General features: G+C 40.5%; 1 pseudogene; it reads left to right on the top strand.

Annotated features, from left to right (window-relative positions):
* Positions 1–23932: 23932 nt before the first annotated feature.
* On the top strand, positions 23933–51491 carry LOC121403700 (annotated as a pseudogene).
* Positions 51492–72089: the final 20598 nt, after the last annotated feature.

The raw sequence follows: 72089 nt of genomic DNA, 5'->3' as shown, positions 1-72089 counted from the left end.
TGAAAAGTGATTTAATTTACAACTAACTATAAGACCGTTAAAGATTACAAACAAGGGACGTGGCCTGGATGAGAAACGGGTAGGACGCGCGCCGTGAGAGCTCTGTCCGGGGGCCTAATATACTGCCTTTATTCTAAAGCAGCCTCACCATTGACGCCGCAAATAGCAATCGGAGGCTACCAAAACGACCCGCCTATCACCCACTGACAGTTTAAAGCGGATGGGACGGACTAAACCGGCCTCAAAAAAAGCAACTAGCAGGTACGATGTCCCAAGATGGCGCCGAATCCAAAGGGCGCGCTGCTGCAGCTTCAGCTCGGCGTGCAGGAGATCCCGTGGCTGGCAGATTGGAGAAGCTCCTGTGCACTCCTCTGCCTCAATGCTCCTCCAGAAGCAGATCACCACCGCCCATAACCCCTTCAGAACAGCAGGAAGGCGAGGGGGCAGGTGAAGAATCCACCATAACTGCACAGTCAGTTTCACCACCAGAGCCAACTTTAACTGAGGTACTAAATGCCATTACTCTTATCAACAGAATTGACGAACTTAAAACTGATTTTGGAATTCTCAAACATGATGTACAGAAAATAAGGGAGAGGACAGGAGAGACAGAAAGGAGAATAGGGGAGTTGGAGGACATTATTAACCCCTTACCAGGCTGCTTAACCACCACTGAAAAACAAATCCAGGCATTAGATGCTAAGGCTGATGACTTGGAAAACGGCCTCAGGCGTAACAACATCCGCATACAGTGGCTCACTACCACCTTTGCCCAAGCATCCTTCTCCCAAGCATTTACAATGGAGAGGGCTCACCGGATTCCTGGCAGACCACCTCCACCGGACGGGCCATCTAGACCTCTAATTGCTCAACTCCTTAATTACAAAGACAGAGATGCAGCCTTGGCAGAGGCCAGGAGAGTGGGGGAAATCACCTTTGAGAATCAGAAAGTGTCCATCTACCCCAGTGATCCCCAACCAGTAGCTCGTGAGCAACATGTTGCTCTCCAACCCCTTGGATGTTGCTCTCAGGGTCCTTAAAGCAGGTGCTTATTTTTGAATTCCAAGCATGAAAGCAAATTTTAATTGCATAGAAACTAAGGAAAGTGTCAAATAGAGCCTCCTGTAGGCTGCCAGTCCATATAGGAGCTACCAAATAGCCAATCACAGCCCTTATTTGGCATCCCAAGGGAAATTTTCAATGTTTGTGTTGCTCTCCAATTCTTTTTACATTTGGATGTGGCTCACAGGTAAAAAAAGGTTGGGGACCCCTGATCTACCCTGACTTCTCGATGGAGGTGCGGAAAATGTGAGTGAAATTTACAGAAGCTAAACTACAGCTCCGACAATGGAACATACCATATGCCATGATGTTTCCGGCTCGTCTGAGGATTACAGATAATAGGAAGGCGCACTTCTTCACTTCACCGGAGGAGCTACATTCCTGGCTGGAAATGAGACCTCGTCATCCTCCCAACAGGAGATAACGCAGATGCTATATCCACTGTCCACAAACTTCATCTATACGGATAGGTAATTGCACTAAACACCATGTAACTTACATTTTACTGGTCCCATATATACAGTGATGGCCATTTTCTGGGCGCTGCTTATTAAGACTGATACCTATGCAACCAATGGGACAAAACTAATCCTGTATGAGGGTGCTCATGCTATAATAATGATCCCCCCGGAAAGGATGCTTGAGTTTAACGGCTATACTAAACCTACATAGAAGGCTTTGACAGCTACTAATCTGCACGTTACAGGTTTAAAGTTATGGTTAAGGGAGTAAACTCACTCATGACTGACAGTTTAATGGAGTGGGTGGGGAGGGAGAGGAAGGGTATATTTTGTTATGTTGTTTTCATGTCAGTGTATAATCTTCTTTTGTGCTACTTAATGCTGGGAATAAATACGGTAATACTCTATATGTGTCACATATTTTACCAACAGGATGATGGCTACGGTTAAAGTTCTATATTGGAACGTGAGGGGAATGCTATCAAAAGGAGATTGGTTTTTGATTTTATAAGGAAAGCTAAACCACAAATAATTCTGTTACAGGAGACTCATCTGTGTGGAAGTAAAGTTCTTTCCCTTAAGAAGCCCTGGATTGGCTCCATGTACTACTCTTTGCACACAAGTTATTCCAGGAGGGGGGGTATCAATTTTGGTATGCAAAACGTGCTCTTTTACTGTTCATAAGGTTATTTCAGATGGAGATGGGAAGTTCCTTATCATACATGGAACAATGAATGGGGCAAAAGTCACCTTGGTGAATGTATATATTCCCCCCCATTTCAAGAGGAGTCACTGTACACAATCCTGGATAAGATTCTAACACTCTCACTGGCATTCATTCTAATGATGGGGGGCTTTAATGCTATTACAGATGCAGAATTAGATAAACATAAATCGTTAAAAGTGAATACCCCTTTCTTTATTAGATGGCTTTCGACTTTTAATTTGCATGATCTGTGGAGTGATCGCAACCCCGGGGTTAAACAATACACGTGTTATTCGGCTGTACATAATGCCCATAATGTCCAGGATAGACTTGGCTTTAGGATGTGGGGAGGCTGCAAAAATGATAGAATATGTTAAAATATTAACTAGAGGCATATCAGACCATTCCCCAATGCTAGTTACTATGGTGATATCAAATACGCCACCTGATAGAGAATGGAGGCTTAGCCCGTACTGGGCAAATCACCAGGATTTGGGGGAACATATTCAGAACTGTAAAGACAGATACTTGGCCATTAATCTGGGGGAGACGTCAATGGGCAACTCCTGGGATGCGTTTAAAGCATATATTAGAGGAGAGTTTATGTCATATTAAAGCACACAACCGTAATGCAGCAGCTGATATCTCCCAAAAAAGTGACAAACAGAAGCTAGATATGTATCTGAGCCTACAGAGGAGAAAAAGAGGTTATGGCAACAGTGTCAGGAGGCTCTTAACTTAGAGCAAATAGAACTTACTAAGAAGAATATTATACTGCAAAAAACAAATGTGTTTGAACATGGTGATAAAACTGGTACGCTTTTAGCAATTCTCTCTAGGGATGAGTCGGTGGGGAGCTTGTTTCTTCTCCGGAGGGCATAAATCAGGCCTTCAAAACTTTTTATGAAGACCTATACACCCAGGCCCGGATTTGCAGCAAGGCCGCATAGGCCCAGGCCTAGGGCGGCATCAATTAAGGGGCGGCATGCTGCCCAGCCACACAAGCAGTTTTCTTGGTGGAGCACTACCGCCGAATGGCTAGTGCTCCGAAACCACACAGGATGCACATGCGCAATATCTTTACAGAGGACGCCGGCCTCAGGCTAATGCTGCACAACCAAACGGGATGCGCATGCACGCTATCTTTACAGAGGGAGGGGGCGACGGAGGACGCCGGCCTCGGGGCACCCTCAGGGTAAATCCGGCCCTGTATACACCTCTAAGCTTTCAGTTGCCCCAGAAGAACTCCACCAATACCTCGAGCCTATACAACTTCCTGTACTCCTGGACCAAATCTCCCAACAGCTAGCGCAGGATATTATTCCATCGGAGATAGAATTGGCCATTTTGGCTCTCCCCGCAGGGAAAACACCGGGTTTAAATGGGATACCGGCGGAATGGTACAAAAGGCATGCCAAAACATTAGTGCCCACTTTAGCTAAGTTATATAATGGAATAACCAAAGGGGACCCCCTCCCGAAGTCCATGAGAGAGACCTTAATAGTTCTCATACCCAAATCAGGGAAAGACCCACTAAGCTGTGCCTCATGTAGGCTCACATCCCTCATCAATGTCGATGAAAAGATTTTGGCGAAAGTGCTTGCCATGAGACTGTCCCAACATTTGGAGGAGGTGATATCTCCTGACCAAACGGGTTTTATGCCTGGTAGATCGACTGATACCAATCTCAGTCGGCTTTTCACAAATCTCTCTGTCACACACGATAACCATGGTAGTAGAATAGTGGTCTCACTTGATAACGAAAAAGCTTTCGAATCTGTAGAGTGGGAATATATATGGGCAACTTTGAGGAAAATGGGCATTAACCAAACATTTCTATCTTGGATCCGGGCACTATATAATCTTCCAATAGCAAAGGTCCGCACTAATTCCAAACTCTCAAACTTTTTCTCAATAGGTAGGGGTACCAGACAGGGATGCCTGTTGTCGCCTTTGCTATTTGCCCTGACGATGGAACCATTGGCGTGCCGTATAAAAGCCTCGCAGGGAGTTAAAGGACTGCAACTGGGCAATAGGACAGAACTGATCTCCCTATATGAAGATGATACTCTTTTATATCTAGCAGACCCAGACCAATCTTTAAAGAATGCCTTAGACATTATTAATAACCATACGGCTTTCTCTGGTCTTAAAATAAACTGGACAAAATCTGTGATCTTCCCAATAGACCCCCTTCCCCCCAATCAGCCTAACCAGATGTGGGTAGATACATTTAAATATCTGGGGATCTGGATTCATTTGGACTTGGCAAAGTTTTAGAGCTGAATGTTAATCCCATTATAGAATACTTGGGTACTAGAATCGAGAATTTGATACGTCTTCCGCTTACCCTGGCAGGAAGAATCAATTTATTTAAAATGGTAATTCTCCCGAAATTGACATACGTCTTTCGCCAGTCCCCTATAGTGATTTACCACTTCACCTTCAACAAGATTAAAGGGCTTATGTTAACTTTATTTTGGAATGGAGAGCAGCCCGGGATTTCATTGCAAACTCTGCAGCTACCAACCACCAGAGGGGGGCTGGCAGAACCAAATCTCTATATGTATTATCTAGCAGCACAGATGGTAGTGGCATGGAGATGGATGTCGCCTTCACCTACTAATGTAGCTACGATGCTGGAGGCGCAAATTGTGGGATTCCAGGAGGGGCTTAGGAACCTTTTGTAATGGGGTATGGCTTCTGCTGAGAGGGTTACCCCACAAACGAAAGCCATAGTTGGAGCTTGGAAAATGGCATGTAAACAATTTCCCAAATTTCAGCCATACTGTTCGCAGTATACTCCCCTATGGTGTAACCCCAAGCTCCAATATCTTAAGACTATTCCAGATTCTCAGTTATGGGCACGTTACAATATCAAATATATCTCGGATATTATGCCAGAAGGCACTCCTAACTTTTCCAGAGCTAAGGCACTCTTTCTCCCTCCCCAATAACATGCTCTTCAGATATCTGCAACTGCGACATGCAGTGGGGACCCAGTTCGGAACCCAGCCTATTGACATATCTCCAAAAGCAACCGAAAATTCTAGGATGCACTGAGGATCTTTGGAAACCCCTCTCAACATTTGCAATAGGTTATTGCTAGCAGGTAGCACTCTACTACCCAAACTGTATAGCAAGTGGCAGCGAGACATCCCACATCTTTCTCCAGAACAATGGGAAGATGTCTTAGAGGCCACCTTTGATGATATTATTTGCAGCAGGGATAGACTAACTCAGCTAAAATATCTCCATCGTATATATCTCACACCCCATAGACTGCACATAATGAATCCAGAGATTGGGCAAGAATGTCCAAGATGTCAATATTCTCCAGCAGATTTCTTTCTCCTGGTGTAGAACTGCTCTAGGGCACAACGCTTTTGGGGGAAAGTGGCGAAAAGTATACAAGACAGGACAGGCTTAATCCTCCCATCTTTCACCTAGAAGGGCTGAAAGAATATTGATTATATTACTGTTTATGTATGCAAAAAAACTATAGCAATCCATTGGAAATCTGCTACAGGCCCAAAGCTGGCGACTTGGGAACCACTGATTGACAAAGCCACCCCTCTTTACAGGCTTATGTGTATGAGACGAGGCTGCCCGCAAAAATTTGATAAAATATGGGCGTCCTGGGTGGATTTTGAACCCTCTTAGGATTTGTTTGCCAACATTTCTCTGGTTCTCAGGTTCTCACCTCACGTAGAATGACAGCGTTTGTTCTTAGAAATCTGTTGATAAGATGTTTTATTAACGGTTAAAAAAAAAGTTCTCATATGGAAGAATGTGATCGATTACACTGCAAGGTTATTGTTTTTCTTTTCTTTTTTTTTCTTTTATTATTTGTAGCATTATTATTTTACATGGGGGTGAATTGTTAATTATAATCAATATGTTGTACGACAGACAATTGCACATTTGTTATCCAATGTAATAATATGTACACATTTACATTCAATAAAAACAAATTGTTAAAAAAAAAGATTACAAACAAATGCAAAGTAGTTTAGACTTATATTATATTTTTATCGATAGCTTTACAAGCAAACGTTTAAAGGTTTTTAAGGAGTTTAAAGGAATGTGGTTCCCATGAATTCTAAATAATAAATCCCATACCAGTGCTTGTATCTCCAGGGCCGCCATCAGGGGGGGGGGACAGGGGGGGACAAGTGTCCCGGGCCTGAAGGGGGCCCTGGCAGTGCTGCATTTTTAAAAGAGCCAGGCCCCCCTTACGAGCGCCCGAGCCGTGCGGCCATTTCTTAGGATGCTGAATGAGGAAGTGCCGAAAAGCTGAACAGCCGAAGCCGAAGTCCCGAAGCGACGAAAAGACCCAAAGTCACGAAAACAGCCGAAATTTAAGTCCTGAAGCGGCGAAAAGACCCGAAGTCACGAAAGGAGGCGAAGTTGAAGTCCTGAAGCCTTGAGTTCAATCCCCTGGCCACCAATGTATTATTTTAATATTCTATAGGCCCCTGCCACCAATGTTTTTTTTAAAAAAAAATTTTTGGGGCCCCAATTTTTTTTACTTGTAAGGGGGGCCCTGGCACCAATTTTTTTTTTGGGGGGGGCCCCAATTTTTTTTGAACTTGTAAGGGGCCCTTGCCACCAATGTTTTTTTTTTTTGTTTTTTTTTTAAAAAAAAAAAAATAAAATGTAAAAAATTTTTTTTTTTGAGGCCCCAATTTTTTTTTAAATTGTAAGGGGGCCCCTTCCACCAATGTTTTTTTAAAAAAAATAAATAACATTTTTTATATAAATATATTTTTGGGGCCCCAATTTATTTTTAACTTGTAAGGGGGCCCTTGCCACCAATGTTTTTTTTGTTTTTTTTTAAATTTACTTTACATTTTTTTTGGGGCCTCATTTTTTTTTAACTTATAAGGGGGCCCTGACCATCAATAGCTTTTTATAACTTGTGGTGGGGGGTTACTTTTTTAGGCGCTAATGTCTGTGTGGTCTTTTAACTGTGATGTGGAGTGGGCGGGATATGGGGTGGGGCTTGGGCGTGAGGGGGGGTGGGCCCGGGGCCCCAAAATTTTTGGGCCCCAAAATTTTTGTTGTACGGGGCCCCGTGATTTCTAATGGCGGCCCTGTGTTTCTCCTTCAGTTGACCTTATTAGTTGATCTTGGCTTCCCTGTAAGCCGGCAAACCATTACATTTAAAACATACACTGTAATTATGGTACTCTTGTTTTATGTAAACTGACAAAGATCAACCGATGGGGGAAATCGCAATATTAGATACAACCCCCCCAGCTCAAACGTTAACTAGTTTAGCAACTTACTTTTAATCCATTGAGAGCAGGGATATTATAATAGTAATAAATTATGCTCAGCTGCAATTTTGTTGCACTTGCCCCCATTGTATACCATACAATACCGTATCACTTTCACTCCTCATAAAGTATTCAAGGGACTTTGTGTAACATTGCAGTACACACAATGGAACACAACAGCTCTGTTACTGTTATGCAAGGAAAATTATTTTAAAGCATTGGGAGTTATGGGTAACTGTTATGCTATTTATGGCTTATCTGTAAATGACAAAACATGTAAAGAATAATCAGAATTAAGTAACAATAAGATGCAAACTAGAGTGGGTAGAGATAATTGTTTAAATGAGCCAGGCAGCAGAATATAGATGGTGGAGCTGTATGTAAATAAATTAAAAGCCATGAGCATTATGAGCAAGTGCCACTGACGCAGTGTTGGATTGGGGTGTCCACGGCCCACCTGGGCTGATTTTAAGAGCCCTCTTCCCAATGACACAGGACGGTGGGGCAGGCCTGGGTTGGTGGGGCCCATGAACGCTGGTGACCGCTACGTTTTTTCACGGTGTCCCTCCTGCTCAGTCGGACACTGCATGACACCCAAAAAAATGGCAAAAAAGGATCCAAAAGTGAGTTTCTGTGTTGCAAATACATTCTGTTTATTATTTTAATTTGAATAGAATATCTAAAACTCGCACACATATTACCCACACAAAACTAAACTCAACTAAACTCGAAAAAAACTTGAATGTCAGAAAGGCTACTAACATGTCCAAATTGGTCCCTGGACCTATTGACTTATACATGAACTTGGCAGGTTTTCGGTGGCGAATAGTCGAATTTGAGTTCTTAAAGGGCCAGATAAATCTCGAAAATTCGAATTAAAACTCGAATTGTGTTTGGGGAATTCACAGTGCGAATTTGAGAGTTTTGACCGAAAAAAAAAATCCAAGAAATCAAATTGGAATTTTCAATTCGACCCTTAATAAATCTGTCCCTTTGTAACAAAGCATTGGGGCTCATGTATAAACATTGGGCAAATTTGTACCTGGGCAGTAACCAATAGCAACCAATCAGTGACTGACTTTTTTTCAGCCACCTGCAGGTTGAACAATGAAAACAAACCTTTGATTGGTTGGCATTGGTACTGCTCAGGCGCAAATTTGCCCACTGTTTAGAAATGTGCCCCATTAAGAGTTTTTAGACACTTTGCACTGGAATAGATGTTTATGCAGAAAGCACAATTTACACAAAATAATGAACATTATATAATAAATGTTCTATTGTGCTGAAATTTCACCAGTGTCAGAAAGTGGACATATTGATAGTTTGTTTAGCAAGGCATGGTCTATTGTTCTGAAATAAAGGAGGGTGAATAATGTTACCAAGTCAGGGATCCTGGTGACAGCTGACATTGACATCATTATTAGTTATTGATTGGTCGAGTGCAGTTGAGGCAGGATCTGATTGGCTTTTGGTAGTATATTCCTATTTTTTCATGGGGAAACATCAGTTAGAATGACAGGCAACCAACTAGTGATATAGACAATAGAATGGCAGAAAATAGCTGAGGGTTAAGTGTCCCCCACATACAAATGATAATGACTCTTTAAAGATATAATCAGGTTTCAGGTGGTATATATTAGACAAAGCCAAAGACTCGTTTCACTGACAAAGATATAGTGAAGAGAATGAGATATGGAGGCAATTACAGGAGCGAATTGCCGGAAAGAATAGAAGCCAGGAAGGACTGTGTCATTGTGACTGGAATAATAGGCTTTCCCACAGTACTGGATCATTACACAAAGATTTAAAATTTTAATGGGAAGGGTCATAGGAATAATAGAGTCTTCCATCTTGATTAGGCCAGTTTGGGTTCACAGTCACAATTGGAATTGTTAAGTCATAAATTTACATTGTAAATGTATCGGATTATGTACCATTGACACATAAATGATTTTGTTGTGGCAGAGGAACATTATAGCAGTAACAAGGGAACATTATTAGGTAACAACTAAATTAAAAACACTACAAAGTATATTGAAAGAGTTGTCTGACACAGGAGTTCCAGAGTTATTTGAGCTTTGGATGGTGTAGAACCTGCAGAATAGACTGAGAAAGGAGGGAATAACGAGGTACAGTTTCTTGAACAACAGTGGCTGAGGCAATTTGCAATATCTGGCATAATTATATGCAACTGCCCAACAATTCAGACTACATATATTTATAACAGGTTCTCAGATTTTAGTCGATTTATCTTTTTTCAAGCTAGATGCCTGCTCAGAACACTATAAAGGGATCCTGTCATCGGAAAACATGTTTTTTTTTCAAAACACATCAGTTAATAGTGCTGCTTCAGCAGAATTCTGCACTGAAATCCATTTCTCAAAAGAGCAAACAGATTTTCTTATATTCAATTTTGAAATCTGACATGGGGCTAGACATTTTGTCAATTTCCCAGCTGCCCCTGGTCATGTAACTTGTGCCTGCACTTTAGGAGAGAAATGCTTTCTGTCAGGCTGCTGTTTTTCCTTCTCAATGTAACTGAATGTGTCGCAGTGGGACATGGGTTTTTACTATTGAGTGTTGTTCTTAGATCTACCAGGCAGCTGTTATCTTGTGTTAAGGTGGCCATACATGGATAGATCCGCTCGTTTGGCGATGTCGCCAAACGAGCGGATCTCCCTCCGATATGCCCACCTTGAGGTGGGCAATATCGGGCTGATCCGATCGTGGGCCCTAGGGCCCAACGATCGGATCCTTCACGTTCGCAAACGGGCGGTCGGATCGCGGGACCGCATCAACGAACAGATGCGGCCGCGATCCGACGGGATTTTTAACCCCATCCGATCGAGATCTGGCCGACTTTCGGCCAGATCTTGATCGGGGAAGCCCGTCGGGGGCCCCCATACACGGGCCAATAAGCTGCCGACTCGGTCTGTCGGCAGCTTTTATCGGCCCTTGTATGGCCACCTTTAGGGACCTGCTATCTGGTTACCTTCCCATTGTTCTTTTGTTTGGCTGCTGGGGGGGAAAAAGGAGGGGGTGATATCACTCCAACTTGCAGTACAGCAGCCCTGGGCATGCAGCCTCAATAAAAGAGGTTCATAGGTCTTTTCCTAACCAATCTAGGGGTATTAGTGTTCCTGCATTGCCCGGGACCACCTTCTATAACTCTAGCACTGTCTGGAGGAGCCATGGGATGAGGATGTAGAAGAAACAATACAGAGATATCTGAAAAGCAGCAAAAAGCTGTTATGTCATGAATGGAGCTCATTGCTATGAACTATCAGCGCTGACAAAACCACAGCAGTGTGGGATACATTTAGTGCAAAATTCTACTAGAATGTGTGATTTTACCCACACACTTTCCGCCTAGTGAGTAGTTACAATGGATTTAGAATCTGCTTGTCAATGTAGGCCTACATATTTGCCATTTATGAGCACTGGAGTGTAAAATAAACAAACATGTGATGAGTATCTATAATAAATGCCAGTAGGTTTCAGGGAGAGATGACAAGCTGAGAGTTGACTTGCACCCTGTTTGTTAAAGGAGTATAAAATAATTCTTTACAAGAAAATAAAGGGGCAGACTGACACATTTTTGTGAAAATAAGATGAAGGAAGTAACCAGCTTTACAGGCACTGGAGTTGGCCAATATCAATATTTTATTGTTAGAGCAGTAGTTTTTATTATAAAATACAGGTATGGGATCCATTATCTGGAAACCCGTTATCCAGAAAGATCTGAATTATGGAATGGTCATCTCCCATAGACTCCATTATAATCAAATAATCCAATTTTTTTTAAAATGATTGCCATTTCTCTGTAGTAGTAATAAAACAGTACCTTGAACTTGATTCAAATTAAGATATAATTAATCTTTATTGGAGGCAGAACCAGCTTATCGGGTTTATTTAATGTTTACATGATTTTCTAGTACAATTACCGTAAGTTATGAAACCCCCAGGTCCAGAGCATTCTTGATAACAGGTCCCATACCTGTACTATGAAAATAATGTACTTCAAAGAATTTCATTTTTCACCTGACTGTAAACCTCTATCTAACGATCTGGCCAGGCTCACTTTGATGGTATAACGTCCCAATTTCTGGCTGCATTCATTAGTCTAAGGGTAGGACTACATGGACGTTTTCGGCACGATCCAATGCGCTGTGAAAAAATGCCTGCGTCAAAAATAAGGTAAGTGAATGCATTGTCGCATCATCGCATGGTGTTGCAGCGATTGATCTGACGTGACAGGACGGTCGGATGCAGAAGCTGTTGGATGTGCTGTAGGCAGTACAATCACATGTACTTGGCAGGTTATAAGTGAGAAATAAATATGAAAGACAGGTTGAAACACTTGTCCTTCTGCAACTGTTCAAGCTACAATACTTAGAAATTGAAAGATTATATAGAAAGTAGTAGATCAGTAAGGTGTAAAACGCTTAAAGCTTTAGATCCATGCAAATACATTAGAAAGGTCAAGGTGCAGTGGTGTAACTACCATAGTCTGTATGTAAGCAGTAAATGGTATACAATTTTGTGAAACTGCCACTAGAAGTGTATTTTTACATTTTTTTTTTTTTTTTTACAATTTTATAGTATACATTAAGGGGCAGATTTATCAAGGGTTGAATTTAGAAGTAATGGGAGTTTTTTTGAACTCCCATAACTTTGAAATTAGAATAAAAAAAGAGCAATCGAAATTTATTTAAAAAGTCTAAGTTTTTTTTCTTTGGGTGAATAGTCCGTATTCGTTCGAATTCGAATTTTCAAAAAAAACTTTGATTTTTTGATTGACTCCAAATTGGTTCTAGGAGGACCCCCATAGGCTAAAATAGCAATTTGGCAGGTTTTAGATGGCGAATGGTCGAAGTTGATGATAAATTTCAATATTCGAATTTTCACATTTTTTGCAAATTTGAATCGAATTTGGACTATTCCCTAGTCAAAAATTAGCTCGAAATTTGAATTTTTTTGATTCGAATATTCACTTCGACCTTTGATAAATCTGCCCCTAACTCAGGGCCGGAACTAGGGGTAGGCAGAAGAGGCACGTTGCCTAGGGCATGAAGGCAGAGGGGTGCCAGGCACATACCTCTTCTGACGCTTTCCCCTAGTTGGGACCTTTTTCTCCAGACTCCACAAGCTGAATGAACTCTCTTCGGCGCATGCGCACTGGTGCTTCTCCAACGCTTGCGTTGTTCCGTGCATTCACACTGGTGCAGGTTCGTCGCTCTTCTGCGCATGTGCACTTCCTCCTTTACACGCGCGATGGGGGCGACGTAGTCGGGCGGGTTGCCTAGGGCGCCCAGCTGACTTGGCCGGCACTGCTAAGTTATTTGCAAAAGCCATTGCTACATCTACCTGGCTGATTATGTTCCCTTCACTGCTGGTTCTAAATCTTAAAATAATGTAGCAGAAGCCATAGGAACAGACATGGGGAGAACTGACTCCTGCTCAGGCCCCGGACTGGCAATCTGTGGGTTCTGGCAAATGCCAGAGGGGCTGCTATAAGGTCCCATAGAAAGTCAGTATTTAGTGGGCTGGTGGGGGCTATTTGAGCCTCTATGTGGGCTGATTGGGCCTCTGTGTACCTGGAATGCCAGGGCCTATTTTAATTCTCAGTACAGACCTGGTCCTGCTACTACATTTCATTAGTTAAAAGTGCAGGGAATAGAAAGGGATTAATAAAACACTGCTTTTCAATTGCAATTACATTTCAACCAACCCCTTGGGCTTCCTCTTTATTACGCTGGTATTCACCACACATCCGAATTGCAGGTGTATGTTAAACACAAAACTTGCCAGTGCCCTTTTTCCAATCGTGTAACAAACCGCACATAAAAACAGAAGGGAAGAACAAGCAGAGCCATTGTGCAGTTTCTAATGTAGAAAACTTTTCTTGTTGACAAAACAAACTTACAGATGAATAGTTATGGTTGACTTGCCTGTTTAAACTTTAACCAGCAGAGAGGGAAAAAAAGTCTAATAAGAAGATGTTTTAAAGGTAAATGAATTAAAGGTGCTTTGATCTACAGAAAGCTTTCATTTACACCACATGCCTCTTGAGAGGGGGGAAGAGTTTGTTGGTGGTAAAATCTAATGGTGTTTACAATATTCACAGACATTCTGGCAGGTCCTTTTTCTTATGAATTTTCAATTAATATTTTCCCTATTTAAGGAGCGTATTTAGTCCAAGGTGGAAACTAATTCAGTCATTTTTAATGTTTTCATTATACATAATGATTTATTCAGAGGAAAACTATAATCACAAACAATGTAGGTCTCTATAAAAATATATTGCATAAAACAGCACGTATTTAAAACTCTGTTTCATGTAAATAAACCATTTTCATTATAATATATTTGTTCAGTATTATGTGCCTTTGGGTAATCTTAAATAAGAACAAACAGCCACCCCCTATGTATGTTGCACACAACCCATACGTATTAGGTCACATTAATGGATAAAGTTCTGTCTGTTGCTCCCGCACTTCTTTCTGTTACACAGTAGAGTCTCTAGAGTGCTCCAGGCTCCCCTGCAAAAAATTCTTCATAGGGGCCTGGCGCACTCCGATCCCTATCCTCCAGCCTACTTCCTGTCCCACCTCCGCCCGCCCACATCCCACCTCTGCCTGCCCACATCCTGCCTCCACCCTGACCCCACCCACTTCAGCCCGACTTGCGTCCCTCTTCCTCGCCACAGTATTCATTTTGGAGGTATATTTTTCCTTTAAGAAGCAAGTACAAAGCACATTATTTTGATTCAAATTGCCAATTTTTTTTTACCACAATACAGTTTTCACAGAAGTGGAATTGTAGGTGGCCACTAAGAAGCACCCATTGCTTTTTGGAAGTGATGTGCCAATATATACACAAATAAGCACTTGTTTTTACAAATCACGTGCAATCAAGCACATGTTTTCAGGGCTGGATTTTGCCTGTGGGTGTCCCAAGGCCAGCATGAGCCACCTCCTGCACTTTCACCCCTGCCCCGCTCACGACATGCAGGGAGATAGGACATTTAGGCAGGTGTCCTCCACCATAACCCCGCTTCCCCAAGATCTCATACAAGCGCGACTTGTTGCAGAGGGGTCAGGAAGCACAACCTTGTTTTCATGGTGGGGTTGGCATCAGTTCCTGTGTCAATAATGGCAGTGTATGCCTCGATGCACACAATTGTGCACAGTTCATCACAGTAGGATGGACAGGGGAATTGGTTCTCTCAATAACTTGCCAGGAGCACGTGTGAACTTACCTTGGCTCATAGAATTCATGCTTCCTCAATTTAGCTTCTGAACTAGCAACGTGCGTTCATAAATGCACCCTAGAATGTTTACAGCAGTAAGAACTTTTGTATGTATAAAGTTGTAGGTGTTCCTCTGAATGGAAAATTATTTTTGCAAGAACTCAAGCATCAGATAATTATCTGACATAGGCCAGACAGAAGGGGGTATTTCTCCTTCTTCATATATTCATTTACTATTAGCAGAGGTGTAAGTAGACGCAGAGTACAGTGCAGACAGGCAAAAGGGAGTCTTGTACTTCCATTTGCCTGTTTGAAAGACACACAAAATGTCCATGTATCACCCACCACTTCTGCAAGAACACAGCAGACTGGATGAATACTGATTTTTGAACTGCCATTCCCATACCCCCCAACAGCCTTGAGCTGGCCTACGACTTCAGCAGTGGATTACTACTTGCCTGGCAGCCAAATTTACTCAGCAACACAGGGCCATAGCAAATTTCCACAATGACCTTTGTAGCTCTCTGTCTTTGTCTCTCATCCCCTTAATGTTGGGCCTTTCTAACTACAGCTTTCTTTTCTTCTGTGGTGCCAGAAGCCATACAACCTAATTATATGCCAGGGCTCAAGTGTGGTCGCAACTACAAGCCTTACAACCACACATCTGTTTTTTTTTTATTAAAGGGGCTGTTCACCTTTAAATTCACTTTTAGTATGATGTAGACATTGATATTTTAAGACAGTTTGCAATTGGTCTTCATTTTTCATTGGTTTTTCAGTTTTTAGGTTTCTGTTCAACATCTCTCCAGTTTGGTTTATCAGCAGCTATCTGGTTGCTTGGGTCTTATTTACCATAGCAACCTGGCAGTGGTTTGAATGAGAGACTGGAATATGAATAGGTGAGGTACTTACCTAGGAAGTTAATTAATGAAAAATAACAACATAAAAAATAACATTGTAGCCTCGCAGAGCAATAGTTTCATGGCTGCCAGGATCAGTGACACTTGAAAACTGAAAGTCAGAAGAGTTAGAGTCAGAAGAAAAAGACAAAGGTGAAACACTTCTTTAATGTATTTAAAATGACCAATTTTTGGACTTTAAAGTCTATTAGAGCAAAGCCATGTTCAGCAGCTGACCTTGACATCACCAGTTAACAAAACTGTTATATATGCACATTTGTTTGGGGGGATTGGTGTCAACTACTGTAAAAATTATCTCCTTTGCTTCAATGCACCTTACATCTATTATTCATGGTAGTCATGGTAGTCTAGTATTGAGAAATAACGTTACATCAGTGTATTTATTGAGCTGGAAGAGATAACTATATGTATTGAACTTGAATCAGGTGTACACACGAGGAATGGCTGCCAGCAGGCACATACAGCTCACACAATCTCTATGGCATTCCAACAATGTAGTTCCTTGTCCTTAGTAAAAAGGGAGGGACAGTAGGCAGCAGAGAATGAAAGGGACGGGCCTTCCTGCTACAGTATAAAGGGAAACTCCAGCTATTTTGGTTCTTCTACCTGAAAGGAATTCCCAGGGAAACGTAGGAGATTTGGAGAAGGAAAACAGGTCAACCATAAAGAGATTCAAATGATGCCTTGAACTACCACAGAAGCTTTCAAGGTTTGCGTTTAACCTTTGCACCAATTACCTTAATTGCAAGGATCGGCTAATTGATGCAGTTCTCATCGCATCTGCGACCATTGCCATTGCTGTAATCCGATCCTTTGCCATAGAGATTCGGTATAACCCATAAATATGTTCCACTTTTCTTAGCTTGTGAGGAAGCAAATTGGAGAGACAGAAGTAAGGCACAAGCAGTGCCAAAACCAAGAGACAGGTAAAGGCCTACACCCTGGGTGCCTACTATAAAGCCACTTTTAATAGTCTGTTAATTATACAGTCAACCCTGATATAACAGGCAGTTCTGTAACCTTTTTTTAACTCCATTGCTCAGTGTTTTAATAGATATATATATTTAGTTAGTCAAAAATGTCATGTATAAAGGCTGGAGTGACTGGGTGTCTTACATAATAGCCAGAACACTACTTCCTGCTTTTCAGCTGTCTTGCTTTCCACTGATTGGTTACCAGGCAGTAACCAATCAGTGACTTGAGGGGGGCACATGGGCCATATCTGTTGCTTTTCAATCAGAGCTGAATGCTAAAGATAAATTGCAAACTCACTGAACAGTTATGTTCCATGTGGCCCCCCTTCAAGTCGCTAATTTAAGGTGGCCATACACTATAAGATCCACTATAAGACCCAGCCAAACGGGCAGATGTTTTCCCCGATATGACAAATAAAGGCAGGGGGAAATCAGACTAATTTGATTGTATGGCTCTAGGGCCAAAGGATCGGATTACAGCAGTGGCAATGGGCGCAGATGCGATGAGAACTGCATCAACTAGCCAAAGAGGACCTCGATCACAAAAGAAAATCAAACCTGCTTGATCGATATCAGGCGATTTTTGGCCAGATAACAATAGGAGCGGCCTATAGGAATTAGGAACTCCCCATACACAGGCAGACAAGCTGCCAAATTGTTCTAAAGGACAGGCTTAAATCTGCCCGTTTGGCAATGTCGCCAAACAAGCCGAACACTCCCCGATATACCCACATTGTAGGTATATCGAGCGATATCGGGCTGATCAGATCGTGGGCCCTAGAGCCCAACGATCGGATCACAATGGATCCGATACGAGCGGTCGGATTGAGGGACCGCATAGCTGCGGCCGCGATCTGGCGGGATTTTTTAAACTGCCCGATTGAGATCTGGCCAACTTTCGGGCAGATATTGATCGGGAAAGCCCGTCAGATGGCCCCACACACGGGCCAATAAGCTGCCGACTCGGTCTGTAGGCAGCTTTTATCGGCCCATGTATGGGGACCTTTAGAGAGCTGAAAAGCAGGAAGTAATGTTCTGGCTATTATATTAAACATCCGTTCACTCAATATACATTACATTTTTGGCTAACTAACTATATTAGAAACATTTTTCTATTTTGCACAACCTATCTATTTACCCAGTTTTATTTTTATACTGAACTGTTCCTTTAAAATATAAATGATTTATTTGCCAGGGTAGGAAATGGTTAAGCAGTGCAGAGACATAATGCTAAAGATAGCATAAAATAGTCAGAGAAGGAGCAGTTTGTAATTACTTTTATATCTCACTGCCTTTTTTTCCAGCTAAATGACCAGTGGAAAGCCCTGCCTTTACTCTGCATTGTTTTGTTTCCATTGAAACTTGTATAAATGAGCTGGAGCGAAAACAAAGCTGCAGAATTAGAACTGGTCTGGCCTGCAAAATCTGTTACATGATCAGGTTTGGTTGCTTCCACCAAAGACTTTGCATCTTGTACAAATGAAACCCAATACAGGGTTAGTGGTTATTCGCCTTACCTGTAAGCAAAAAAAAAATATTATAGTAAAAATATAGTTGTGTACTCATCTAGAGGTGCAGTCATGCAGAGTTCCAGCAGCCCAGAACCAGTACAGAATCAGTATAATAGCAGCTGCACTTTCTTTTCCTTGCTATAGTAATAGTTTATATAACAAACAACATCCCCATAAAAAAAGCTTTAATTTTAATGTCAATAGTGATGTCAGAGATGGGTGGGCAGGTCACTAATATATAAATCATTGTGGCACGGCAGGCCAGGTTGGTGTCAGGTTAGGTGAGTGCAGGTTAGAGCCAGTGTTGGCTGAATATTTCTCTACCCACACATCACTATTCCTTAACAATCCAACTGGTATCCTGCAGGTTACACGTGGCCCTTCCATGTATACTTACAGCTGCAAGCCTACCCAAATAATTCACACGTATGACATCAATGTCATCTGGCTGTCAAAAAAAGGTTTGTTAAGGTGTAAAGCCGCCATCAAAAAAAGGTTTATAAGTAGGGATGCACCGAATCCACTTTTTTGGATTCGGCCGAACCCCTGAATCCTTTGCGAAAGATTCGGCCGAAGGGGAAAACTGTTTTTACTTCCTTGTTTTGTGACAAAAAGTCACGTGATTTCCTTCCCCACCCCTAATTTACAAATGTAAAATAGGATTTGGATTAGGTTCGGCCAGGCAGAATGATTCGGCCAAATCCGAATCCTGCTTAAATAGGCCGAATCCTGGATTCGGTGCATCCCTAATTTAATTTTTGACATAATATCTTTATAAATTACACTAGGGGGTACATTATCCACTATGAACATTATATATATATATATATATATAATGTTCAAAGTGGACCAGCACACCAAGGGGCCGATTCATCAATAGTCGAATATCGAGGGTTAATTAACCCTCGATATTCGACTGGGAACTAAAATCGTTCGACTTCGAATATCGAAGTCGAACGATTTTGCGCAAATCCTGCGATCGATCGAAGGATTTTTCGTTCGATCGAACGATTAAATCCTTCGAATCGAACGATTCGAAGGATTTGAATCCAACGATCGAAGGAAAATCCTTCGATCAAAAAATCACAGGCAAGCCTATGGGGACCTTCCCCATAGGCTAACATTGACTTCGGTAGGTTTTACCTGCCGAAGTAAAGGGTCGAAGTTTTTTTTAAAGGGGAAGTACTTCGACTATCGAATGGTCGAATAGTCGAACGATTTTTCGTTCGATTCGTTCGATTTCGTTCGAATTCGAACGAATTTAACCAATTCGATGGTCGAAGTACCAAAAAAATACTTCGAAATTCGAATTTTTTTCATTCGAATCCTTCACTCGAGCTTCATGAATCGGCCCCCAAATCTTCAATCAAAAAAGGTTTATTTCAACATCACTCATGTGAAATAATCGCCTGCGGCAATGCAAACGCGGCTCTTCATTTTCCGAAGTTGCCTCATGAGGAAACTTCGGACGACTTTGGAAAATGAAGCGCCGCATGTGCATTGCCGCAAGCAATTTTAATTTTAGCTGGTGGAAGGCAGGGGGAAGGCAGTTCGGGAAGATTGTCGCCCCGCAGAAGAGGAGATTTGTCGATGGGGTGACTAATCTCCCTGAATCTGCTTGTGTGGCCAGACCCTAAGTGTTCATTTTGGGGGTATCGTTTTCCACCATCATTTCTGGTGCTCACATCAAAATGGCACCTGCTTGAACATCTTAAAGCACAAGTAAGATGCAACTATTAACACAGGCCATGGTGGGAACCCTGGAGCTACCACTGCTGTCAAGGTTTCAATTATTGCATGACTGCAAATGCAGTTGCATTCATAAATGAGATCTGTAGAATATTGTATAAACAGCACTCAACAATAAAAGAGTTTTGTTTATTCTATTGACTTCTATTGCTGTTTCCTTCAAGCACCAGCAACTCCATGCTGACTCTAGAGTAATGTTCTCTCCTGTGAATGTAAATGTATCAGTGCACAGAGAAAGCAGTAAGTAGTAGAAATACAGCCAAAAATAGCCTAGATTCTGCATGTAATTGCAACTGCTAAAAGAGAATTAGTAAGAGGTAGTGTCTGGTGAAGATGGCCGTGTTGGGGCACATTCATGCACATAATAGGCAAATCCCCCAATTCACATGTATGTGAAGCTGATATGGGAACATACTGCATTGAAAATGAGCACTTCAAGTTGCACACAATAATTACTTGTCATTGTAAAGCAGAACATGCTCAGTTTGTTGTAGTTACACTGATATCAAGTTGTCACCTTGCACAGAAGAAACATTGCATGCTGGGAACATGGCCTGCTGTTGGTGGCTGGAGCATGGCAACCAAAACTAAAAATGAGATTGTGGCTTTGACAGTTTCCCCAAAGTGAGGCAAAGGGCAAAGCTAATAATCATGGTCACCTTTTTAAGATTTGTAACTGCAAACAATTTGCCTCGCTGAATCTTTCTCCAGTCAAATGTGTATCTGGGAATTCCATAAAACAGAAATGATACACTGCAACTGACCATACCATAAATAAACCATTACTCTGCCTCTTTTTAATAAATGGCTGTGTCAAGAAATTTTAGACATTACCAGTGGCGTAACTAGAGTTAGTGGGGTCCCCTGCAGAGGAACTTTCATGTTCCCACCCTGGCTAGGAACTTTCAGTGCTCCCTTATATTATTCAATGACAAGGACAATATTAAAGTAACATTTTTCTGTTCATCATCACCGGATCACTGGCCTAAACCTACAGTTTCAATCCTAAAAAGTGATAACCACATTATCCCTGCCACAAAAATGTAATGGTCTCAAACCATTAAAAAAAATATTTAAGTTACAGGTGATTCAGTATATACTAGTGCTCACCCCCATTTACCTTGCTGCAGTCCCATTACCAGTTTTGTACAATGCCTACGCCTAGAGAGCTGAGTAAGCTCAGCAGTAGCCTGTATACCGTGACTGTCTCTCACTGCTGCTGCCAGACCAGAGGAGCATAAACTTCTGGGTGCACATCACGTTCAAGTATGTGGAAGCAGCAGTTGCAGCGGCCGCAGTTGCAGCGGCCGCATTTGCAGCGTAGCAGGGGGTTTAGTGCACAGCAAATTTTAGGCATCCGTTTACTAAAGCGCGGTAAAGATATGCGCACAAAATATAGAAAAATGTATCTCCAAATATGTTTTCTCCAGTTTACTAACCTGCAGTAAATATAAATTTGCACTTTTTCTTGCGCAAGAATATGTGTTCGCTAGTTATCGCATTCACTGAAAATAATGCTACGAAGACATTAATGCCCAGTTTAATAAACAGCGAAATGTGCGAAAGCCAAAATTAATATCAGTATATATAAAATTTTACTGCCATCTATATAGGGGTGGTAAATTATTTTTTTCGTCAGAAACTTCGCAAGGGAACTCAGGACCAGGGACTCTCTTACTACTGTCTCTTCACTCCTACTGAGACTCCTGTCAAAGATTCACTGTATGCCAAGGCTACTTATAACCAATCAATCAGTGATGCCAATGACAGGTGTCTAGTGGCTGTATATATTTGATTTCTGTAACTTTATGATCCTATTGGCAGGGGGTTCGGTTTCATTATAATTGGCTACATTAAACTGTGCATATATATAACGCAAAGAGATTGACTGGTATGATTTCTTGTTCTTATGATTTTTATAGGCAGAAGGGTTTGGACTGGATGGATGAAGTATCGGTTTATATGATGCATTTGTTTATATCGGTTTATATGACGTTTGATTGGTGTTACTCTGGTAATATTGATGGATGGTATAATCATCAGTCAATAAAGTTTTATGAGTTTTGAAGATGCATTTCTGGCCATAAATGTCACAGTAAAAATTGCTATTTTATAGCATAAATATTCGTAAACGTAATTTGTCGCCAGAAAATTCGCAACTCACTAAAATTACCGCTAACGTAAGCTAGTTCGTTAGTTACCGCAAGTGATCGCAATGACTTCTGAGCACATCGCTGTTTAGTAAACTAAGTTGCTGCGAATATTTTGGCGGAAAAATATTCGAATCAATAACATGCGGAAACATATAGTCAAATTTACAGCACTTTAAAAACAGACTCCTGTGTCCCTTCAGACCCAGGGCAGGCAAGGTACATCATTGCAGGGTCTACAGGGGCCTTATTTACACCACTGGACTTTATGTATTCAAAAAACCTTTGCAAAACAGCAAGTAATTGTAGGGATATGATCATTTAGACACCCTCACATAATATTGGCAGGCAAATCCTCAGTATTATAGATGCATAAATGGGGCCTAATAGGGACCTGTGTCATTGCTCTGCTTATGTAAGCCCCTGTAGTTCTCACACAGTACACTAGATGGCACTGTGCTATGGTTTAAAGGTCTAGGTAACCATGCGGTCTGGGTCCATTGCTTTAGCCCTTACCAAGCAGGCAGGAAGGGAATGGGTAGTGGAACCTAGGTGCTTAGGCCCTAGTAAAGTGGATAGCTATACTTGATCATAGATCACTCTCGGAGTGATAGATAGGTTATATAGTTGAGCAGCTCAAGGCTCCGATGAGTAGAGTCAGAGGGATTAAGATCCTGACTACTAATAACCCAGAAGTAGGGACTAAGTGCATAGATTTAGGGATTGTAGAATTTCCCCTAGGTTCCATTTAGGGCACCTTCTCAACTGCTGTAACTGTTCCCTTGCCTGCAGGGATCAACCTGTGTTCTTTGGTGCTGTGAGTATATTGCTATTCTTTATGCTATATGTCCTATGAACTTCATTGTGGATATTGTTGTGTAAATAAACTCAGTTCCTGGTTAAGCATAAAAAAACCCACTGGCGCCCAGTTCTTGTGCATATGTGCATTGTTACAGTTTCACTACACCCTGCCTCCACACCGTTTCGAGGGCTTGCACCTGAGAAAAAGGTCTCATCCGTGGCACAAATATATTGGAAAGTACGCTTATAATAGAGACGGAGACTCAATTTATTATAGCGCTACATAATCAAAAAGTAAATAAGAAATATTTTGATATAAAGTATATTATATATATATATATATATCTATATCTATATATATATATATATATATATATATATATGTGTGTGTGTGTGTGTGTTTGTGTGTGTACAGTTATATATATATATATATATATATCTATATATATATATATATATATCTATATATATATATATATAGATATATATCTATATATATATATAGAACATAGAAAGGATCGCACCCGCAGGACTTATTCTTAAACAAAAAGGTTTATTGTGAATAGACGCTGCGTCTATTCACAATAAACCTTTTTGTTTAAGAATAAGTCCTGCGGGTGCGATCCTTTCTATGTTCTAATTGATGGTATTGTACCTGGACTGCACCCAGGCACGCCAGACCTCCATTTCGTGAGTGCCGGATCTCCTGCTCTACATTCTCTATATATATATATATATATATATATATGTGTGTGTGTGTGTGTGTGTTTGTGTGTGTACAGTATGTTTTCTTTGTTCTTGGTAATCAAGGGTGCAGCAGATTTACCAGCATGTATTTACAATATTATATGGGTAATAATTAACTCACTAATGAAAAATATAAGGATAATAAAAGCCAAGTATTTTATAGTACAAAAAACTGCACTGGAATTTGCTTCTGCTCGCAATGCAACATTATTTTCTCAGAATTCCAGTAATTGCACCAACCACAATCAGACGCATCATCTAGTTGCAGATACTGATGGTGCAAAGATTTGCACCAGGAAAATGAGCTTAAGGCAACGATGCAGGACATGGACATGCATGCTTTTGAATTGCGTGTGACCCAGCTAGTGCGACATGGCACACCTTCAACATGCAAAGGCAGCTGTATAGATGATATTCACAGTGCTCCTTTGCTGTGCCTTCATATCCCAAATGCAAGTAAATGCAACAGCTTTGTGCATGGAGCTTTCATGAATATAATTCAACACCCGTTTCTGTGCCAAGTGATTGAATAAGACCCTCCTCTCAGGTTGATAGTCCAAGATAACATCTAACATGCATATGTTTACAGTTATGTATAGCATGTAGTTCTCAGTCGATGCATGACTATACATTCTACAGTGTATGGCAGAGCTGTCCAGTTTTACCTTTCAGCAGCTCTTTTCATGCATTTTTTCAAGATAAACTAAATAATGATTTTGTGAAATGCGCTCAGTACAATTTTTCTGTAAGCAGTGAATAGGTCAAGTGTAGACAGAAGCTGGAATGCAACAGAAGGTGATTCCCGCAGTGATGATATTGTGCCTGTAGAAAGCCCCAAAGCAATATCCAAGGACCAGATAACCCACATTCCACTCCTCTTGCCCTAGCTGCTGCTGTATTCTTAACTAATTCACTGCCATAGAGACAGCATCTGCTCAGCAATGTATTACATAGGAAACTCAGAAAGTTACATTATTCAGGATTAATGAATTTTTTTGTATTTCCTGGTATTTATATAGTGGCAACACATTTGGGCAGTGCTCTCCAGAACATAGCACTGTCTATTTCTCGCACATGCTTCTAATCACAATTATCACAATTATATCTATATTCCTAGATATCTGCCAGGCCATCAATCAGTACAATCAGTACAATTTGCATGGGTTAAACAAACTTTTTACAAGGGGTATTTATCCCATTTATTTAGCCAAAGAAAGTGAAAATAGTTAATGTATGGGGGGACCAAAATGAAGGGAGATTATACATCATTCCCATCAGTTACTGTGCCAGTGGGTTTCATAACCTAAGGTCCCTTTAACATACTCGAGACTAATTAGTCTGAATGAATATTTTTGGAGTGTGAGAGGAAACCCATGGGGAGAACATTTAGTGCCCAAGTTGCATGTGAACTGAATTCTTCCCTTCCAAACATCAATAGACCCAATAAAATGATGAACTTGCCAGATTTATATGTATTTTGGCTGCTAAACTAAATACATTACTGTGGCATTATTTTCTAGTGGTTCACCCTGCTGTTAATCCTCATGATAGACCAAGGGGCACATTTACCTAGGGTCGAATATCGAGGGTTAATTAACCCTCGATATTCGACCGTTGAAGTAAAATCCTTCGACTTCGAATATCAAAGTCAAAGGATTTACCGCTATTCCTATGATCGAACGATCGAAGGAATAATCGTTCGATCGAACGATTAAATCCTTCGAATCGAATGATTTGAAGGATTTCAATCCGTCGATCGAAGGATATTCCTTTGATCAGAAAATTGTTAGGAAGCCAATGGGGACCTTCCCCATAGGCTAACATTGGCCTCGGTAGGTTTTAGGTGGCGAACTAGGGGGTCGAAGAATTTTTTAAAGAGACAGTACTTCGACTATGGAATGGTGGAATAGTCGAACGATTTTTAGTTCAAATCGTTCGATTCGAAGTCGAGGGTCGTAGTCGAAGGTCGAAGTAGCCCATTCGATGGTCAAAGTAGCCATATTCGACCATTCGCAATTCAAACTATTTTTCCTCTATTCCATCACTCGAGCTAAGTAAATGGGCCCCCAAATGTTGCTAGTTCCTAAATGGGGGTTTAAAAATTGTGTGTTTGTGTGAATTATCAAATTCCTTCAAATAATACATTGTATTTTAATATATTATGTTTATTAAATGCAGGTACACTATGCTTGATTTACATCAGTTATTCTTTACCTTAGACCCCTTTAATATATGGATGAAAGTTTTGGCTTACACATCCATACAGAATGAAACAAAAGTAGGCTCTGCCATTGGTCAGATCTGGCTCCCTGTTCCTCATACTGTATATGCTGAACTACATTATTGACAGCAAATTTATATACCATAGGCTGATGGTAGGGAGACAGTCAGATGTTTGCTGCACTCCCAGCAAGTACGGTTCCTGGAGCTATGTGACCTAGCCACTGGGGTGTCCTGTTAAGAACTTTAACCACATTTTAAAATTAAATCTACTTAACTGCATGTTGCCAAAAACAGCCCCCTGTAACATTACCCAAAGAAAGTAAGAAAAGGTAGAAAAAAGAAAACATTTCAAATCCAGGCAACTAACAGCATCACATACATTTTATACATTGTGGATTTTGTAAACTTATAGGAGAAGCTGGTAGAGGAGGTTCTCCATAGATATCTCAATGTTTTCAATAACATGCCACTTCCTATCTAATAACCATTTGAATTGTTTCATAATTAAACATTTATATGATACAGTTGATCTAAATACAAACCTATCAGTCATGCACAGTATGCACAGTAAGTAAAAAAGACAAAAAAATCTAGTAATAATTATCCTTTATATTGGCCAATTAAAAATAAAGCCGGGTGGACAGTTTTCTTAGTGTCTCTCCAGCTGTGTCTACACCCACAGCCTCACATTGCACTGGGTACACTAGAGTTTGTTCTCTGCCAGTACATCCTCTGAAACCTGTAGAGGGTAAAGTTTTTATTTCCAAACAATTATGCTTTATACTTTCTTCCAAAATTAAACTAGGGGTCATTTTCTGTGCAGAATTCAGCATGCAAATTGCAAAAAAGGCTTTGCACTTTGCAAAGTATTTTCTGCCTTTCCTTTTCTGCTGCAGGTCTCTGCGCTCTGTTGTGGAGGGATGAGACCTGTGCCCCCCCCCTACACACACAAATACAGTGCTGACTGCATTAGTAGGAGAAGGGTGAACAGGGAAAGGAACATACGCGTCCCCCCCCCTCCTATTGCCTACCCAGCCCCTAACTTGTCATTCAGATACTGTACTCTGCTATGTGCCTGATTTTTAGTACAGTGCAAAAAGTAAAGAGCAGCTTACTCTATAGACAGAGGGACTTAGGACTGATTGTAGGTCCAATGCTGTCCTAGGAGTTGGACCTAAACACGCCCCCACGTGCCGCGTGTGACATCATTGCATTTTGCATCGGTCCCCCTACCCCTCACCCCCCCCCAGCTCTTTCACTGGATTTCCTGGATTAAGTTTAAAAAATACATTTATAGGCACCCGAGGGCCATCCCCTAAAACCTGCCGTCCTAGGCACAGGCCCTCAGGTGCTTTAATATAAATACGGCCCTGGAGGGACTGCCGTATCTGAGGCAGAAGCCCACTGAGGCGACTCCTGCAATGTTTCCCCTCCTCTCCTGCTCATTATACCTGTACGGAGGTCCAGGGGGGGCAATTGCACTCTCTAGCACTAGTAAAGCTGAATTTCTGGTTTAAAAGCTTTTTTTTTGCCACCCCTGATAACCTATTTGGCACTGCCACCTGAGGCAAGTTTTTCAACTCCCAAAACTCTATATTATATTAAAATGTGTCTTTATTCAAAAATCATTTAAAAAAAGATAGGCATACAGACCACATGGTATTCCACCTTCCGCGTTTCATACCCCCGGTACTTAATCATAGGCCTATGAATAAGTACCAGGGGGCATGAAACACTTAAGGCAGAATACCATGTGGTCTGTATGCCTATCTTTTTATCATGATTTTTGGGATAACTTTTTTGGTTTTGGACGTTTATACCCTTTTTGAACTGGGGGGCTTTATCCCAAAAACGATGGGCCCTTTTCGACAGGCCATTTTTTTCACTAAGTTTTTCAACTCACCTCATTGGTAGAGCGCCCCTGTCTAGGGAGCAAGTTGCAAGGGATGTGCTCTTTTACCACTTAGGCTGATGCCAGATGGGGGTGAAAATAAGTCTGCTGAAATATGCAGGTGGAGAATGGGCCCCTATGCTGGCATTAGCGTTTTTTCCTGACTGCACTGGGAACAATTGTGTTGGCCCATGTGCAGGAACACACAGCTGATTTTGGCAACGAAATGCAAGAGTTTGCATTCTTTCGCCAAAATCAGCTTGCGTCCCAGGTAGTGATGTGCGGGTCAAGAATTTCTCGACCCGCACCCAACCCTAACCCGCCCGCTCCCTACCCGCATCCAACCAGGGCCCGCTGCTCCGCTTTATTTATAGACCCGCGCCCACCCCACAGTGACGTCACAAAAGGGGTGGAGCAGGCGGAATTCTATAAATTCCGGCGCCGGAAGTCGGCAGGACTAGGTAGCGGACGGGGAGAGCAGGAGAAGAGCTTGACCCGCCCCACGCATTTCGTCCAGGGGTCGGCCTGAACCCACCTGACCCGTGGGACTCGGGTTTGCCCGCACATAACTAGTCCCAGGGTAATGTAAATGATCCCTATTATGTAACAAGCTTGGTGACTAAAGCTGGCTATACATACCCAGATATGGCCAGAAAATTAATTATCACAGTCACAGAAAAATAAGGTGCCCTACGTCGAATGGAAGAGCAATGAACTTGGGTGTTGAGCTGTTTTATTGTAGACCTTACACAAGCATACTAAGGAAATCATAGTATAGGAAAGTATAGTCAGAAATCCCTTATCTATTTGATAAGATCAAATTGCTACAGCGTTTATCGTGAGCAATGAGGTCAGGAAACACCATCAGGGATTTTTACAATTCCAAGGGTTAAAGAACAAACAAGAATTTCAGTTTAATGATAAAATGTATCTCCTAGAGCTCTGAATCATCACATTTGCCTGGTTTAATGTGCTACCTCTACACATCCCAGGTTTTAATCATAATATTACGAAAATAATCTCATTCTGTATTAATCTGATCATTTGCATCCAGGCCTGGATTTGTGGAAAGGCCACCTAGGCCCGGGCCTAGGGTGGCAGGATTTCAGGGGGGCGGCATGCTTCCCAACCACACCCACATTGGTTCAAAAACACTGGGGATGCCCTGGAGATACAATTATTTTTTAAATTTCACATGCACCAATCCCCATTGCTCCTGTCCCACTGGAGGGGACAGGGGCGACGAACGGCAGTGGGACTAGGGGCGCACACTATGTAAATCAGGCCCTGTTTGCATCTAGGGTAGGCTTTGCAGAATGTTTGCTATTTTCAAGCAATGTCCATTAAAATGAAAAATCACCGTCCCTTTAGCAGACAGTATAGACATTATACATTCAAAATAAATTTTTACATTGCCCATAAATCAGGTGGCAACTTTTTACTGTTATTGGCTCCAGTAGAACATAATAACTGAGTTACAACAGCGACATCTGGAAGGAATCTATAGACATTGGGAGGAATTCTCATCTGCAATAGAGAGAGGGGAGTACTATTATGTGCCCAAACTCCACAGGAAAATATTGAAGTCTGTCATATTTGTAAGAATATCCATGTTTGCTGGAACATGGGAAACACAGCTCCAGTAGAGATGCCCGCTGCACTTTATTAGTGACCATGGAGAGAAATATTTACTCATGTCTGCGTTTCTGTGTTGAAGTGAAGTGATTCCCACACTGGAGTATAACAAGCAATTGTGCCTGATGCAATTCAATGCATGGCTGCAGTTCTGGGAAACATTTTTGCATTGTGGGGGAAACAATTTAATTTGCATTTTGAAAAGTGCACTTTGCAACATGTACTGTGTTTGTCGATGAGCCTGCAGTACATATTTATAGTCTTGGCAAAAAATGCAAAAGACAAGACAAAAGTAATTTGCAGCTTGCCTCTACCCCTGAGATCTATTGGCACCCATAGGCAGAACTCTTTCTGCTTGCAGAATGGAGCACAAAAAGTTCTGTTTATGTGCACAATACCAGAATTGTCGGTTTGCACTATAGAGTATATAAGCAAAATGTGCATGTTCCCTCGCAATAATCTACTGTGTGACCCTGCCATGGAAGGATACCACGCTTTACTATTTTCTATCTCGAGGAACTGCTCCCTACCTGTATTTAAAATCCATTGGCTGAGGAGCATCAAGCACAAAATACAGTAGGCAGTGAATGCAAAGCCTTTAATAAATCTGCATTATAACACAAATAGGATGCATTGTAGTTTAACCATGGGACACAGTGGAACTGGCTTCACTCACCTTAAATGCCAAGAAGCTTTATGCTTCATCGCTTTTTATTTTCTCCCAGGGTTGTAATTTGAGGCCCACCTCTTTTTTCACAGACGTTGCAACCCTGTTTACAATAACATTTAGGGGCTGATTCATTAAGGGTCGAATATCGAGGGTTAATTAACCCTCGATATTCGACTAGGAATTGAAATCCTTTGACTTCGAATATCGAAGTCGAAGGATTTAGCGCAAATTCTGCGATCGTACGATCGAAGGATTATTCCTTCGATCGAACGATAAAATCCTTTTTAATCCGTCGATCGAAGGAATATCCTTCGATCAAAAAAACTTAGGAAAGCCTATGGGGACCTTCCCCATAGGCTAACATTGACTTCGGTAGCTTTTAGCTGCCAAACTAGGGGGTCGAAGTTTTTTTTAAAGAGACAGTACTTCGACTATCGAATGGTCGAATAGTCGAACGATTTTTAGTTCGAATCCTTCGATTCAAAGTCGTAGTCGAAGGTCGAAGTAGCCCATTCGTTGGTCGAAGTAGCCCAAAAAATACTTCGAAATTCGAAGTTTTTTTACTTCGAATCCTTCACTCGAATTTAGTGAATCGGCCCCTCAAACATTTAAACATTTAAGCTAACTTTACCCTAGAAGTTGCCCTAGATAGGTGTCTTCTTCCTTTTCCTTTTATCCATATAAACACTACAATAATATTACAGAGTAATAAACAGGGTTTCTTTCCAGTAGTGCTGGAATTCCCAGGACAGACACAGACTCTGAGATTCCGAGTATGTGCACTTACTAAACAGATTTATATAAAAATGGCCTTTAGCTTCTCAGTCCTAGAATTTCCAGTATTTCTTTGTTGCTGGTATGTGAAGGGCAACAGTAATTGAAAGTAGTGAAGGGCAAAGGACAAAGCATCTTCAAACAGCAATTGTGTTATTAGGTTTAAGCCAAAAGCAACTTGCAGCTTCCCCAACTTGGATAGAGTGGGTTCAGGTTGCACAAAACATTATGGGGTATATTCATCAAAGAGTGAAGTTAATAGTGAAGTTCCGCCACTAGAGTGAAATTCCGCCACTCTCCATTCATTTCTATGGGATTTTTATAGGCGTATTTATCAAAGGGTGAACTTTCACTTTCACCCATTGATAAATACGCCTTTCAAAATCCCATAGAAATTAATTGAGAGCTGCGGAAAGACTTCAATCTTTGATAAATGTACCCCTATATGTGTGCTCAGATGAGAACAGATTAGACTGTGTCAGTGACCTGAATGGGAAGCTGAATATTATTCTGTGCTGCAGTGATATAAATTATGTCATCTCTTTTTATTTAAGATAAAGGATTATAAGACTGAGTCTTTTGATATATGCAGATTAGTCCAAACCCATGGGCCAGGTGGGGTCGGCACAGAGGTTGTAATAAAGTTTCAGAGAAGGTTCAGCATGGTTTGGGAAATAGTGGGTTAGTGTGTGGGAGTCTGGAAATTCCTGACCAGTTACTCCACTACTAGACAATAATATAAGAAATGCTTTGTTAGATTCAAATCTCAGTCACGAAGCGTAAGTGACATCTATTTTCTTTCCAAGAAGGAACAAGGAAATGTGTTTCATCTAATAACATAAACACATAAAGTTTTGGTCACAGGTGAAAAAGCAAACAAGAGTCACATAAACACAATATATGTGAATGACTGTTACTGAGTAAATATATGATAATAATATAATGTAATGTACTGATCCATGAATGTGTTCTGGTCTGTTATATAGACAGAAGTTGTGACGTGCACGTGGTCCGTTACCTGGAATGGTACATTAGACTCAGAAGTGAGAAGTCCCAAAAAAAAAAAAAATTGGATTTCATAAAGGGACTTGAATCAAAGGCCTAAGTTAAGGCTAATGCCAGATGCAGCTGTTCCTTCAAAACTGATCCATTCTGATCCATTCATACAGTATCTGTAGTATTTCAATTCTTTCTCTCTAAATTCAAATTCCTTATAATGGCATAATCAAAGAGACGGTGATCTACATTTGTTCTCAATGTGAATAAATGTTCACAAGGTGAACAATTTTGCCTATGCACAAGACAGGAGTATAGCGATTGGGAATTTTATAGTTTGAGCAGTGTATGTAATAAATCTTCTTTCTGAAAAGTTGTTATGCTTTCTCCAAAATATTACACCATCTTAAAGCAGATGTTAAAGGTTCGCAATGCACAATTAAGATTCACAATGCAATAAAAGTCTAATGAAGATTATTACATTGCAACATGCAAATTTGTTCTCGTTGCAAATTTTATTACATTTCTCCCCTTAGTGCACAATTTTGTGTTGACAATATTAAACGTAAAGCAGGTAGCTTGTCTATTGTGTACAACAGTCTATTGTAACTGCCTATTTACAATACATACAACATTAGAGAATGCTCTGTATCTCGGGGGTTTTAAATGTGCCAATGGCAAAATTTGGGGGCTCTGCTTTTCCATATGGAGATGGGGTGGTCATTTTGGGAATCTTTCTATTTTTATGTAGCATTGGTTGCAACTCCTTCGCTGTATTGAAAAGATTCTACCTTGAGGGCAGCTTTACTAAAGGGTGAAGTGACTAACACCAGTGTCGGACTGGGACAACAAACAACAGGGGCCCACCCAAAAACCTTAGACCAGGGGCCCACCAAAAGACCTTAGACCAGGGGCCCACTCTCAGTACTATTATTCTTCCTCTCCTCGCTCAACCTCTATTCTCTTAGTCTGTTTTCTGTACATACTATAAACTATTATTTAGCCTCTTTGTTCTCATAGAAATAGAGAATGGTCATGAAATAGACCAAATGTTTCGCAGCATGAGGGCCCACTGACACCTGGGCCCACCGGGAGTTTTCCTGTTATCCCAGTGGGCAAGTCTGACACTGACTAACACTGGTGACGATTCGCCAGTGTTACTGTTTTTAGGCACTTTGCCGATTTACTAACGGGTTGTCACGGCCGGCACCCAATACCAGAACAGGTGCCAAGTACCCTGGTCTCGGCTCGGCTTCACCAGTAGTGTGACCACCGTTGGGCTTCGGGAGGAGCCCTCAGCTTACTTGGGTGCCACCTGGACTTAACAAGGGGTACAAGGCAAGATGTTCTGGCTAGCAGAGGGGCACGGCAGGTAGTAGAGTCTTTTGGGCCGAAGGTCACGGTACACATGGAACAGGCAACAGAATCGTCAGACAGGCTGGGTCGAGGCAGGCAGATAACAAGAATCGTCAAACAGGCTGGGTCGAGGCAGGCAGATAGCAAGAATCGTCAAACAGGCAAAAAGGGTTAAAACCGGGTAATCAATCGAAGGGTTAAACTGTAGAGTAGTCGTAAGCAGGCAAGGTCAGGATCCAGAATTCAGAATAGTCAAAATAGCCAGGCAGAGGTCAAAACAGGAATCAGACAGGTTCAGACAGAATCAGAATAGCACAAAGCTCAGGAGCACCAGGAATAATATCCTATCACGGGCACCGGCTGGGAAACAGAATGGGCCTTAAATATTCAAATTTCGCGCCAAACGGGCGTCAAAAAACGTGCTGGTGCTAATGTGCCGGCGTGCCTGCGCCTTTAAGAGGCGCGCAGCGCGCGCGCCCTAGTTTCCAGCCAGCGCCGGCTCGAGGACCATGCGGCGGGCGTCCCCGCCGCATAGGTAAATTCCTTACACGGGTGCAGGCATAACTTCACTAGCGAAAGAGACAGACGTTAGGGCTCATTCGCACTTTATCGCAGGCTAATTTTCGCTCTGGTGAATGGACGTTACTCTGCAAATTTACTAAACTGTGGATTTTACCTCTTTTTCCAGAGTTGCCTTCGCCAGCTCAGACCAGGCAAAGTGCATAGATCTTCCTCAATTTTTAGTCCCAAAAAACTCTTGTGTCTTTTCCTTTTTTCAGAGTGATAGCCTGCAAAAGTCCTTGAAAATTTTTTGGGGAAACCCGGTTCCCCCATACATTTCCTAACATGGAAACATAACATGGAACATAAACTATACAGTGGGCTCATCTGTAGGGCATTATAACAACTCTATTTTCTTTATTAAGGTTCCCTGGACTTGTGTAATGTAATGTTTTTGCTGCAACATATATGTCCATTCAACTTTACAATTTCCCGCCGTCTGCAAATTAGCCTGAGTGAAGACCTCTAATGAAGTTGCGCTAGGCATAATTGAACGGTAGCGCATCTTCGCTTTGATTGCCAAAGCAACGCTACCAAAAATTCTCCAGCGTTCAGCGCCACCTGGACGCAACTTTGCATTTTAGTAAATTAGCATTGTCTGTGCGAATTTTTGCCTGACAATTTTTGCACAATGCACTTTGTATGGAATCCCTGCTAACATAATTTGCTGGTGAAAGTGCCAGAAACAAAAGCGCCAGATGCTGCAGCATACAGTACTACTCACTTGAATGGGAAAAGCATGACATTGTTGGTATTAGTGCTTCTAAACTGAAGAAATTCTCTTTAGGGAAAGGGCACTTGAGCAGATCATAATATGCATAACATTATTTATATTTCAGATACCTAAATAATTGTGGGTTCTGGTCTTCATCACATAGTCCCATCCACAGCAATACTAATTTCTCATCTCCCTCACCTATCTCTTCTGCCCTCTTCTTTCTCCCCCAATCCTTCAGAATTGCCTTTATTAATTTCTCCCCAATTTCTCCTTTCATTTATGTTCTTCTAAGCTTCCCATCTCCTTTCTCTTCTGCACTTAACCCTTTATTTATTCTTTTCTGAACCACTCATATGGTCACCCATCAGTGTTCTACCAACAGATTTGTTCACCTGATTCATTAATTTAGAGTAGCTGTTCCATAGCAGCTGAAAGGGTAATCCCTTGTGTTCTGAACCAAGACATGTAATATTCTGAGCCACAAAGAATAAGTACCCATCTTTGCTATTCTACCTGCTTGTACTTGGATACACAAATCCAGGTGATAAAAAATTGATGTGATTTGTGATTTATATGTGAGCTCAGAAAGGGTGGGGATGGGTCAACCCTAATACTATAGTATCTGTGCACTTAACACTTCGGGCCCATTTTTGAAACCTCAAGTTTTTAAAGGGGAGAAACTCAAATTTTTATTATGCTCCTGGTTTATTAAAGAATCTTACCAAACTGGAATATACTGTCAGTATATCAGTTAATATTGCCATTTACTTCTTTTACCTTTAGCCACCTTTTTGTGATGGTCTGTGTGCTGCCTCAGAGATCACTTGACCAGAAATACTGCAGCTATAACTGTAACAGGAAGAAGTGTCAGTAAAAGGCAGAACTTTGTTCAGTAATTGGTTTATGTGACCTAACATGTATGCCCTTGTGTGCCCTTGGTTTTTTGTGTGCACTGTGAATAGTATGTTCCCAGGGGGTGGACCTTATTTCTTAAAAGGGCAATTTTCTATTTAGGATTACCCAATGGCATATGATACTAAAATTATTTATTTACATGAAGCAGGGTTTTACATATGAGCTGTTTTATGTGATATATTTTTTATAGAGACCTGCATTGTTCAGGGGTATAGTTTTCCTTTAAGAATTCAGGCAGTCTATGTTAATTGTTTATGCTACTGGTCTCTTGCTTGTGTATTGTGTGTCTGAGACAAGTAACAATCATGAATGACAAAACTGATGGCTTCCTGGGAAGATATGAAGAAAAACAAAGAAATATAAAACCATTTGCCGACAACGATTTTATAATGCCTGGTGTTGTAATAACCAGATAACCAGAAAGGGGAAGGAGTGCAAATGCTGAAAGCCGCGTTGTAACAAATATGTCCTATACAACCTTCTGAGCTGGTATAGATGGAGAAAACTGGAAAGACTATTCTTTAAGGTGGACTTTTTGCAGGATACATGCATTTGTGTAATACCGTTTGGAAAGGCCCTTAATAACAATTTTTATGTTTAGATTTATCCTACAATGCTGTCTCTGTGCACTGTTAAGCTTAACAAGTGTAATATTGTCTCTAGCAGCACCAGTGGCCTTAATGAAGGCCAAGAGGATGTGGGACATAATCTAGGTTTTTGCCTCTGGAGAGACCAAATGAGATGTCCTTATGGGGTTTCCTGGTAAAGTTGAAATTGTTGCACCCCCTTGTGGTTACTCTCTCAGCTGGCACATCTAGACAGTACTATGTGTGAGTAGGTGCACATAGAATTATCATGCAGTGCTCTGAATTCAGGGGCATTAGCCAAAGCACCAACCTCTGGCAAAAGAAAAGTTTCTTAAGAAGGGGTATAAGTAACTGAATTTCTGTGATATTAAATGAGTTTAGGAAAAATGATTTACAAGGTTCAAATGAACTATACGCTACAGTAAAATGCAAATTTCTAGCATTGGAAAATTGACAGACGTCATGCTGTTTTACCTGTAAAGATGAAACAGTCTGCTCATATTGCTACTTCTTCAGCGATCAGGCTCATTAAAACAAACCTGCACATGTTATCCTCCAGGTCACTGGAAATTATTGGCCTCCCTTTCCATGTAAATGGTGCAGGCCAGGGATCCATGACTATAAACACAACTATTTCAAATACAGAAATAAACAAGTTAACATGACTGTATTCTCTTATCCCATAGACATCCAAGACATTTTGCCAGATAATAAGCAGTAGAACAAACTGCAGTGGAGAAATATATTCCAGAGACTAAATTCTCATTTGTAATATCTCATTGCTGCCAGTACACTAAACAGGCTATTGGATCTGGCACAGAATATGTTAAATGCCCAAAATATTTGCTTATCAGGCTTTAATGCATTAGTGTTATGTCATGCAAATCTATTTATCAGGGTGCCAAGTTTCTGCACAGCCAATCAACATCCACAGGAAAAATAAGATGGTGAACAAGGTTAATAAAAGTATTCCAGTAGAAATCTGAGTTTTGGAGAAGAAGGACCAACTTGCCCTTCCCCTAAAATATACTTTCAATGTATTTTTCCAGATGAAGGTCAAAATCCTATATAAGCCTAACTACATTTTCCTGGTAATAACATGCAAGGCAGTGTAGGGATTGGGGGTTTGGGCTGGAGGAGAGTTGACACTTGCTATGTTGTTTCAATGGTTCATATAGACAGTGAGAGCAGAGAATAGTAATGGCTAGTAGCTTTAACATATTCATTTAAAATAATTGAATGTTACATTTTCTTTAATTAGGCAATTTTTTTTTATAAATGATTGAGTTCCCTTTTAATAATAATTCAATGATAGGTATGGGATCCGTTATACAGAAACCCCTTATCCAGCTTAGCTTTCTCCCATAGACTCCATTTTATCCAAATATTCAAAATTTGTAACAATGATTTCCTTTTTCTCTGTAATAATAATAAAACAGTAGCTTGTACTTGGTCCAAACTAAAATATAATTAATACATATTGGAAGGGAAGCAAAACCAGCTTATTGGGTTTATTTAATGTTAATATGATTTTCTAGTCGACTTAAAATGTGAAGATCCAAATTACGGAAAGATCCATTGTCCGGAAAACCACAGGTCCTGAGCAGTCTGGATAACAGGTCCCATACCTGTAGTATATGCAGTCATAGTTGAACAGTGGTGGAATCATATCCATAGCAGTCACACATAAATGATGACAAACATTGCAATAAATACTATATTAAAAAAGTTGTGGTCCCTGTCCGTGTTTCAACTGAGGGGTAGGCGTGTCCTAATAGCCCCTGCTAGAAGCACAGTAGGAGGGGGACAGCCAATCACAGCCCTGCAGTCACACAAGCAAAGACAGGCTTCAGTTCTCTATCAGGTCCTACTAGCTGCTGATTGGTTCCTATCCTACAGTGCAGTGAACTGAGTGCCGTTAGCTCCCCTGCACAGCCAGAGAATTCAGTGAGCAGGAAGTGGAACAGATGGCCGGGACTAGTAGGGATTTTGCAGAACTTTACAATAAAGTTACCAGAAACACAACTTTTTCAAGCACATTCCTTCTATATCTAAAAGAGTAAAATCCACTGGTACATTCTTGTTTTTTTTAATATGTCTCCTTTAAAGAATTGACTTTAATGACAGGATACTATAATATTGTCTTGGCACACAAAGGGGTAATGCAATGTATTTAATGACAAGAGTGTTATACTTCATGATCATGAAGATACAGTATTTAAAGTACAAGTGCAATAACAATATATAATAGTAAATTTCTACTTCGATTGTTAAAGCATTGAATGCAATGACAATATATTGTAAATGAAGACTATGCTTGTATTCTATCATGATACAAAGTTATGCTGTAGCCCGGACTGGCCATCTGGTCAATTTGGAGCCGCCAAGTGGGAGCCAAAGCCAATTTACTTTAATGGGGGACACTAGCCACCAACGATTTTTTATCTTGGGGGGTTGGACACCAATCGGTTTTTTTTACCTTGGGTGGGGGCTTGCCACCAATTTTTTTTTTTAACCTGGAGGGGGCTGGCCACCAATGTTTTTTAACTTGGGGGGGCTGGCCACCTATTTTTTTTTACCTTTTATTGGAAGGCCCTAACCACCAATGTTTTTTGCTTTTTTTACATTTTATTGGGGACCCCTGACCACCAATGTTTTCTTATAACTTGTGTGTGTGTGGGGGGGGGGGCTGGCTGCCAATGTTGCACATTTATATGTGGGCTGCTTTAATTTTTTTGCCAGGGCTGCTTTTTACTCCCATTCCGACCCTGCCCCGTAGCATTCATTATCACTAACAATGATCCATTTGTTTGAGCTGGAAACTTTGTATTCCTTCAGTAAAATAGGAGCTGAAACTGGAACGTTCCAGTTGTGATGAAATGGAATATCACAGGGCCCATGTACCCGCTGCCAAGTACTGCATCAAAGGTCTATGGTTCTCAATATATTTCACTTCATCAGATCAATATCTGACCTGCACTCAATGAGATATTAATCAAGAAGGTTATTGTTTTGATGCCCATGAAGCAGAGTCAAGAGTGCCCCAGTTGGCAGTCATATATGTAGGGGCACCTTGGGAGACAATTTAAATAGATTGTTATATCTCATCTGCCTGTATCTTTTATGGCTGCCTGCATAACTACACCTTCCATAACAACACCTGCCCTTACCATAATTGCCTTGTTGATGTTTAGCAAAAAAAAAAATTGGACTTGATCTTCGACCAAGAAAATATCCTGATGGTCTTGGGCAATCACGTCATTTTCATGGTTGAAAGATTCTCATACAGAGTGAAGTAGGGTGTAGGGCAGGGCTGCCACCTTTTCTAGAAAAAATATCTGCCTTCACAAATTTTTAGCTTTTGTGTAACATTGGTATCAAGCATAATGTTTACTGGGTAGGCCAGTAAAATACTGGCTGAAAATCCTAGTGGGGAGGTGCTGTCACATGTAGAAGTAAGCTGGAGAACTAAAGCTTAACAGGTAGTCTATAATTGTTATTAGGGATGGGCAAATTTTTTTCGCCTTGTTTCGCCATGGAAATGACGCCCATAGGGGCAAATTCACTAAGATTCATAGTTGCGCCAGGCGTAACTTCGCCGCACTTCGCCAGCGTAGTTTCGCCGGCGCTTCGCAAATTCACTAAAATCCGAAGTTACGCTCAGGGGTAGCGAAGCAAAGTTACGCTATCGATGGTTAATTTGCATACGGCGCCAAATTCAAATTTCAATGGAGGAATATGTAGCAGCACTACAAATGCCTGGGAAACCTTCAAAACATGTAATAAAAATGTTTTTTGCCCTACACATGTGCCCACTGTATAGTTAAGGTGCCATGAGAAATGTAGGGGGGAAGGAGGGGAGCCCCAAAAAAATTTTCAGCCTATCACCCATAATATAGAAAATACGCCAGCGTTTTTTGGGACTTAGAAAAAATTTGAACTTTGTTTGAAGAAATCCCTATCTGCTCTATTGCGCTTCGCCTGGTCTGAGGTGGCGAAGGAAGTCTAGCGTAAAAGGTAGCGTTCAGTACACTGCGCGCGTTAGTGAATTTGCATAGTTACGTCCGTTGCGCAACTTCGCCAGGCGTAAGGGTGCGAAGTTATGCTAGCGAAGTTACGCCAGCGTCCGTTAGTGAATTTGCGAAGTAACGAAAATGGCCAACGCTAGCGAATTGACATTAGCGTTAGGCGCTTCGGTGCATAGTGAATTTGCCCCATAGACTTGTATGGTGGTGTGCGTCAAAAAAAAAAAAAGACTTGCATCAAAAAAATTTCGCCGCGCGACAACATTTTTTTGACGCCCATAGACTTTAATGGGCGTCTGCAACAATTTGGCAAAACAGCTCAGATTCGCCCATCCCTAATTGTTATAAAAAGACACAGAAACACATTCTCAATGAAAAGACAAGAGAGAAACGAACAAGAAATGACAAGAAAGACAAGAAATGGATTGTGTTCCAGGTGCACCAACCCCAGCCCGCAGCCCAAGGGAGAACAAACCCAAAAACAATTAAACATAGGCTTTATTATAGAGTGTATATCTATATATATATATATATATATATATATATATATATATATATATATATATATATATATATATATATATATATATATATATATATATATATATATAGAGCAAAGAAAAACCGCACACACAGGACTTATGAAGTGCAAAAAAATAAAAAATGTATTGCAACGTTTCGGCTCCTGTACTCGAGCCTTCTTCAGGTATATATATATATATATATATATATATATATCCTTGTGCTTTTGGAGCACAAAATGTATGGAGATATGGGTATGGAGATATTACTTTGCTTTTTTCTTTAACTTTGTTTTTATGAGGGCCTGTATAGATTTGTTAGAAATGCCCCTGGTCCCTCTGCCGCCTGACACAGCTTGCTGCTGCTGCCGCCCCTGCCGACGCTGGAGAGGGTCAAAGGGGGTCCACAACATCGGCGGAGAGCTCCAGGCGTGTCCAGGAGGCTAGCACAAAGAACGCAATTGTGCTCTCTGTCCATGGTATTTGGTATCAGGTGTTGACCACACCATGATCTGATAGTAGGGCTGTGATTTTTTAGGAAGAAAAAAATCAGGTCTTCCTATATATATATTTTTTTTTATTAATAGCATTGCTATTGAGTATGAGTTTCACATTACAGGTTGGTAAAATGTATTGGTGAGGTTTCAGCCCTACCTGTCACATATTGGCTCCTTTGGGAGAGGGATGGAGTGTTTGAGAGCAGAACAAAAGTCCTCCAGAGTCTAAAGAGCTAGTAAACAGATTTAGATGTTTATGGGATGGAGCTGATGGGGTACTATAAGCTGACTAAGTGGCACATCCACTGATGTAATGCTGCCAAAACCAATGCAGAAAAACACTTTTCCCATTTTAAGCAAGAAATCAATCAATAATTCTCTTTCAAAACTTCACACAGTGCATCATGAAGAGAAAATGGCAAACATGGGTTCTTATATTTTACTTGAATATGTGGAACTCATTTGAGAGGGTATGCAATAGCACTGGAGCAAAACTGGTGTATATGTAGAAATGTATTTCTCTTCCCTCTGCTTGTCATAATATTGAATAGTTGAGTGTGTGCCTGCCTTCCTTTGCATTAACATGAATGTTTCTGTTTTCTGCATTTTGTGACTGTAAAGTGGATGCTGGTTTCTGGTGCTGTTCAAGCTCACTTTATCACAGCAGCACTTAAATGATAACTAGATGTAATGCCATCCATGGGACATCTTGGGGAAATTCAGAAAAGTGACTTAAGTTCTAAAACTTAGGGGCAGATTTATCAAGGGTCAAAGATAATTCAAGGGAATTTTTCTAAGTAAAAAAATTCAAAATTCAAAGTAATTTTTTGGATACTTCGACCATCGAATAGGATACTACGACTTCGACTTCAAATTCGATTCGAAGTAAAATAGTTTGAATATTCGACCATTCGATAATCGAAGTACTGTCTCTTTAAAAAAACCTCAGACTTCAATACTTCAAAACCTGCCGAAGTGCTATGTTAGCCTATGGGGACCTTCTAGAGCAGTTTTCTAAGTTTTTTGAAGTCGAAGAATCGATCGTTGAAATCCTTTGAATTGTTCAATTGAACGATTTTACTTTGACCGCAAAATGGTCAAATTCAGTGAAAAAAACTTCAACTTCGATATTCGAAGTCGAAGTATTCCAATTCGATGGTCAAATTTTAAGTATTTTCCACTTTGAAATTCGACCCTTGATAACTCTGCCCCTTAATGTTAAAATCTGCAACTTTACAAAACAGTTTTTTGTGTTATACTCCAGATTCTATTCCAAGTGCTTACTCTGGCACTGAATGCATTTACTTGTGTTATGTTTCAAAGGAGATCATTGGCATCGTTAATGTCCGGTAATGTAATATTTCCATTTACAGATACCATATCCATTGTTAATATTGTCAAGGAACATAATAACTTCATTTGGAAAAGACGTGTCCATTAAGTTCAACCTTTAATGTCTACATAAAACCTGCCTGATGATCCAGGGAAAGGCAAAATACCCTTATAAAGCCTCTCTAATTTGCCTCAGAGTGGAAAAAAATTCCCTCCTGGCTCCAAGATGGCAATCGGAGCAGTCCCTTCGTCAACTTGTACTAAGAGCTATTTTCAGTGACTCCTTATTTCCCCATTTGTTAAAAAGCCTCTTCTTGAAGCTCAATATGTGCATTTGCTATATATTGATGAAGAGCAATATAAGTCTACTTATTTTTTTAGATGTATTATTGCTGCTGTGTGGTAATAGGGACACAATTTGTGGTCACAGCCTCATTGCACCGGCGCCTAATGGTTTTAAAAATTAGTGGTGAGCACAACTTTCCCTTGTTTGTTATAGTTATACAGGAGCAGTGACCAGCTCCATGTTGTAGCTCCCACCCTTCCCAGCTAGAGTCAGGTGATCCCACTGGTGTCTAATAAAAGGGCAGCCAAGTTTGGGAGTTTTACTTTGAAAGCAGCTAGTAAGTTGCAGGTAAAACTTAGTCCCTGTGTAAAATGTATAATGAAGCAATAGAATTCTTAATGAATCAGATGAAAACTGAGCATAGGACTGGCCAGATATGGGATGACTTTGACGTAGTTGGCCAGCTTAAATATATTGCAATATATGGACAAACAATTTAAAGGGTAAGGCATTTTTCAGTAGCAGTATGCACAAAATGTCTCTGTCTTAAATATATTGATAATGGGTTGAGTGCAGAGGACTCTTGTATTTGTCTATATATATATATATATATATATATATATATATATATATATATATATATATATATATATATATATATATATATATTATATATATATATATATATATATATATATATATATATATATATATATATATATATATACACATTCCAAGGCTACTGCACACGCTTGCCGATAATTTATATACCCTGGTGCTCCCAGAATTTCAATATACAGGTAAGCAGATGCTGGTGCACACGGGATTTTTTCAAATAAATTAACCTTTATTCAATCGATGTTTCGATCCTCTACTGGGACCTTTCTCAAGGTTTCCTGACTGCTTTAGGTTGTTGCAATAATCATCCGCTGTTCTGTTACAGTCATCCTGGTGCTTTTATGCCCAAAATGGGGCATAGTGTTTTCATGTGATGTTTTGCATTGTTTAGGATTCTCTAGTTTGAATTGCAATAAATATTTAAGGCAGTTATGTGTTTATCATTGTGTTGACCATTTACTAGATCCTGTACTCCAGTGTACTTGCCTTGAGTTATGTAGTATACATTACAAGAAAAACCCCTTTCCACTCCATAGGATAATGGACTTCTTGCCCAGATTCTCATTTTCCCAGGTAAATTCAAGTGATAGAAGACAAGGGAACCCATTATTAGAGGCATAACCACACCAGGGTTTTTAATACTAATCTGACATTTTGTCTACTATACCCTAATACAAATCACCAGCACCTATAAATATTTGGCCATCAAACAATACATTCTATAAAGAACCTTAATCTGTAAAGGCTGGTATAAAGCTTCTTCAAACAGTCATTCCTAAAGCAGAGCCTGACTGAGGGTCAGTATGTATCTCCCACACCCTGACATTTCTGCTATACCAGAAAATAAACATATTTCAATTATTTTGATTCACATCTTACATGGGGGGGGGCAGGGGCAAAGGTCTTATTGATATAAAAATGAAAGTAAATTGCAAGTTAGAATAATAAGAACATTTTAAAGGATGGTTGTAACAGCAAGATATAACCATCTGTATAGGTGAACGATATGTGATGACTTTTCTGAACGTGCTGTCGTTTGAGGATCAGGGTAAGTTGATATGACTTTCTTACATTTTTGTATGGTCACCTGATCATCCTTTGCCTTCACAGCAGTCAGTGGCTCCATGGGCAAGGGTGCACTTGTTTGCTGTTCTTATGGCCTATGCTGCTGGTAAGCAGCATTAGCAGAATGTTTATCATGCCCTGCTATTGCAAGCTGGAACATATGATTTGGGTCTTTTTGATTGCTGCTATTTTTTATTTAGCACAATGGTCATCAAAAAGCCCCATATTCCCTAAGCCTAAAGGCTAGAAACCCTTGCAGTATAGTTTGTATTGGGGGAGGCGTTGTTTTGATATTTCTAGTGTAAAACTTTTTAACTTGTCTGTAAAGGTTCCCATAAACATGTTGGGATAAGTTATTCTTCCTGGAGACTTTTTAATGTGCCCTTTTTATTCCCTTATATATGAGCTGCTATGCTGTTGCTTTGTATCATCCTCTAAAGCCTTTACAGACACAGTGCTTTCTCTTGGCTAAATGGTTGGGAAAAATGTGAGATTGATGGCTTAGATTTACCAGGATATTAGGTTTGAATGGAAATATGCTTGTTTTACCTGTCAACAATACATAGTAACATAGTAAGCTAGGTTGAAAAAAACACACGTTCATCAAGTTCAACCTTTTAAGTATATATATATATATATATATATATATATATGTAATCCCGCAGTACCAGCACTCCAATCATTAAACTGATTCGTGGTGCACGATCAAATCCTTGAAAAAGGTCCCCAGGTGGGACCGAAACGTCGGATTATGATGTAAATAATAAAAAGCGAATCTTTTCTTCACATCAATACAGTGAGTGCTGATCCTTCTTATTCTATATATATATAACCTGCCTAACTGCTAGTTGATCCAGAGGAGGGCAAAAAACCTTCCATAACCCTGTATTCCCTCACTTGCTAAAAAGCCATCCAACCCCTTCTTAAAGCTATCTAATGTATCAGCCTGTACGACTTATTAAGGGAGAGAATTCCACATCTTCACAGCAATGATTATAAAAAAAACCTTCCAAATATTTAGCCAGAACCTCCTTTCGGCCATAGACACACAGATAATATCGTATGAAACTAATTTTGGGACGGTATTCTGTGTGAGTATGGTGGGAAAAGTGCCGACCGATATTGGCAGAAAACGGCTCGTCGATGGGCTGGATGGAAAATGTTGATTGGGTGCCTTTGAAGGCACCCAAACATCACCATTGTTAGTGCTGAATCATCAGATCCAGGTAGAATTCTATTGTTTCTACCTACCTGTATATCTGACAATCCAGCTCTACACGTGTGTATTGAAACAAATGATCTTTCTTGGAAAGATATTTAACAAGAAAGATCATAATTATTACAGCTATGGCCACCTTAATCAATCTGAATGGGTGACCTTGTGTCAGCTGGAAAGACCTACTGGTAAATAAAGCATTAGAGAGATTATTATATGATCCCCTTATATATTTATACATAGTTATCATATCACCCCTTAAGTGCCTCTTCTCCAGCGTAAACAACCCCATGAAATATGATATCCATTGTGTCGATCTGGGCAGGTGTGTAGGACATTGTCAATAACCTTGGCTCACTCGATACGCACTTCATCTTTTTTGCAATAGAGGAGAGTTTCTTTGCTAAGGTTTTGCTTTGAAAGGGGGAAAAAGTCACGAGCCAAAGAAAGGTAAGTTAAATCTGATCTGATAGGGTTGTCAACTTTTCTGGAAGGAAATGCCTTCCTATATTTTTACCATATTAATAACATTGGCATCAAACATAGTTTGTACTAGCCAGGCTGCTAAAATACCGGCCATGTAGCAATCCTTCTGATTAGCATCTAGCAATTCTACATTTATTGTAAATCTTATTGCACCCTTTCAACCATTATAAATATGATTTTCTATGTCTGGAGATAGGACCACAGAGCAGCATTTGTAGACAGAGAGAGACAGGGTTAACAAGTACAGAAGAGCAAAATGGAGACAGGAGAGTAAGATGGTCACTGTTACATATTATTTTAGTGTTGCCCAGAACTTGAGTGGAGTATTTGCCTACAGATAGTTTCCAGCATTAATGTTAGTAACAGGAACTAGAAGTTCTTTGTGCCAAAATAAGCCATTCTACTTTTAAATGTTAACATACAGACATACAGATAAATTCACTTAAATGTAACTCTTAAATGTAGCTCTTCCAAGTGTTTTTATTATAGTAATCCCTTAATACGGGTATAGCTTTCACTAAGGCAGAGAGTTGCTCAGTGTGCAGACTTTAGATTGTTCAGTTCTCATAGGGTTGTAGAGAATTGGAGTTGGACTGAAGCAGGAAGGCTACAGGTTGTACAGGTATAGGATCCGTTATCCAGAAACCATTATTCAGAAATCTCAGAATTACCGAATGGCCATCTCCCATAGACTTAATTTTATCCAAATTTTTTAAAATTATTTTTTTTCCTCTGTAATAATAAAATAGTACCTTATACTTGATACTAGGATATAATTAATCCCTATTGGAAGCAAGACCAGCCTTTTGGGTTTATTTGATGTTTACATGATTTTCTAGTAGACTATGAAGTAGGTATGAAGATCCAAACTACAGAAAGACCCATTATCGAGAAAGCCCCAGGTCCCGAGCATTCTGGATAACAGGTCCCATACATGTAAAGCAATGGGCTAATGAAGATTTGCTTACTTTGTTCTACTTTGTACTTCTACTACAATTTGGCACTATAACAAAACCTTTGGCAAAATCAAAGCTTCTGTATCTCCACTGTCCAAATTCCTAATTAACTTCATCATTAAAAGCCATTATATTTGTTTGATATGATTTATCATTCGTAGTCAAGACAAGACAGGTTGGGAAGAGAAGAACTGAAAGCCAAAAAAACAAAGAGGGGCAAGGCCAACACACAAATAACCACATACTAGATCCATATAGCAGATCTATATAGTATTTTCCCCTGCAATTGCAGATGCGTCTTCAGGGGTAGGTTTAGTACAGAAGCTGAACGCAGAGCTGCCAGTATACTGTAAATGAACTTAGAAATTACACACAGATTGGCTGAGATACTAATTAGACTATATTTATCCTCGCTAAACATTGAACATCAGATTTAAGGATGTACATAACTATTGCTTGGGCTGCTAATTGATTTTTACCACTTCTAACTGGAACTTTGTACATTATTGTCAGGAGGAGATCTCTGCTAAAACTGGTGATGCTTGTTGGTCTGGTAATCATTGCATTTGGGTATGTGTATTCCCTGCTGGCACACAATTTACACCTTCAGTGAGATTATGGATAGAGTCTATAACATCCAGTAAGCCTTTAGCAGCTACTTTAAATATATCCTGTATCATACTGCCATCTTGTGGTCAAAAGCCACAATATAAATACCAATAAAGCATTACAAAATTACAGTGGCACATTTTAACCTCCCATATTTGTTTTATATATATTTTATCCCCTCCTCTTCTAGTTCTTTCTTTTGAATTGGTGATGTGAAACTACACTTTATTCACTACATTTCCCAGTATCTGCTGGACTATTCAGGAAGTTGTAGGACATCACTACTTAGCTATTACATTCAGGCTAGAAGGTGAAACATATTGTATTTCAGCCTAACAGTCTGTTATGTTGCAGGTTCTGTCCTGTTCTCCTGCTTGCTATCAATGGAGCCACTGAATGTTTTACATTAAGAAGATGTGGACAGGTAGGTTTCTGCTATAGGTAAGGGGAAACCGAATATGGCGTTTCTGTACTGTCATGGTTCCAAAATGGGCATACAAAGCATAGAACAGCAAGAAATATAACTGCAGGAAAATCCATGAAGAGGTGATAATTCACAAGGTGCATTGAAGTATATTGACGTTTTGAAGCAGCACCCGTTTTGAGAAGAAAGGCCAACATCAATCCTAAAAATCTCCATTTAAATGGATTACAAATTGTGTAATTATAGATGAAATTAGCAGTTAGGCAGATTAAAAAAAAAACTTTACAGGTTGAACTTGATGGACGTGTGTCTTTTTTCAACCTTACTTACTATGTTACTATGACCCGGGGGTCGCAGGGGGTCGTTCTATAGCTGCCCCTAAAAGTTTGCATGCCCTGCTGTAAAATATCTGCAGGCAAAAGGGGTGGTGGATCTACATTGTTACGTCGCTCTTGAATACCCTAGAAACTGAACCTCACCGAAAGGATTTTCAGTATAGACATTATTCTTTTCATAGACAATGTCGTAATATTCCTTTTTATGAATATTTACCCCACCTTCCCTTGAAGTCTGTGTAACCCCTCTTACTTTTTCTCTTAGGTATAACTACGTCATGCTTGGCCTGTCCCTGAGTTTTCTGTGTCTATCCTACTACATGACCCTCTGGCTGGGAAGCGTAGACGTCATTCTAGCAAACTGCTTCAATATGGGACTGCGGATCACCCACAGTTTGCTCTAAATTGTGCGACAACTATAATTCCCTGTGGTTGTCTGTGTCCTGGCTGTCAGTGCTGCACTGGCCGGCTACTCAGAGGTAAGAGCACTCATTGCCCAGAGGGCAATTGTACCTCCAGTGATTATAATTATTTTTCTCCAAGTGGCTTGTGACTATACATAGTGCCTATAAAAATTCTACACCCGCCTATTTTAATTTTCATGTGTTTATATTCTTGTAGGAAAAAAAATCAGTTATATATATATATATATATATATATATATATATATATATATATATATATATATATATATATATATATGGGAATGCAGAAGAACTGCTTTTACCAATACATTGTATAGGGAATGCAACAGAATCACAGTCACTGGGGTTAACTGAAAAAAAAAATGATTGAACTGAACTAAGGGGCCAGGTTACGTTGACTCGGTTCAATAACTAAGTCACTTATTTATTTCTTATTAAACCCTGTGTGTGCAGTTCTGCTGTATTCTTCTATGTGGATTGTTTACCAGCACGCAGGCAATTGGTGCTGTTTGTAGACTCACAACCATTTTTGTGGTCTAAATAATACACACAAGAGCCATGAATATCCTATAAATGATATATCAATGATGCTTAGTGATGTCATCAGTTATAATTGGTGCTTAGTGATGTAATTTCTGTCACATGACTCACTGAAACACATGTATTTTAATAAATAATGTACCGCCTGTTGTAAAATACGGCTTTAACGTTATTTGTATATTTATTGCTTATAAAAGCAGTGTCTGTCTGTCCCTTTCTATTCTCTGCCCTGATGTCTAAGACTGTTGATACAATGTAAGACAAGGCAGCTAATTAAAAGATCTGTCTTTGCCGGGGATCCAAGACTTCTGCTATATTGTTTAAAAAGTAACAACCAGGAGTTGAGCAAGTGCTGCTTTCAGTTGCAATTGTTTTTACAAATATCTTTAAAAGCACTGAAAATGTTAATAAATGTATATAGGAAAGTTGCTTAGAATTATGTTTTCTTTTATTAGGCGTTGTTTTGGGGAGGGTTGACTTGCCCTTTAAAATCACTTAAAAAGAGCAAATTGTAAAATTACGTTGTAGGATATCAGAAGGCACCAAGGGCTTCCATGTCCATATTATACACAAGTTTCAGTAAGATGTGATATCACTAAACATTGATTATAATTGATAATATTACTAATCAAAATCATAATGATGATATCATATCGCTAAAATCACTCATAAGGATTATATTTAAAATATGAATGGTTCCTGATTATTATACAGATCAGTGCTGTCCAACTGGCAGCCCACAGGTTGCATCTGGCCCACGACCCCCCTATGTGTGGACCCACATGCAAGTTTGGCTGCTGTGCCTGGGGGGGAAATAAAAATTTTGAAGTGACCAATCGTTTATCAATTTGTTTATGCAGAGTACTTTTTCTCTCTATAGAAAATTCTCTTTAATCTATTTACACTGACTCAGGTGAGACCTCTGCTTTAACTAAGTGGATATAATTGCAAATAATTAAGGGCACTGTTTCTACTCTTTTCTTATAATTTGTGTAAGATTTAAAATGTATCATTATAGAGATTAACTGGCCCCTGCATTGTTCACACCTCATATTCAGATTTTAAACTCCTGTATTGTTCACACCTGTAACCCCCCCCCTGTTTTGTTCACACCTGTAACACTTCTATTGTTCACAGCCCTAAATTCCTGTACTGTTCACACCTGAGCCCTAGACTGAAACTGCCCACATTTTTGCCCTGTTCGCATCTCATACAAACTGTGGGAGGGGCACCAGAACTGTCTCATGTGTGTCACTGTATGTAGCACAGTATGAGCTGTTCATCTAAAGCTGGCAAAAGATGCAAAGATCCGATCGTACGAATCATCGTACGATCGGACTTTCCCATCTCCCGACCCACCACTAACCATTCAGATCAAAGTCTTACCAGTCAGATTAGTTAAAGAACAGATCAGCAATGTTCTGCCCCTGACAGCAATCGTACGATATCTATGTCCAACCAAAGCTAGTGACAGTCTCCCACTGAAAATTGTACGATCGGCAATACACGCAGAGATATTATCGGCAGCCGACAGAAATGTTCTAACCTGTCCGATCGACCAAACGACCGATCTCCGCCGGACGAAAAATGTCGGGACTCTCCACACACGGTTCGAAAATCGTAGAATCCTCGATTCGTACGATCAGATCTTTGCGTCTATGGCCAGCTTTAGAGTCCTGATAGGTTACCCTGTCTCCTGTTGTATTTTGCCTTCCCCATGCTCCCTGTGTGTGCAATACTCTGCCTGTCCTATGCTGCTTGTGTGTGCCATACTTTGCTTGCCCTATGCTCTCTGTGTGCCATACTCTGCCTGCCCTATGCTCCCTGTGTGTGCCATACTCTGCCATTGTGTGCCCTTCTCCATGCGTGCCCTACTCTGCCTGTGGGATGTGAGCCTGGTAGGGTTGTTCTGGGAGTGTATTTGCATTTTCAAATTATTATTAGTGGCCCCTTAGGCGTTTAATTATGTCCTGGGAGGTGCTGTGCTATCCACAGTAAAGCAGCATATGGATTTAAAAGTGTGTTTTAATATGATCATCATGTAACATTTAACTCCCATTTATTAGGTCACCCTGTGCTGTGACAGCTGGGCCACATTGTGATAGGAGGACTCTGTTTCTTGGTCACACTTGGTGTTTTGGCCTTGTCGGAGACGAAACTAACACAATTCAATCACAGACATCTCTTATCCAGACATCCAAGGAAAGAGCAGTAATGTTATACCAACTGGATATCTTTTTGGTACCTTCTTCTGTGGACTGTACCCACTAGATATATGTTTAATTATTATAGTATACCAACATGTTTGTATGTAAGGAGTTAAATTAAAAAATTGCAGGAACAACACAATGGCTCTATATTTGTTGATGGACCAAATTTGCATTGAAATGCGCCTGAATAACAGTAATACCAAACATTCTCCCAGATCACAAGGGCATGAATACATATGTTAACAACTATTTTTGTTGTTCTTTAAACACTGTAAAATCATAAGGAAGAAAGTGTTTTTCTTCCCTAGGCCTTTTTCCTGCCACTTTGGACATTCCTTGCCCATGAGTGTTTATTCACTAGCAAGCGTATGTGGGATATTGATTCAGGCTGTGGGGATATGGGGTTTGACGTACTGTATTTTCAAATAAATTCAAACAATATCTTTTAGGCACAACATTGTTAAATGAAGCTAAATTCATACCATCTGTATAATCCTTATACAATGAAAGTGACTGAATTAGAAGGGGACCTATGGAAGTCACTGCTCACCCCCCAGAAAGCTGGCTAGCACCTGGCTATGTCAAGGGATTCAGATTATGTTTTCCAAATCCTTTGTATTTAGCTAAACTGAATCCAGAAATGGCTTTAGTGCACTGGTCAACTGAAGGCAATCAGAGTTTTGGAATATTGCTCCCCATTCAGTATGTTAATCAGGGTGTTAATTGGATTTTGTATTTTCCCAAATCTTTTGCAAAGGACTTCGTTTTGTATCCAGAATACTAAAACTATAGATATGTGCAGAGAATCTCAGTGAATCAGGCTCGTGTGTAACACTAATGCCTTAGATTATACCAGCTGGTGATACAGGGGAATGTCTCAACTGATTCGAAACGTGTTCCTTGTGAAAGCACAGATTTATCATTTATTTATTTATGTTCATGACTTAGTCAGACTTGATTAAGGGCACTGAACCTATTGGTGGTTAAAACACAACTGTACTCATTTTATATATTCTATTGACAAGTGGTTCCCTGGGGAACTTCTTTTTATACGAGATAAAAAGTAAAATAATGATACTTTAAAGAGTTGTGTTGTTCCTGGTGTTTGTGTATGGTAGCATTTATAATGGAGGAAAACAAAGAGCAAAGTTATTAGCATCGTGCCCATTAATGTGTTTGTAAACCGTTAGCCCCCCCCTCACATTAAAGCAGAACTAAAACCTAAAAATGAATGTGGCTAAAAATGCCATATTTTATATACTGAACTTATTGCACAAACCTAACATTTCAGCTTCTCAATAGCAGCAATGACTTTAGGGGGTCATCATCTTGGAAAGTGTCTGCAACACTCAAATACTCAGTGGGCTCCGAGGAGCTGTTGTGAAGCCAGTAACGTAACTAGAGGGGGGCGGGCCCTGGTGCGTGACGCGCAGCCGGGCCCCGCCCCCCTCCATACGCAATTTTTCAACCCTCATTTTAGTGGCGCGCGGGCTGACGGGGGGCCCTGAGGGGGTGCGGGCCCTGGCCCGCTTGCACCCCCTGCTCCCCCGGTAGTTCCGCAACTGTGTGAAGCTAAGCTTAGGGGTGATTGCAAATTATCAAGCAGAAAATTTGGTTGATTATTTAATTCTGATGCTAGTTGCACTGGTTTCTGTGCTGCCATGTAGTAATTATCTGCGACATTAACAGTATATTCTAAGTGTACTGAATATTTTCAGGCAGTCACTAAGCTCATTAAGTGACAGCAGCACAGAGCATGTGCAGTCATTGTCGGACTGGCCCATCAGGATACCAGTAAAACTCCGGTACCGGTATAACAAAATCACCGGCAAAGTACTTGCCGGTAAATTTAAGATGCCTTGTAAATCCCTCTCTTCTCTTATCCCCCCTTCAGTGTCAATCTCCTCTCCTTCCCACACACCAACCCATTTCCCCATTTTCAAGCTCCATCCAGCCTTGACCTCGTGTTTTCCTGCCTCATATGTTATAGCCCAGACCCATATGTTATAGCCCAGCCCCTCTTAACATCACCACACACAGTGCCAGACTGAGATGCCAGGGGCTCACCAGAAAACTTTAGACTGTGGGACACTTTTCAAACTATTATTCCTGCTCTCCTCACTCGACCTCTTTCTTGTCCTAGTCTTTTATATCTACTTAGTATATTCTTCAATTATTGAGCATTTTCCCCCATTAATAAATTGGGAATGACCATGAAATAGGCTAAATGATTAGAAGCAAGAGGGCCTACCGGGAGTTTTCCAGTCCAACACTGTTCCCATTGATGGTCTCTGCATGGTGTCTGTGTTACAAATGAGCTGGGGGGGGTCCTATCACCTCAGATAAAAAGATAAAATATAAAAAGAAACCGTTTGCCTTTTGCAATTACTCTGTTCACTCTATTTACATTGCTTGCTGATGGAAATCCAAGAATCCAAAAGTGTTTCTGCATGGGTTGTGCTAATAAATAGGAGGTTAGCTAACTTACCCCTCTCCTGCATGCATGCATTGATGAGAGCTATATTCATGGTGAACAGCAAGCAGTCAGCAGTGTGGAATGTGGCATGGATACAGTAAAATAGGTGTGTTTGCACTTACCTTTCCCTAATACAGTGCAGCCAGAAGGAACCACATATTCTAATACCCTACTATTCTTTTACCACTATTAATCTATGACATTAGAATAAATAAAATTTAAAATAAATGAATGTAAAATTCATGAGAGTACTATTATAAGAATATTAATGAATTTTGTTTACAACAGCGCCACCTGCTGGTCAGTTTCTGGCCATTCTGACCAGCAGGTAGTCAAGGATGTTGTCAGTAGAAAAAAAAAGGGCTGGTCAGATATTCTTCTGGTTAGGAAAAAAAAATTAAAAACCTTTCTCACATCTTTCCTAAGCAGAAGAACATCAGAGCAGCCTTCTTTCTTTCTTTCTTTCTTTCCTGACAACTTCCTTGACTTCTTGGTGTTCAGGTGTTGGAAACTGACCAGCAGGTGGTGGTGTTGTATTAAAATTCACTTATTTTAAAGGTTTACATATCCTTTAAAAAGGAAGTTGGTAAGATTTTCCTCCAGTATGCATCATCCTCTCAAGTAAATGACATTTAGGCATTTAAAGGTGGCCATACACTGGCAGATTTAAGCTGGCGATTCAGCCCCTTCAAACCAAAAATGCCAACATTCTGGGGGAATATATTAGTCAGATAAAGATTAATAATATAATAATAACGGGGTCCAACACAGTTCCTTTAACGATGCGTTTTTGCTGCTACTAAAAAGTGTAGTCCCATGTGCCGTTACTCTAAAACATGGCAGACTGGAAGAGATCTACATTAAAGGTCACATTTGCTGTAAGTCAGCATGTGCGGTTAGAAAACTGTCAATGTCGAACGCAATAGCCATGTTTTTTTCCCATAATTCCATTGATGTTGAGGTCACAAGGGGGTGTTGTGTCTGCTGCAGTTCGGCCAATGCTTCAAAACTGACACAATTGCTTTTTTAAACATTGCCGTAAATCAGATTCAATCTCTCTGAAGGCTTTCCATGTTCGTTGGCCTCATTTCAGGTGATTGGCGTGAGAGTGCTGCACCTACTGACATGTGGTTCTAAGGGAACCCTGGATCTACGGCCTGGTCAGGGGGTGGCAGTAGCTCCAGAGTTCCTTTTGGTAAGTAGGTTCACAAGTACCTTTACATGCAACTGCCTGCAGAGAAATATGCACAAGCACAACTGCACTTGTGGTCTTACATTACCTATTATATGTTTTTTAATATAAATAAATATATACAACAAATAAGGCGCGCATTTAACCTTTTGTCTTTCCATTGACAGGTCTCAGGTTTAGTACAATATTATTCAATACACTGCTAAACAGCCCCAAGTGCTTAGTCTAGCTACTGTATAACAGTGTTCCACTTTATCCCTTGTGTTTGGAACTGCCCTCAGACAACCATGCAGAGAAGGCATTGAAATTTAGTACTAACTCATTAGTTACTAAAGGAAAAAATCCATACATTTATTTTTAGGCAACTAAGTGGGTTGGCGCCAAACTTCAAGGCTGCAACTCAAATGAGGTGAATCAATCAGAAAGCAGAATTACAGGATTATGTGAAATTAAAGACAACATTTCAAAAGAGAGATGTGAGTACCTCCGACAATAATAAGTTAATCAGTTAATGTGAAATTAAGCCAAACACTGGCATAGAGAGACATCTGTAAGGAAAGCACAGACATATAATAGCCATATTGTCATTATATACAGTGTCGGACTGGTCCACCGGGAACCAGGAAAACTCCCGGTGGGCCAAGGTGTCAGTGGGCCCTCATGCTGCTAGACATTTGGCCTATTTCATGTCCATTCCCTATTTCTATGAGAATAAAGAGGGTAAATAGATGGAATAATAGATTATAGTAAGTAAAGAAAAGAGACTAGGAGAATAGAGGTTGAGTGAGGAGAGGAAGAATAATAGTTCTAAGAGAGGGCCCCTTGTCTAAGATTAATTGGTGGGCCCCTAGTCCAAGGTTTTTGGGTGGGCCCCTGGTGTCCCAGTCCGACACTGATTATATCTCATAGCTAAAACGACATAAATACCGAATCACATGTGTACATGCCTGGACAGAAGCTAAATTGTGTCATTGCTCAGTCATTGGGATTTTCCATCCAGTGATCACCAGCAGCCAAAGTCACAGCAAATGACTGTTCAGCTTGATCCCCTGGATCACAGGGAAAGTCCAGTGCTCGTTTATAAATCCTTAAATCACATTTGCATTGCTGCATGTGTTTGTGAGGTCAACCATGAACTTCAGTGCAATTGTCATGATCAGTAATGGCTTACAGAACTGAATACAAATCCCATGATCACAAATATATATGGTAACACAAATTCTTGTAAATATTCATATTAAAGGCCACCATCAGTAATCATTTAGCCCTATACTACTATGTTTGCAGGCTCAGCCCCCAGCGACTCCAAAATAATTAGCCCAACAATCCTTAGGCATTTAGCTCTTCCAATAAGTAGAATTTGCATGCATAACCACACCCCTGATGTGTTCCAGGCACACCCAATATGCTCAATCCCTGCCCAATTGCCCACCATGCACTCCTGATTCATATTATTGCTGGCCCAGCAGCATTTCAAGGTATACTCTACAGTTATATACAGTATGCTGTTCATCACACAGGGGTCAAGTGTTACTCTTATGGAGAGTATGTTGATGGAATGTAAACCTCAAAATAGATTTTGCCTAATGATGTGGTTCTAAACAGCAGTAGTGTTTTTCTAAGAAAAAAATAAGCAGTCTGACCCCCGCGGTGGGTGGGAGCAACCAGTGTGGATGGCCATGTTGTTGGACAACATGCCCGGAGGAAGGCACATTTATATTAAAGGGCTTTTTCACCTTAAAGGGATATTGTCATGGGAAAACATATTTTTCCAAAAAGCATCAGTTAATAGTGCTGCTCCAGCAGAATTCTGCACTGAAATTAGCAAACAGTTTTGTTATATTCAATTATGAAATCTAACATGGGGCTAGACATATTGTCAGTTTCCCAGCTGCCCCAGTTATGTGACTTGTGCCTGCACTTTAGGATGGAACTACTTTCTGGCAGGCTGTTATTTCTCCTACTTAATGTAACCGAATCAGTCTCAGTGGGACTTGGTTTTACTATTGAATGCTGTTCTTAGATCTACCAGGCAGCTGTTATCTTGTGTAAAGGTGGCCATACACGGGCCAATAAAAGCTGCCGACAGACCGAGTCTGTCCCCCCACAAGTTATAAAAAGCCATTGATCAGGCCCCCCCTGCAAGTAAAAAAAAAGAATATTGATGGCCTGCCCCCCCTCCCCCACAATTTATAAAAAGCCACTGGTGGCCAGGACAAAACATTGGTGGCCAGCCCGCCCAAATTTTAAACAATTGCTAAAAAATGTTTAAAAAATTGCTTGCCAGGGTCCCCCATAAGTTTGGCCCTTAAGGGGGGCCCTGTCATGCTTCATTTACTTAATTAGCCAGCCCCCTCCTGCTGTCAACCTTCTGCAAAGTTAAGAAGAGTGGACAAAAGCTCAGGTGCCTATTCACATCTCTGTACCCTCATTGGTCGCTTAAAGGGATACTGTCATGGGAAAACGTTTTTTTCAAAACACATCAGTTAATAGTGCTACTCCAGCAGAATTCTGTACTGAAATCCATTTCTCAACAGATTTTCTTATATTCAATTTTGAAATCTGACATGGGGCTAGACATTTTGTCAGTTTGCCAGCACTTTAGGATGGAACTACTTTCTGGCAAGCTGTTATTTCTCCTACTTAATGTGACTGAATCAGTCTCAGCGGGACTTGGCTTTTACTATTGAGTATTGTTCTACCAGGGAGCTGATATCTTGTTTTAGGGAGCTGCTATCTGGTTACCTTCCCATTGTTCTTTTGTTAGGCTGCTGGGGGGAAAGGGAGGGGGTTATATTACTCCAACTTGCAGTACAGCAGTAAAGAGTGACTGAAGTTTATCAGAGCACAAGTCACATGACTGGGGGCAGCTGGGAAACTGACAAAATGTCTAGCTCCATGTCAGATTTCAAAATTGAATATAAAAAAATGTTTGCTCTTTTAAAAAAATAGATTTCAGTGCAGAATTCTGCTGGAGCAGCACTATTAACTGATGCTTTTGGAAAAAAACATGTTTTCCTATGACAGTATCCCTTTAAGTTAATTAGCAGTAATGCTGCATTGGGATTGGATTGGCAGGAGGGGAAGTTCCTACATAAACGTAAATGACCAATAAGGGTACAGAGAACTCAGAGAATGAATAGGAGGACAATAATGCTGGCACTGGAGCTCCCATCCTCTCTTTTAAACTTTGCATCAGGCTGACAGCAGGGGGGGGGTGCAAATCAAGAAAATGAAGCATGGCTGATCCCCTAAGACACAAAAACCCACAGGCCCAGGACAACTGTCCCCCCTGTGCCCCCCCTGATGGCAGCCCTGTCTGTCAGTACAAAACACTTTAGAGAGAGAACACCATGGCTTCACAGCTCTCACTTTAAAAAAAAATAGTTTCCACATTTTAAGATGGAGCCGCCTTTCTTGTAATCTAAATGCATGCCCTGTCCTTGTACCTGATAGAAAAAAAGAAGAACAAATAATAGCTTGTAAACATTGTGTTTAGACATCATATTTCAAGCATTTATTATAAATAAGTGTAAAATACTGATAATATATCCTACTTTAGCCTTACTACCACCTATGGTATGGCTATGATGCCATTATAAATTGTTCATACCCTTTCTACTCCCTTGTTTATTTGCAGGAGTATTTTACATGTTTTGAATGATATAAAGCATTGATTTGAATATGCAATCTACAGTACATCTTGATTGAACAATTCCTCTACTGTTTAGTTGAAGCTGGAAACAACAATAATTTTCCCTCTAATCCTTGCCAACATCATTACAACTTCATTACGCTGCATGCATATGTTCTCCCTTCTTCATGTAATATTTGGCTGCTTATGCGGTGGAATTAAATATAAATTTTGCTGGTGTATAGCAAGCATGCTGATTTATGGACATATTTTTCTATTAATGTGTGTCTTGTACTGGTACCTTTACAGAATTAGTATTCTGAGCATGTTGCAACAACAGCTTTATGTTACACACTCAGTTATGGGGTGCCGTTTGTCCCAAATACATTCTGTATACAAAACTATCCCTAATATACAGAACTAATGAAAAAGGAGTTCCGAGTAAGTAAGCTGCAAGGCAGGCAGCTTATAAAAAGCAACGCTTGGGCGCTACAGCGATGAAGAAGGCAGACAGAGACAGACTACGAGTCTCTAACCACGTGTGTGCAAAAGTGCGCCACGCTCAACTCTTTTAAGCCGTCGGCCCACACAAGTGTCATCACTGGTGAGTGCCTTCCAAACAACCGGTCAGGCTCAAAGATTGGTTGCACCACACGCAGAGACGCACTGTCATTACGCACACATGCCGCACACCTTCTTCTACTCTCCCAGTCCCAGGCAGGCAGCAAGCCGGGGGGCCCGGGGGGGGCCCGACCTGGACCTGGTGAATTTTTAAAATTAAAAAAAAATTTTTTGTAAAAAAACCCATGGGCCCCTACCACCAATGGGCCCCTAGGCTATAGCCTAGGGTAGCCTAGGCATTAATCCACCCCTGTTCACAACCCACCAAATTTGTCCCATTGGCCCAGATCTGCCCCTTTTATGTCATCATTGCACTCATTTTACATGATCACCCCTCATGGTCCTGCTCTCCAACCCTATCACAGCCTGTTAAGCGCCTATGGTTTCCTTGGGATGTTACAGAACCCCAAATCATAATATGCAGCATTTCTAACCTATTGCTTTATTAAGTTTTAGTGTTCCATTTCCATTACTATATTTCCTTATAATCTATTACGCATAAACCCAACATCCATAAACCCAGATCTGGCCCAAACCACCATTTTGTGATGGTCTCTGACTCTCTGTTCTGTCTTAGAGATCTCCTGACCAGAAATACTGCAGCTCTAACTGTAACAGGAAAAAATGTGGAAACAAAAGACAGAGCTATGTCTGTTAATTGGCTCATGTGACCTAACATGTATGGTTTGTTTGTGTGCACTGTGAATCTTAGGATCCCAGGGGGCGGCCTTTAATTTTTTAAATGGCAATTTTCTATTTATGATTACCTAATGACATATACTACTTGAAAAGTATATTATTCTGAAAATGGTTTATTTACATGAAGCAAGGTTTTACATATGAGCTGTTTTATGCAATATATTTTTTATAGAGACCTACTTTGTTCTGGGGTGTAGTTTTCCTTTAAGAATTCAGATTTAGCTGAAGGATCGGGGTGCATCCAAATTCTTTAACATGTGCTGAGATTCAGCCGAATCCAAAACCACATCCTGGACACGGCGCTTCCCTTTACTTATACTTATACACACGTAACAGACTTTCTGTTATTTTTATAAAAATCTTTTTTTAACTCTTCAGTTGCACATTCATTACACTTTATGGGAATCACTGCATTTCATATGAGCATTGCACGTCATTTTTAGAACACATCTATTTTATAAAAATGCTATAATTCACTATTTAGAAAATAAATGTGTATAATAAACATTCCGATCATTTCAAATAAAAGTTCATGCTACTGAGGACCATAGAGATTCATAACAATAGTAATTACTGAATTTCTTGGTTTAGCCTTTTCTGTGCTGTGGATTATTGCCAAATGGAATCATGGCATGCATTGTGTCACATTGAACAAACATGAACCCAGTAACTTAGAAGATATGGTTTTGTAATTTGAGTATCACCTTCCTTTTTTCCCTTGGTCTCCTCTTCTAATATCCCTCTTTGTATTTCTCTTTTTTTGTTCTTATTTTCTTCCCATACCTTAATATTCTGCTTTTTTCTCCACTTCTTGCCTACTTTTCACCATTACTAGCTATTTTCCTTTGCTGATTGACTAGGCTGGACTGGGAGTTTCAAAGTTAACTATCCAATTTAACTAATAACTGAGTGACTGAGGTGGGTTTTAAATTCTGCTAGTAGAGATATAATTAGTAAAGAAACTAGCACCCATGGACTGGCAACTAGGACTATTACACAAAGTGGTTGTGCTATGTTAAATCAGCACCCTTCAACCAAGGAAACAGGAAGCTGCAATGTAAGGTCAGAATATACTGACTGCCTTGATGTAAGGGGCCCGAAGGCTCAGCCAGGAGTAGCGGACCAAGGAGGAAGCACCAGTCCAATAGTTCGAGGTACAGGCAAGGGTATAGAAAGAGAGTGGTCGAAGTCCAGGCAATAAGGTCGGTTCAGGCAGCAAAGGTTCAGAATATGAAGTCAGGCAAGGTCAATACACAGGATCAGGAATGATAATCACAGGAAGCGCACCCAGGAACTCACGAGGAAGAACCTATAGTAGGGCACAGTCTGCAGTGCTTCAGCATCTTTTATAGGCCTCCTTTGGCGCCAAAACAGACGCAGTGGCGTCATGACGCTGGCGTCTTCACGCTGGCGTTTTGACGCTGGCGTCTATTCTGACGCTGGCGCTTAGGCGACTAATCCGATGCTGGCGGATATTCTGACGCTGGCGTGATGTCACAGAACTGCGACCAGAAGGAAGCACATGGAGAACGCCGCCATCTTGGACTCCGCCATCTTGGGACGCCAGGTAAGAACTCCTTACACTTGAGACTTGGGCCCTTGTTATGGGAAGCAGGCCACCTGCCAGGGGCCCATATCCAGCAAAGCCATTAGGGACACCAAAGCCCAGGCCCACTGGAATATTTCCCATTGTCAGTCCTAACCTGGTGGGGAGCCATAGTACCAAATTCCAAAGGCCCACCACCCAGGAGATGTCAATTATTAGTCCAGCAGTCACTTGGGCCCTGTGAATGATGGCCCTGCCAACAAGTAGAATATCATTTTAAAAAAAAGCCCTCCATGCACACATGGTCCCATTCGTGATATGGATCAGTCACACCATAATTCCAAAACACAATGCTCATGATACACCCAGATTCTGCCCATGATACACCCAGATTCTGCCCACGATCCACCTAGATTCTGCCCACCCCTGTAAGCCCCACTTCTACAAACCATCAATTGTGTTTCTTGGGGAACCCTCTGCCATACTCAGAGTGCTTCTCTAAACAATGTATATAAATATATTATATATATATAAATATTATATATCTCCACACTAGCGATGCAGCTGCAACCCCTTCCCCCGGACCCCCTGCCGCACAGAAAAGGTAAGCACTGGCCTCAGGCGGCTCCTACTTTAGAAACACAACTGTTTCTGGGATCAGACTATGGGAAAAATTCCACTTCCTACTTTGATCTGACGCTGTAGAACTAGGGTGTGACCACAAGGGTGTGTGATATTTAGATCAGATATATTGCAGGTAGCAAATTAATGAGTTGTGATGATTTTGGCACTGCTTTCACAGTATCCATTTCTCCACAAAAAATGTAAATTCTAAATTGCTGGTCAGGGCTGGTTCTGTCCACTGTTCTCTGTTCCACTAGTTTTAACAATATCAGAGCACTTCAGGGGGCGATTCTATGCATTCAATAGGTAGGAAATTACTGACAGTGGAAGACCTGGGACCTGTTACCCCAGGAGACTCTAGGGTAGAGGGGCTTAAATCAGGGAGATTCACAAAAAATACTTGGGAGTTCACATGACTGAAATCTACACTGTGTTAGATAAATATCAGTAAGAATAAGATAAAGGTTTCAACATAGTAGTGAAGCTAGTGAGGTTGGGGGCTGTATTGGGCTCCTGCCCAGCCGCTCACCAACACCTTCATTCTGTTACAGCCCCTCTAATGATGTTGCAGAATGGCTTATAACTCATGTTATGGTCACATTGAGATGAAAATGTATCTGAATTGTGGCATATAAATCATGCATGGGTATATGTATGTATATATATATATATATATATATATATATATATATATATATATATATATATATATATATATATATATATATATATATATATATATATATATATATATATATATATATATATATATACACACACACATACAGGGGTGATCCGTGGGCTGCAGTCGCCTGAGGCAGCAACCCCGATGCCGCCCCCCTCTCCCGCTCCGCACTTAAAAGTTTAGCGTCAGAGCGGGTCAAAAGGTGCGGCATTACTAGTGTAATGATCGCGTACTGTGCTTTCTGCACTAGCAGAGCCGAATTTCCAGTTTAAAAAACGGAAATTCGGCTCTTAAAGTTACAGGAGGCGGCTTTTTTGTAACTGCCCGTTCCCTGCCGCCTATATATATATATCGGAACAACAACTGGGTATGGGCAGGCACCATTTAAAACTACAACTAGTGATGTGCGGGTCAAGAAATTCTGGACCTTGAATCATATTTTCTTGATTTGTATTTGGCCAAGCCTTAAGGTTCAGATTCAGTTTGGAATTTAGTTGAATCTTTAGTTCAAGGAGAATTATACTTTCTGAACGAAAACAAAACCAGCAGATAACATATATAGCCAGTTGTTTGATGTATCAGAGAATCTTATCAGATTGGCATATACATATGACTAAATATTTACCTTTTGCATCTTTTACTTTGAGCTGCCATTTTGTGATGTTCCATGCGTCAGTCAGTGATCACCTGACAGGAAATAATGTAGATTTTAAAGGTAACAGGAAGACGTGTACAAGTAAAAGACATGGCTCTGACCATTCAATGTTTTCTTTTCTAAGGATATTGTCCTGATACAGCAAGAAATGAAAATGCTGTGGCAGGGGGCTCCAGACTGCAGGGTCTGCCTCCTCTATAACTAACAAGAAAAAAAAACCCTCCCCAGCAGCTCTTACCTGTGTGTGGGGGGGGGGGGTATTAGACAGCATGGGGAGTGGGCGGAGACGTGAAGTGGGCAGGAGGGTTGGGAGGATGGGGATCGGAGTGCGCCGGGCCCCTCTCAAGATTTTTTGCAGGGGACCCGGCGCACTCTAGTTATACCACTGTAATTAAAAACGCCTATATCTGTTTGGGCATTTGGGGACAGATAATGAATATCTAAGGTTCAACCAAATATGGTTGTATGGGTGGGCCTAAGATTTAGATTACAAATAAAAGCAGAGCTGGCAAAGACACAGCAGTAAAAACTGCCACTAGTTCAACAAAATCATTTTTACATTGCCAGAATGGAAGTCATTGGCATGCCAAATCAAATCAATTGTTTTTGATATTTTTTGGTGTTGCTGGTCATCTCTGCCCCTCTTTCTTCTGCCATTGCATCACTTGTGGCTACACTCTAAGGGGCAAATTTATAAAAACGCAAGAAAACGCTCAACACAGAAAAACTCACCCACTCTCTATTTATTCCTTTGGGATTATCAGAAGCGCATTTAGCAAATGGTGAACTCCACCCATCATCTGCTTTTAAAAAGAAATTGAGACTTTTTTCAGTTGATTTCCATTTTGTATTTTTTTTTTTTTTACTGTTTTTCCAAAATTTACATTTAAAGAAATGTTCCTTTCATTGGTATTTCAGTTGGCAGCTCAGTAATGCAGGTGCAGCTTCTGAACTGTTACAATTTGCTGCATTCCTTGTTACATTTCTCAGCAGCATCTGTGGAACATTAGCAAATATTGTATAAATTCTGCCTTTAAGGAAACTCAGGGATTCTGCTCAGCAGGGCTAAAGATAACAAATGTATTGACTAATATATGAATTTACAACAGTTACAGATTTAGTGACCTCCCCCTCCCAGAGCTGCTTTAGAAAGACATAAGAAAGTGAAAAATGAAAGTTTAAAATTTAATATTAGAAAAATGGTCACAAATAGATAATAGAAAGTAATTGAAAAAAATATTGATTTATTGTAAGATATCTAAAATCTGATCTGAACTGAAAAAAGTGCTGGAAGATGAACAATCGTTTTAATATAACTTATTGTTATTGAAAGTATTTTTTGTTAAAGGGGTGGTTCCTTCAAATAACTAGTAGTTTTCAGATAGATCACCGGAAATAATGACTTTTTCCAATGACTTTCTATTTTCTATATGTGACCATTTTCTAATATTGAAGTGTCAAGTGTCTTTTTTCACCTTCTGAAGCAGCCCTGGGGGGGGTCGTCGACCCTGTAAACTGTTCTAAATGGATACACTTAGTTGATACATTTCTTATTTTTGTCCCTGCTGAGCAGAATATCTGGGTTTCATTACAGGCAGCTGTTAGAACTGATACAATAGTTGCTAATATTACAGAGATACTGCTGGGAAATGTATCCACTAATTGTATCAACTAAATGTTGCAAAATTGTAACAGTTCAGAGTCTGTGCCTGAATTACTGAGCTGCCAGACTCAAACACCAGAGACAGGGACATTCAACTTTAAACTTTTTGGAAAAACAGTAGAAAATAAATAATGGAAAGTAATTGGAAAAAGTCTTTATTTCTGGGGAACAATCTAAAAACAACTGAATTGAAAAAAGTGTTTGGAAGGTGAACAACCCCTTTAAAACCAAGAAAAAAAAAAAGAAATGATAAAAAAGTCACCTGACTTTTACATGGACAGCTCAGTGACATATTTTCCTCTAGATTAACCACATTCTGTTGTCAGAACATGCTGTTTATATAGGGAATAATGTATCCCCTCTCACAAAGGAGTTAATGAAGTTCAGTGAATAGTGGATATTTCAATCTCTTCGTAACTCACTTTAACCATTTTCTGACCCCTCCCCTTACTTTCCTTCCAAGTTACTTGAAATGAATGCAGTTAATTGAAATGTAGCCAGTAATTTAAAAACAACTTGGTAAGTGCCTTCTTTTATTTTATCTCATTCTGAAAACTGGGATTGTTCTTTACCTTTAACCACTTTTTTGTTTGTCTATATCTATCTGCACGTTCTGCTGTCCGTTCTGTTTCTTGTGCGCTGCTACACAGGGCTTTGCTCCAGGTCTAGTAAACCCTAGAAACCAATAAGATGCTTGCTTTCAAATGGAAGCTTTTGGTTGCTATGGGTTACCAGAGCAAACTTTGCACCTGTTATTTAATTACTACCTGTAGGTGTGTCGTGGTTATGGCTTCAAGCTTGTTTGCTGGGCTGATCCTGGCCCTGGCTACCTTTGCAAAAGTATTATATGACTTTGTATATTACCCCTTATGTTTTTTAAACTCCTGTCAGGTTCAAGATTTCTTTTCAGTGTCATGGTTGAAACACGCAGGTAGAAGGCAAGATGATACATTCCACATGTATTAGCAGTGTCGTACTGGGACACCAGGGGCCCACCAAAAACCCTTAGACCAGGGGCCCATCCAAATACCTTTAGACCAGTGGCCCACTCTAAGTATTATTTTCTTCCTTTCCTTACTCAACCTCTATTCTCCTAGTCTCTTTTCTTTCCATACTATAACATATTATTCCATATATTTAGCCTCTTTATTCTCATAGAAAAAGGGAATGGCCATGAAATATGCCAAATATTTAGAAGCAGGAGGGCCCACTGACACCTTGGCCCACCGGGAGTTTTCCTGGTATCCCGGTGGGCCAGTCCGACACTGTGTATTAGGCACTAGAATGCACCGTTGTGAGGATAGCCTCTTAAAGAAGAATTGGCTGTGTCTGGACCTGCACACCCTTACGGTTCAACACATTTAACCAGAACGCAGGAAAAAAACATCCATGAGGAAGAGCCCTAACAGCAGCTCCAGAGCTGTTGGGGGCTAAAGGGTATAGGAATCCTGACTTATCTTCAAGGGGCCTATTTTTCAAGCCTCAAATTTTTCTCATTGAGTTCTAGCGGCAAATTCACTAAAGTGCAAAGCGTCTAACGTTAGCGCAAATTCGCCAGCGAAGTGGACCTACTCTAGCGCTACTTCGCACCTTTACACCAGGCAAAGTTGCACTTTGGCGAAGGGTCAATGTAACTACGCTAATTCACTAACTTGCGCATTTTACTGAATGTTACCTCTTGCGCCAGACTTGCCTTCGCCACCTCAGACCAGGCGAAGTGCAATAGAGTAGATAGGGATTGCTTCAAAAATAGTTGACATTTTTTCAAAGTCCCAAAAAACGCTGGCGTTTTTTCCTTTTTTAAGGGTGATAGGCTGAAAAAGATCGTAAATTTTTACCCTCCTTCCACCCTACATTTCCTAACAAATGGCACCTAAACTATACAGTGGGCACATGTGTAGGGCAAAATAACAACTGTATTTTATTTTATGAAGCTTTCCCAGGCTTGTGTAGTGTAATGTATTTTGCTGCTACATATACGTCCATTCAAGTTTAACTTGGCGCCGTATGCAAATTAGGCATCGCTAGCGTAACTTTGCTTTGCTTGACGAATTAACGCTTGCGCAAATTCGCTACTGTTCGTCTCCCTGAGCGCAACTTCGGATTTTAGTGAATTAGCGGCACCCTGGCGAAAATTCATCTGGCGAAGTGCGGCGAAGGCGTCGCTAGTGCATTTTCTCTGCTTAGTGAATTTGCCCCCTAAAGAGCAAAAAACCCAAACCTTTAGAACATTTTTCAAGAATTATTATTATTATTATTAATAATAATAATAACAACATGTATTTAAATAGCGCCAACATATATCACAGCACTGATTATTCTTCTAAGCTGCTAAAAACCCAAATCTGAAAACTGTCAAAATCATGTAGTCAACTGCAGATACTACATCAACTGCATTTACCAATTGAAACATGTTTTTTACCTTCAGGATTCTCAATAGTTTTGGGTTGTTTGGTAATCCAAGTTTTTCGGGCGACAGCAACGCGTTTTCAGAGCAACAACTCAAAAAACATTGCATGACTTTTTTTGACGCTTGATTTTGTCACAACTTTTTCTCACATCGATTTTATCGAGAATAATTATTGGTAAATTAAGGACATTCTGTTTGGGAGTTTGGTCGATTTTTTTTAATAAAGTGAGAAAAAGGCAAGTTTTACAAATATGCCCCTAAATGTATGTGAAACAGTTCATCTCTCCACAGTCAGTAGTTGGTGAGCCAAGTAACTTCTAATTACACCACTGCATGTGATTGTTTATCATTTAAATCACCAGCAATGTGTTGCTTTAAAAAAAAAGTTTATTCTTAATTGTTTGGACTTACTTGGGTGTTCTGGATAAACTAGGACTAGTTTATCCAGATTTGCAGATTTTTTGTTTTTGTTGCCACTGCCAGTGGCCCTGCTAATCAGGGTCAGGCCAAGCCGACCAGGCGCCTTAGGCAAACTGGTCAACTAGCCCCGCCCCTTGCATATGTGCGTACATGCGCGTGCACCATAACATACATGCAACGTAGGGGAAGCAGAGGGGCAGTAAGGGGCCGGGGAGGGAAGGACAGACAGGGGAGGGAGGGACAAACGGAGAGGGAGGGCTGGGAGGTCAGTATCAGCCCCCGCAGGGAAGAGAACATGTACAACAGCAAGTGCTTGGGGTTCATTCATCTTTAAGCCTTTTCCCTAAGTGGAACCTAAGGGGAATCCCTCGGTCTGTACATTTAGTCCCCACTTTTGGGCAATTACTACCCGGGATCATAATCCCACACAACTCCTCGGAGGAGCCTCAAGATACTCGGCTAAATAGCCTGTCTGTCACTCCTAGAGTGACCTTTTAAGGTGAGTAGCCTATCCTGACTTGTCTAGGTTTTACTGGAGCCCTGCCTGCCTGCTCAGGCCAGGACTAACACAAAATGGACCCTGAACACATGGCTGCCCAGGACTTTATACTTTAGCACAGTACCATCTACTGGGCACTGATAAAATACCAAGGGGCATAAGGAAACAGGTCCCCCTAACTGTATTTTAGGACCCAGTTAGGCGTCTACAACACTAGGGGACTGGCTGCTAAATAATACTGGAAGACTAATTTACCAGTCCCCTACACACCAGCAAAAGCCTCCAACTGCGCATGCGCCAAAAAGTCAAGAAGTTTCCGATTTCTTTTTTCGGAAACATTGTGCCTTTCTGCGCATGCGCAGTAGATCGCACTGGCAAATGCCTCCTACTGGGCAGAAAACGCTGCTGAATCCAGGAAGAAGAGCGCTCGGGAGAAGATGGCTGCTGTGAACTCAGCAGGAGAGAACCTGCATGGAGGGATAAACAAGTTAGGGGCATTTGCCCGGGGGGGGCAGGTAGACGGGGGGGGAGGAGGGAGGGGGGCCTACACAGAGGAGGGGGGAGGGAATTTTGCACACAGGGGTCACATATAATCTTTCATTACTGACATGTGCTCTCTATTCAGTAAAACCAAATGCCTGCCCATTTAACTATGCCCACTCTCTCACCTACTTGTGTCTTGTATTGACTCATTTCTCTAGGAGTGCCCAAATGAAATAATCACCCTCCTAGGCCAGACACAAAGGGACAGCCCCTGAAAACAGAATGGCATATATATAGTATGGTCTCATATGAGATAGAGCTGGAATATTAGAAATGCAGAATGATGGTTCACTGAGGAATATTATCCTGTACAGACAGCAAGTACCATTTTACTATTGTGATTCTCGGCTTTCACAAAAGCAGTTTGGCTGTGAGGCAGTGTTATCAACCCATATAAACACTATTACACAGGAAATACCAGTCAGTACAGATATATTTAACTATTTGGTCAACTAAGGAAATATGGCTGTCATGACCCATTTATCCTTTACATGCAGAAGTAGATGCCATTCCTCTGACTATTTATCCTTGCCGTTTTTAGGAATCAGCAGTGATATTCCCCATCCTGAAAGACTAGTGTTTTATTAAACAAATAACAGGAATTCAGAGTAGCGTCTCCCCCCTTCAAACAAATGGTTCTGCCCTGAGGAATGTTCAGAAACAGCTGTGCCTATAGTAGCTCTTAGAATGTCTGCTTAAAATTCATTAGCCTGTCATTATCAACCTGTAGCTTTCTTTAAATATAAAAAAAACTGAACACAATAAAAGATAAATCTGAAATATTTATTGGTAGTAATTTTTAAATTTGATCCTAGTATAAATAAAATACACTTATATGGCAGATCTAATCAAATCTAGTAATTATACTGTCAATTTATTCACGTGTAAATAAAATAATAATGCTTGCAGCTTTTTCTAAAGCCTTTGTTGCATGCAGAAGTAACACTAAGGATTTGTGCTAATAACTAAACACTCCAAACACATAGAGCAAAACCCAGATAGATATTTTCTCTGTGTGTGTGAGTGCCTTGCATCTGATCACTCCTCAGCAGAGATGGTTGTCATGGAAACCCACCACTATAACACACTGTGGCTCTAAGTGTTAGGTTGAGGCGTCTATAGCGGAACACCTTGACCCTACAGAAATGGGAGAAGCAACAATGAGCCTCGCAAAGCATTAGGGAGGTGTTTGGTTCTATTGGGGATTACAGAAGAGCAAGTTAATACAGGACTTATAAAAAGAGTGCATCATATGTGCATGACTTGCAGATGGAGCTATAGCCCAAGGAGTGATGAAGAATAATGCAAAGGTATACATAAAATAGCAGATTTCCCCTTCCCATATAACAGGCACGGGAGGTATGACTAAGTTAGGACTGGGAGTCAATTGTGGATATATAACCCATATCTGGCATTCATTCTATTTCTTTGATCTGTACTCAGCATTGATGTCACAGGTTATTAAAATTGGAACAGGGCAATACGCATGCTTTTGTTAGAGCAGTCTGAGAAGCCTAACTCACTCATTAAAAATGGTGGATGGACAATTATCAGTCCTTTTGGGTAATTTCTTTCCTTTGGCCGAAACAGGAGCGAAAAGAAGCTGCAACTCTTCTTCACTTCCTGCTGTTCCAATGGTTTAGGTTATTTGACCATGTGCAGGGAACATGTAAAAGTGGCCAACCCCTTATATGGCCCCTCATAGTGTACTTGTCTATTTCGTACAAGGCCTGATCTCTCCAAAACCATTCTTTGCTGCTATAGACTGCTTTGATCTTATAGAGATCTGAGTCCGAGTGCTCCCTAAAGGTGGCCATACTGTACATGGGCAGATTCAGTTCCTTTAGACTGATTTGGCAGCTTATCTGCCTGTGTATCTGCCTTCCGAAAATTGGCCAGATGCCGATCAGGGTGGTTTGATTTACCCCTCCTATCGCATGTAATGTAATTAGCACTATATTGCCCTGCCTTTGGTGGGCATATCAGTGGAAAGATCTTGCCAAACGAGCAGATCTTATAGTGTATAGTGCCAACCCAAGGATATTTGATCCTGTGAATGTCATAGTAGAAATCTCAGACTTGTGTTACTATCCCTTTAAATGCATATTATTATTCCTACATTTCCTTTTTTAAATATCACTTTGTATGTACTTCTAATAAATACTAGAAGGTTTTCTGGTCACAATATTGTAGTGGAGTTGGTTTACCAATGGGTTTTGGTAGGAACTTGCACCACTCTTATCTAAATGTTGCTTTAAAGGAAAACTAACCCACCCCATGTATTAAAATTGTTAACTAAATGTTTTTTGTTTATTTAATACAAGGCATAGGCAAATTATCCATATTGCTAGTGCTAGAGCACTAATAGGCACAAAAGTGCATCTTTCTGGGTCCATGCATTGAGCACTAGTACCCATCAGAATGGCCAACGTGATGCACAATCAGGCACAAGAAAGTGTTATGCCCTGCCTCAGTGTAATGTTTTGTTCTTTTTGCTGCTGCCCTCTCAGAATACATTACAGGATTTCAATTTTTTCTGTTCGTGTTAGATACTGAAGACCTAAGGAGTGCAGCATTTTTAGAAGTAGTACTGCAAAGGCATTAAAGGCTGACTGCCTAGTTTAATTGCCAATATGGTGCATTATGGTCTTTGCACATGTCAGTGCTGAAAGATTTTACCCATGTCTCAGCTATTTTAGTGAGGCAACTGCAACAACACAAGCCAGTATTGGTAGAGGAATGTGGTCCAAAAAAAAAGGTGATCCAGACGTGACCTATTTTCTTTTATCAAGTACACAAATCATTTAAAGAGGACCTGTCATCCAGGCAAAACAAAAAATCTATATAATAAAAGTTCTTTTCTAATTAAACATAAGACCTACGGTATATTCTTTTTTTTAATAAATCACCCATACCTGCTATAGAGGTATTAAAAA

This window comes from Xenopus laevis, chromosome 4S (assembly GCF_017654675.1).
Source record: "Xenopus laevis strain J_2021 chromosome 4S, Xenopus_laevis_v10.1, whole genome shotgun sequence".
Lineage (NCBI taxonomy): Eukaryota > Metazoa > Chordata > Amphibia > Anura > Pipidae > Xenopus > Xenopus laevis.
This window is presented reverse-complemented; position numbering and strand designations above follow the sequence as displayed.